Genomic DNA, 72089 nt, shown 5'->3' on the forward strand with positions numbered 1-72089 from the left:
ACGCAGCTACTGTGGCACATGCGCGCAATGCTGATGAGAGTCGGCCTTATCGTGCAGCGCTGATTTAGACTTTATTTATTTATTAAAGCCTTCAGATAAGGGCTGAGGTCATGCATGCATACATACCGGCATAGTGATCGCAGGGATAATGGGCGCAAAAATCATTCGGCGATTAAAGTCCCCCAAAAGGGGGCACGCAGGCAGCGTAAGACCAGAGTAGAGTAGTTAGCTAGAAGCTTTGGCAGCAAACACATCAGATATAAATCATTGCCGCAAATCGATAATGCTGGAAATCTCAATGAGAGAGAATGCAAAGGAATGCGATGGAATGCAAGCCAGCCAGCACGGATAGCCAGTTAGTGAGCGCAGAAAAAGGTAGGAAAAAGTTATTTCGTTGCGATAAAAGGACATGTAATGGATCTCTGCATAACAATGTGATTATTTGTGGCAGCTCACTTTTCGCCATTTTTCCCCTTTTCCCCTGTAGTTCCAACTTAAAGTAAAATGTTCATTTAACGAATCTCTAAAAGTCACACATCGGCATAATTGTGAAGGCAAAACACGTTCGCCGCACACATTCACACACACACACACAACTAAAGGAGCCTGAGATCAGTACGGCTTTGCCTTGCGACTCTTCGCTGATTTGTCCAGCCATCATAATTCAATAAAGGAAATAATCACAGAATAGGAGGGAGAATCCAATTGGGATGCGATGCACTGCGATGGCGAACTCAGGTGGACGGTGATGGGCAGCGAAGGCCTGTGATCGTATAAATGGCAATAAAAGCGGCAAAATGCGTTTAAGCTTTTATGTTTTTCATAGATAAGGTGAATGTTGCGCGCGTTTCAATTAAATTACACTTTAAATAAAAATTATTGTTTCAAATGCAGTCCATAAAATTGGACTTTGAAAGGAAAATAAAGATTTGATAAAATAAAAAAACGATTTTGGGATTGAGGCGAAATGCTGTAGTTCTCATTTCGCCACAAATCCGACGCCAAAAGCTCGTCTCATGCCGTAGTAGATGTAAAGGCAACATAAGATTCAATTTCGCTAGAAAATTTACCAATCGGGTTGACCGAATAGTTCTGCATAATTTCCAGAATTTAGAAACCGCTTTAGACAACTTTACTGTGCCCGCAGAAGGCAATCACAATTATCACGAAGCAATCAGCTCCTAATGTATAAGACACTTTTGTTTTCTGTGAAGGAGGTTTAAACTAAAATTTCAGAAACATCTGACTTCTGTGAGGCACGTTCCCACTAATACTATAACAATCCTTCCGCCTCGACTAAATTCTAACCTGTAATCACAAAAATTTAACATCTGGGTAGAGCCCCATTCATATCCGAAGACACAAGAGCTGTCTTTCCTACAGGCTTATGAAGACTATACACCATCGAAAGTCCCAGTACTCGCACTGTGTTCATAGGTGATTCTGAAGTCGGAAAAGTTGCAATACCGTTTTATTAACCCACTACCGTCTTGTCTTCTGTGCAATATTGTAGTGAGTGCTTCACCCAAGAGTCTGTGGTTGTCTTCCACTCGTCATAAACCTCCGCCTTCTGCTGCTGCTGCTGTAATTGTTGTTGCATCGCCTTGCGTTCCCAATCAATATAACGGGTTTGCGTCATGGTTTTAACTGCGACGTTTGGGCTGCTGGAGGATAGTTGATGACCCAGGACTTATTCGAGAAGAGCTCGTTCCTCTCTGAAGCGGTCGCAATAAAAAACTTCGTATTCTGCGCTTTCGTCAATATTCGAGCAGTTTGGATAGAAAACGTTGTCTGTGAGCTTAAAACGGTGCAGATATTCCCGAAAACAGCCATGGGCGACTGCGAAAGATGATAGAGGGCGTGTCCACGTTTTCTTCCTAACCACTCATCAATACGTGGTATGAGTTTGTAGGTCCAACGCCCGTTTTTTGACTAATCCCACCGCTGCTGCCCCTGGGCAACTGTCAGCAAACGCTCAGCTGCTTTTTGTTCTGTGGTGTGGGCCGAGCTCCGTGCACGTTATAGAGCCAGTGATTTTCGTCTGCTAAGAGGCCCGGGTGGAGCTTTCCAGCTATTACCCAGATTCCGTCAACAGGCAAAGTTCTGTGCGCGCAAGATATGCGCAGCGCGCATTATCTATGTGTCGGGGTGGTTTCACGCCGAGTGGACTTTTTGGTTCCTTGCCAGTTGAGTGGTACATAAGGGATTATGGAGTCAGCAACCAATGACACTTGCGATTACCTTGGGGCCTTCCAATATTAGAAAATAATCGCCATAGACAGAAGCCGCTTTGGTTATTGCAATTTCCAGTTCAGATCCCAAGATATTTGATTGCCTTTTTCGATATTATTTGATGGCTACCAATATAAATGGACGATCGTTCTCCAGCATCTCTTAGAACTGCTTGGGTTTTTGAACTGGTAATTGGAGGACATCGGTGGACCTGCACTATCGCTGGATGACATAGACGAGCAAAATCGGTGAATCAGCAACATGGCTGGATTGGAGTGTGTCGGTGGACAAGCAACGCCGGTAGAATTGGTTGATGTCGTTGGATTAGATGGATGAGATGGAGTTGTGAGTTGGTGAATATCAGTCGACAAGCTACACCGGTGAATGAGATGGGCCAGCAACAACGGTGGATTTGTGGATGAAGGTGAACAAGACACATTGGTGGATGACATGGATCAGCAACATTGGAGATTTGATGGACCAGCAGCGTGGATAGATTGGTGGATATCGGTGGACAAGCAACATTGGTGGGCTGGTATACATCGGTAGATGAGACGGACCAGCAACATCGGTGGATTGGTTCATATGGGGGACAAGCAACATCGGTGGACTGGTGCACATCGGTGGATTAGATGGACCAGCAACATGGTTGGATTGAAGACAAAGCAAATGGCCGCGAGTTGTTTTTTCGGCAAATCTGGTCATGTTGTAGCTGTACTACTGAGAAACTTCAAACAGTTAATTCTAAGTGCAACAAAAATATTTGTTTAATAGAAGCTTTCGGGGGAAAGAAGGAAAACCAATCGCCGAAAACGAATCACCTTTCACCAAGACAAGGCGAGCTCTCTCGTATCGGCCCACACAAGAGAGTTTATGAGCACTTAAAAGATCTAATTAATGAGTGACCCACCTTTAAGCCCTCATTTGGCACCTAATGATTTTTGTTTGCTCCCGAACTTCAAAAATAAAATACGAAGTGAACGTTTTTCAACACCTGAAAAAGCTGTTGAAGCTTTTAAACAGCTCGTTTTGGAGGTATTCACTTCTGAGTGGCAAAGGAGCTTTGAAAATTTGCTATCTCTAAAGCTGCGGCTACACGTGGCGCAATCAGACAGAGAAGCTCAGGCTACAGCTTGACCTCAACTACGGACACTCAAGTATCCTTAAGAACTTTGGGTTCATTCCTTTGGCGACTGATTAATGCGCATCCCTGCTTAGTCCGAGCGCAACATTCTCCACTTATATTCCTTCAAAGGAGAGTGGGCGGGGTGCAGTATTTGGAGGAACTGTCACGGAGGTTAATATCTTCCACCGCAGCCAAGCGGCAATCAGGGTTCGATGATGGTGCACTCGAAACTGGTTGGGAAATGCCTGACTTCAGTTTCAATTGCATCCGAATTATTCTATTTAAAGCTCATCTGGGTACCTGGTCATAGCGACATCGCAGGACACTGCGAGGCAGATGAGCTGGCTAAACAAGAGGCCTGTGAGGTAGTTACCTCGCGAAACTGGAGGAATAAGACCTTATTGACTAACTGCGGTCAGCTCCTGGAGAGGTAGGTTTCTCGTTAACCCAGCGAGCGCTGGGTAAGTGCACAAACTTGTAAGGTCGCGAACTCTTTCTGGCCACGAGAGGATCGGAGGCGCACGAGTAATCTCCTGCGGTTAATAAAATCTCAGCCCTCAAATTTCGTGAGTGCCCTTAGAGGACATTGGCCACGTGGTCTACCAAGGTAGATACCTATGAAATGAGACTTTCAGCTATTAGTCCATAGATGTCGCTAGGGGTATTTCTAAACCTTCCCAAATGTCTTGTTTTTTTCGTCTGTCATCTGTTAACAATATTCAGTTTATTGTTTGTTACGTTTCATACAACAATGCATTTTTGTCGCTCTTAAAAATGTCGAATTCGTGCCTTCAAACTACGATTTGCGGACATCGTTGATTTTCTGTTATCAATTGAAGAAAAACGCTTCTCAAGCTCATCAAATGCTTATAGCAGCTTATGGTGGATACGCTCTAAGTAGAGCACAGTGCTTCAGGTAGTTTGAAAAATTCCGAAGTGGTGATTTTAGCGTGGAGAACGAGGACCGTGGCCGGCCACCGAAAAAATTTGAGGACGCCGAATTGCAAGTATTGTTGGATGAAGATGATGTTCAAAAGCAAAAAATGATGTCAGAGCAGTTGGGAGTGACCCAAAAAACCATTTCCAAACGTTTGAAAGACATCGGCATGATTTTAAAGGTCGGAAGATGGGTGCCGCATGAACTGACTGAAAGGCAGCAATAGAACCGAAAAACCACTTGTGAAATGCTGCTATCCCGGTTCAAAAGGAAGTCTTTTTTGCATCGAATCGTTACGAGTGATGAAAAATGGGTATATTTCTCCAATCCGCAGCGTAAACGATCGTATGGTCCGCCCGACCACAAGACAAAAACAACGGCCAAACCAAATCGCTTAGCCGCAAGGCAATGCTGTGTGCTTTCTCGGATCAGCGTGGTATGATTTGGTATGAGAAACCAGGTGAAACAGTTGACGGTGCACGCTACCTACAACAATTGGCCGATTTATCTTGATGACAATGCACCGCCACATCGAACAAGAGCGGCCCGGGAATTGGTGGAGACGTATGATTGGGAACCGCTGGTGCATGCGGCTTACTCACCAGACTTGACGCATTCCGATTATCATTTGCTGGCATCGATGGGCCACGCATTTTCCGAGCAGCGCTTCAATTCTCACGAAGAAGCCAAAAAATGGCTCTATGATTGGTTTGCCGCCAAAGACGGCCAATTTTTTTGGCGCGGCATCCACAAATTGCCTGAGAGATGGGAAAAATGTGTCGCTAGCGATGGCTATTATTTTGAAGATTAAATTTGTAACCATTTTTTGTTAATAAACGTTTGAAATTAAAAAAAAATTCTCATTTCATGGGTACATCCTATGAGACACGGTATTACTTCAAATCATCTAAGCACTTTCTCCTTAACTGCCCTGCTTTAGCTAAGATTTAGGCATCTTGGCTCTCATCTCTGAATTTTTGATTTTCGTTCAAGTGTGCCCTCTCTATGGGCAACAATTTTAACTGAACCTAAGCTACTAGATTAGATTAGATTAGATTTGAGTTGTGGGGGGTTGGACAAGTCCAAGCACTCAGTCGGTAGACCATTGTACTACATCCAGATAGATTTCAGTAGAAATAATAGAGATAGGAAATATAAAAAGTGGGTGGTAAGACGGATAAATTAGTTTGAGGTCACTTTTCCACAAATTTCTTGGATTCATTGATGAATCTTAAGAGATCCGGAAGAGTATGAACTTTGTCCATACCCAGTATATCCCAACCCAATATTCTAAGTCTGATTCTGGAGAACGCCGGACAGCTGGAGAGAAAATGCTCTGCAGTGTCGTCAACCTCAAGACAGGATTGGCATATCAGGCTGTCGACGACCCCCCTGGCAGCCATATGTATGCTGACCACAGGTTTTGTGCCCTGTGATTATACCCTCCAGTACTCTTAGGTTCTTTCAGCTGAGTTTTAGGAGAAAGTTCGCTGTTTTCCTGCTTGGTTCTTTCACAAAGCACTTGGCCACTCTGCACAAGTTCAACTCAGACCTTCGACCTCTATGGGTAGACCTTATGAAGTCGTCAATCCATAGTTGAATCGATGCGGAGTTGACACCTAGAAAGAGTTCAGGGCCTAGTGGCATACTTGCAGAGCCTTCATTAGCCAATTGATCAGCTAACTCGTTGCCTGTAATGCCACAATGTCCAGGCACCCAAATAAGACTAACTTTGTTGTGTTTTGCAACACTGCTCAGTTTTGTCTTACATCCACCTACTAACCTCGAGAAGCAGCGTGGGTAAGCAAGAGCTTTCAGTGCAGCTTGACTGTCAATACTGTTGCGCCGCCACTTCTTCTCAATTAGCCAGTATGTCACATTCAAGATGGCATAGACTTCCGCAAGGAATATCGTGGCCATCTGTCATGAGGCATAGGAGTACTTAGTGTCTTCGTCTAAGTACCATCCAGATCTGCTTCATCACTGGTTTTGGAGCCGTCGGTGTAGAAAGTGTGCTGATATCCCGTTAAAAGGTTCTCTGGACTTAACCATTGATATCTTTCTGGGTTCAAAACATCATACTTCTTACCGAAGCACCCACAGGCACCCGATTGTCCACTGGCATCGAGAACAGTGTGCACCGCTCCGACAACTGGTGGTATATTTAAGCTATAGCTAACCTCTAAAAAGAATTTTGCTGTTACTGCTGCAATATTCGCTTGGCGCTCTACTATCGCCTCACTGCGCCCAATATTTTGGTGAATTTTTGAATTGGAACCAGTCATTTGTCTCCCAATTTCGCTTCGTGTACACGCCTACGTCGTTATGAATCGATTCATGTACGTTTGCAATTTGCTTAAAAAAATGAAAGCCACACATATATACACACACACCTATACAGAAATGTGAAAAGTAAGTAAAAAATTTTATAACAAATCACCAAACGCTTGACATTCTGCGCACATTCATCAAGTTATTGTTTTAATGTGGCTGCCTGGCTGGCTGTCTTGTAGGCATAAACCACATCTATCTATGCTCCCACAGCCACTTTGTGTCGCAGCGATGGTGCATCCGCCTGTGCAGAGCGCAGCGCATTCTTGGTGTGCAGCGCATGCGTGTGGTTTTTGCTGCCGGCTGGCTCTGTTTGCAGCCTTGCTTGCTCTGCGTTGAGTGCGTGCAAATTCGTGATCACTTGTTTTTTCTTCTTTTTTTTGTTTTTGGGCCATTCTTGCCGCTATGGCTGTTTGCTGTTTTGAGGGCTTTCGCATTTTGCCAGGCAATTTAATATTTTTAATAATAATCCTATTAGTTGCAAGTGACAGTTGAGCTGTAGCAAAGTGATGGAGGTGACAGGTGTTGCCGGTGTTTTGGTGGCATTGTGGCATTGCGCTGCGGATCCACCGAGGGCGTTCGCATCTCGGGTTCGCTCACTGCCGCTGCTTGTCATACAAATGGAAATATGCAGAAGTAACTGTATGGTTTTTTGTCTTTTATTTGTCTGAATCGTTTTATGAAATCACTCATCTATAAGCACACACACACACACATATAAATACTTATAGATGGCATGGCATTGATGTTGTACTTTCGTGCTGTGGGCCATTTAACGATGGATTGTGGTAATGGCATGTTGACAACTTATTTAAAATTCCTCACAAAAGCATAGGAGCCGCCGCGCAGTTGCCGTTGCCGCGCAGCGTTGCGCACAAATTGAAGTGCCTGAAAGGAGGACATTTATATGTAAGTACAAGCGTGGCCTCAAATGTGTGTGTATGTGCTATTGTATAAATATATATGTGCATGTATGTATGTATATACATCCACACTCCTGCATGCGCGTCTGCTTGCGTTGTCTTTGTTTTTGTGGGTGCTTGTGTCCATATTTAAATTTTCAGTTATCTCGGCCACTATTAAATTTCTCTCTTGTTTAAATGTCAAATACTTTAAAATAAATATCAGCGATTAAGACAAACTGATAAGCGGCTTCGAAATTTGAGCAGACAGTCAAGCAGCGGCAAAAGCGGAATGGAGAAAAAAAAAGCGTCCGTTCGTTCGATTGCCTTTGAGTTGTCTTCGAAACTACGCATAAATTTTAATTCTCGAAAATAAAATTAAATGAATTTATATACATAAATAAATAACGTGAATAGGTGGCTGCATATGTGAGGTTGTATGTGTGTATGTAATATTTTTTTATTTTTTCTTTTGCCACACGTTGCCGGCGCACTTAAGCAAGGCAAACGTTGGAGGTGAAAAACTAAAGAAACACCACAGCCAACTGAAAAAGTTGACGATCGCACATAAATTATATTCAAATTTTCGCTTTATACCAGAAACAAAAAGATCTAAGTGATACAAAAATTATTTCAACAACATTGTTGTTGCGCTGTATGAGGCGTATTTCTTGCGCGTGTGAGTGCACAGTGAACAATTTTTTGGTGGAATAAATAAGTGTTTAGGAAAATTATTTGATGAGAGTTAGACTTGATGCAGCTATGAAGTACGAGGATGGTTTTTTATGCATACTTACACAAGAATGATAGAAACAAGATTGCGCCCATCATAGAGTGCCAAGTTGTGCAGTGTTGCCAACCATTTGCTCTTTGCAAAAATCTAGTGCTTTTTTATATATCAAAATGCGAAAATTTTTAAGTTTGGTGTTTGTTTCTTATTTTTAATTTAAAACTACCGAAACTATGTTAGCAAAAAAACTTTATTATTAAAAAAAAGAATGTTAAAAAAGGACACTCTGAGAAGATTTTAGTGTCAATGAAAATTTGTTGGTTCTTTTAAAATTTGAAATTTTGAAAGTGTAAATTTAATTTTTTGTTCCTTTTTAGGTTATGCAAGAATATTAAATGCACCTCTCTCAACTCTTCTTAACATTGTATACCTTTTTACACATTTTAAAAACCGTTTGAATTTACTGATTCAGGGCGGGCCATATAGCGTTTGCTTTTGGAACCACCTATTTTTTTGAGAATCGTAACACAAATGACATGTCAAAAGTGTTCATAATTTATTTCAAGATTTGACATTTACGAAATGGGACGCTATACGCTTGAACAAAATTGGGAAATATTGAAAACCTATTTCCAAAGTGGTGAGTCTTCTTCTTCTTCTTTTCTGATTTTCACCACTAAATTTATTTAGGGTTGGTAACACTGCACAACTAGGCTAGTGTGACGGCCCCCACTCTCTAATGGGCGCAATGTTGTTTCTATGATTCTTGGGTACATCACTCTCCTCCGAAATATCAATCCACTACGACTTTGCAACGTTACAAAACTTTAGGCGAAAAAGATGAAGAATAATAATGTCATCGAAGCTACAATTCTGAATGCGAAATTCAAATTGAAAAATGAAGTAACTTTAATGACTCCAACAAATATGCCGTTTGATTTCAAAAGGTTGCAGTTTCCGATGCTACTCGCTTTTGCAATGACCATCAACAGAGCCCTAGGACCACAGCTGAAAGTATAATAGTAATACCTTTTTGGCAGTGCCGCGGGGAGAGTGGTCGATTTTGGAGAGATCTTTAGTAAGTAGATGTTGCTGTGAGGCTACAAATCGTGCATACAACTAAGCTGGTATAGCAGTACTCATGGCAGTTTCTTCTTCAGAGGTGTTATCCCGAAAAAAAACAGCTGCAAGTGGGTTAGATTTTGAGAATCCATGCTACAATATGCGGCTAGCTCAACGCTTCTGAAAACCTTTCGATTTATTCGTGGCCACACCAAATGGACAAAATTTAAAAACCTCTATACACAAAGACTACATTAAATAAATGTAATTGAAACGACACTTTGAAAAATTTTCGCGATGAAAATTATCAAATTTCTAAAAAAAATCACACAATGTAAATTAAATTAAATGTCATCATAACTAAACAATTTGCTTGAGCCTCTTTTCTTCTGCGATCACAGCGGCGGGTCAACGTGAGTGACTAATTGTCGGCGCTTTGCCTAAGATAGAAAATCATACTGGCTTCTTCCCATGCGCTCAAAGTGAATAAGGCCAGTTAAATAGGAAAGGAAAATTTTTGACGGTATTTTTAGAAATTTATACTACGTATGAACATATTTTTTTTACCAGTAATATAAATTTTTAATATTAAATTGGGCTTCAACCAAATCTTGACAGAATTACTTCATATACCTCTTAATGAAGCCTCGTTCCATGATGGCATCTAAAATTACAAAACAAAAAATATAATAAATTTCTCTCAGCGTAGGCAGCGTTTATAACTGAAATATTGGCTACCACTATCAAAAATTTGTACATTCAAAATACTATCTAGTTTGTGCAAATGGAATAGACAGATACGGCAAAAGCAGCTGGCGACAGACACTATCTCTCAAAAGCCAACTGACATTGAGTAATGAATGAGTCGAACTGAGAGTACCGCTACGTTAACAGTTTAGGGACGATGACACTCCGCAAAGTTGTTGTGTAGACATTCCAATACATATCTACATATTTTATAAATGCCCGTATGTAAATTTATATAAACGTTTATCTGTACGTTTGAGAGCAAGATGTAAATTTTGGCGTTCTCAAAATCTATATATTCTGACAAAAAAGTACCGGGAATTGGTTTTTAAAGTGGAAAAAAAAATTTTCTGGAGCTGCTTTCGATTTACGAACCACTTAGTGAGTAGTGGACAAAAGAAAAATTCTCTTGAAAGCAAAGTTACATATGGCTGGGCTGGACTGCTTTACCTATCATTTTCCAATATGTAATTTTATTGCCGTCGTAGGACGATCGAAAGACACGCGTTATGCTTCTTACCAGAGGTTGCTCAAATTGTTATGTAATTCGATTGAAATTGAAATTTAAAAAGGTCGAGCCAACACTCAGGCTAAAAAGCCCATTGTATTTAAAGCTCTGGAAAGGGGGTGGATAGTTAAGGAGGGAAGGAGAAAAGTCTCAGAGAAAGAGATAGGAAAGAATAGAGACAGAGATAGAGATAGAGATAGTTAGTCCTGTGAGAATTTTCCAGATTCTTCAAAAAATCTGTAAATATCCTCCAGTTTTAGAGAACGAATATTACTCATTCTCATGACATCGGAACCCAAAACTCGTAGCCTTCCTCTAGCAAAGCCAGGACACTCACAGAGAAAGTGCTCAGTGCTATCCGCCTCCTCCAAGCCCGACAGGCAACCTGGGTCCTCAATGATTCCAATGCTGGTCATATGCTGACCCCATTGGTTGTGTCCTGTAATGATATCGACCATCAACCGAATGTCTTTCCTTCTAAGTTTTAGTAGAAAGTTTGACAGTTTTCTGTTCGGACTTGCCACAAAACACTTTGCAGTTCTGCAGTGTTCTAGACCGGACCATCGCTCTTTATGCAGATTGCCTACATAATCCCTGATCCAATTCATGACTCGTGCGGAACTGATTCCGATTATTGCCTCTGGCCCCTGTGGGGGCACCGCTGATCCACGGTTGGCCAATTCGTCGGCGATTTCGTTTCCTTGAACACCGGAGTGTCCCGGAACCCATATAAGTACAAGCCTGTTTTGTCTTGCGACAGAATTGAGCTTCTTCTTACATTCTTGAACAATCTTTAAGGTTTGTTTCGCGTTCTCCAGGGCCTTCAGTGCAGCTTGACTGTCACTGAAAACTCCAATCTGTTTCCCGCTCCATCTCTTCTCGATTATCCATTCGGCTACTTTCAGGATGGCAAAAACTTTTGTTTGGAAAACAGTTGTTATTTCCCCCATAGCATAGTGATATTTATTACGGTACTTATATCGGTTAAGTACCACCCGGCTCCAGACCTTATTTCATTCTTGAACCCATCGGTAAGAAAAATATCCGTCAAACCTTGTAATTCGATTGCTTATCAAGGCAACTCGCCTGGAAGTATGCAAAATATAATAAAAAATATTCTTACTTTTATTTGGAAGCACTGGCCTAAGCGTGTCGATTGTGAGCTAAGCGGCTAAAGATAAAGTTGCTTTCACATACCAGCTTAGCCCGCTTAGCGAGCAACGAAGTAGTGAATCGAAAGCAGTTATAGCAGAAAATATAGAAAATGTATTCCAACCACTTTGAAGTAGGCCTCTTCCGAAAATACATCGAAGTGTGCCAACGAATTTTTCATACCCTGTTTCCTGTCACGCCAGTCTTCTATCAACTAAAAGCGGATGCGTTATAATTAGAGTCTTGGCAAGAGGAAAAATTCAGCCAGAGCCACATTAGGTGCAAACAGTGGTTTATATGAGTCGATTTTTTGCAGAAGTGGAGCTAAATACTGCAAATAATTTTATTAGTGAATAAATCGGGTATTAGCGCGATAAAAAAACCAAAAAAGTTTTACTCCACAAATCTCGAATTTTTCTATAAATTTGCTCTCTCAAATGCCACATCACGCCGATATAATATTTTTGATTTGCGCTTGACCTTTTTGTTGAATTTTAACAATCACTTTAATCAGTCTTTTCAAACCATCAAATCGCGGTACTTTTTTCACAGAGTGTACGTAAGTTACCATCAGGTAGATAAATGCAAATTTTATGTTTGAATATTTTCATGGGTGTGTTTGCAGTTTTTTTTTTTTTTTTTTTTTTGGCAAAATTCTAATGGAAGATAGTTGCCATAATGAACGACGGGCATGGGCATGGACGAGCTAAAATGTCAACTGAATAGTATTTGCGAATTAATTTTGCGGCCATTTGAGTTTCTGCCGAGTGTTTTGGTTGTTTTTTTTGTTTTTTTGTTTGGTTAAAACAGGAATTTTTTGTTATTTTTTTTTTGAACTTTCAGAAATGTTTTTGGTAAAAGCTACACTATGTAATCGATATACATTTTTTTAACACTTAGTATTCATTTTAATATTCTTTCTTCTTTTGCTTGATTGGTATTCTCAAACACTGACTGACAGCTCAAACTGCTCACATACAGGGTGCGAGGCTTAAAAGGTCAAATCTGGTTTTTTTTTGCCGTGAGAGGGCAAATTAGTATTGTTTGTCGTTCTTTATTTAAATGCAAATGAAATTTATTATTTATTGCAAAAAATTATTAATATTCATAAATGTAATGAAACTAATATTTCGTGTTGCACTTAAAATAAATATGAAAATTTAAATATTACCAGCTAATATTTTACTTTTGTAAAATTATCTTGAATTATGAGTTGTTGAGTCATTCTCCACTTTGGTGGTAATTTTTGTGTTTATAAAATTATATATACTTACATATAATTTGTTGGTTGTTTTAGCCGAGCTCCTCCTTCAATTTGTCGTGTGCGTCTTGATATTTTTTTTACAAATTAAGTGACCTACAGTTTTAGGCCCACTTCCAACGGCAGATGATCTTTTTATGAGGCGCTTTTTCATGCCAGAAATACACTCGGAGGTCTGCCATTGCCATGGCTAGTCAAGGGGCGACTGCTATTAGAAACAACTTTTTCTATCATTTCGCGGTTCATACCCGAGTTTTCGAGCTCGGACACTACCGAATGGTAGTCGTGTACTATCCTCATTCAGCTACGGTGAAATTTTTAAAATATTTGTACAGTAAAAAATTATTTAACAAATAGTTACTAAGCAGCTCTAGCAACAAAGCCCTTCCGCTGCCTCTCTATTAATAATAGGTATAAAATTTATTAATAATTGACTTAAAATTGGCCTTAAAAAGTGAGTATCTATATTTCAGAAATTTTATAGGTTATTCAGGTTTCCAGTTGTTGCTTCCCTCAAAATATCGGATCGGATGTTATGGCATGCTTCTAATATGTATGTATGTATAAATTAGTTTTTGTTTTAGATGTATTAGTCACTGAATAATGAAAGGTTATACGTTCTTCAATTGTCAATTATTTGTTTGTGACTTTCTGTTGCAATTGCGGTGGGATAACTTTTCGTTATGTTATTGAACAAAATAAGGCCTCTTCTTTTCGCCAAGCCTTAGCAAGTGGCGAATAGATGAAGCAACTAGTATAAATAAACATTATTTTCAGCGCTGGAATAGAGCTGCCTAAAATGTGTGAGTTTAACAGTTTTATGGAGTATAGCGGCGAATCTTGCTCGATAAGTTGCGTGCAAATTTTTCCGTCAAGGTAGTCGAGCATAGAGATAGCGAGCAGAGAAGTGGCGAATAGAAAATATCTTATGTTTGATCGCCTTAAAGTCATATGTCTTACCTATGTATATGTAATAGTGTGGCATATGTTAATAATATTACTAAATTGTAGATAGGTACCAGTTTCCTTAGTTAACACAAAACTTGCCTGTGCTGGCCATATAAATAGGATTGTGAGACGTGTGTGTGCTACATTGGGTAAGCTGAGAGCCTCTGCAACATTTACGGCAGTGAAAGCGAGACTCAAATACTCTGCGGTTAATTCAATATCTTGGATTGGTAGATACGAGCATATCTCTGCCTTGCGAACAAAGATATTAGGGTACAGCTTTGAAATCGATCTGTCTGCTAGGAATTACAAATTTATGTGCAAACTTACGGGGGTACTTTTTCCCCCGGGCCCGGAGTTTTCAGAGGGGCCCGGACTCGAGATTATACGTATTTATATGAATTAGACATCATTGGAAAGGGCCCGCATTTGCAATTTTCGCCCGGGGCCCGGATATGCTCTCTACGGCCCTGTGTGGAACTCATTACTTGACACTATGAAGACTGGACTTAACTGACTTAACTAAAAGGCTATGATTACTTTAAAAATGTTTGATTGCATGGAATTACGGCATTAATTGTTTGTATTTATTCTCTAATAACTACGAGTACTTTTTTCCTTTTTCTCAATTTACTTCTTCTTTTACTACAGTCAAAGCCGTATTTTATTACTGTGGGCAAAAAGTAAGGTGAATTTATTTGTCAAACTTCGGGGGATTAAAATTTCGCTCTAGTTATTTTTTTCATGAGTTGGCAGCACTGTTAATAACATCTGGGCCAGCTTCCATGTGAATGTCATTATCAGTAATATATTTACGCTTGTGTTTACCAAACGACCAAGAGTGCATTTTTCGATTTTTACAATGCCTGATTTGATTGAGCAGAGAAGTGCCATCAAATTTTGTTTGCGGAATGCAATTTCGGCTGCGGAAACGTTTAGCATGTTGCAGAAGGCATTAGGTGATTCGACCATGTCGCAGAAAAATGTTTATAAGTGGTACAAAGACTTCAAAGAGGATCGAGAACGTGTTATTGACTTGGAGCGCTCCGGACGACCATCGACGTCAACAGATGACCAATACGTCCATAAAGTGAAGGAGTTAGTGCTCAAAAATCGTCGGTTGACTGTTAAAGACCTTACTGATATGATCGGAATATCAGAAGGATCTGTGAAAACCATTTTGAAAGACCATTTGGGCCTACGAAAAGTCAAATCTCGTTTGGTACCGAAAACTCTCAATTTCTTGGAAAAAAGTCGTCGCGTTGATGTGTGTGAAACAATGCTTTCAGACTATCAGGACAAGCTCAAATGCATCATTACGGGAGATGAGACTTGGATTTATTTATAAATTGATTTACAAGAATAAATAAAGATGTTTCATTTTACAACAAAATTCACCTTACTTTTTTTGTAATGTTTTTTGTTTTCATATTTTCAGGAAAAAATTAGTTCAAACAATAACAATAAATGATTTCTTTCAGATGAAAATTGCACGCAGTTTGCACGGCAATCATGATCTGGCTTGGCACAGCTTGGTGAAACTCAGCGCATAACTCAAAATTTTTCATTTAAAATTACTCAAAAAACTATCACATGTAGCTAAAAACGTTAACAAACTACTCTCAATAAGTTCAATACATTTTGACCTCTCAATAAAATTCATTTATAAAAGCTTTCAAGCAACTTCCTCATGTGGTTATGGCCTTTCTTATGGCTTTCATCACTCCCGGTCACAATTCATATGCTGAGGTTGAGCCACATTTCATTCAGTTCTGCTAATATTTACATATCAGTGCATAAATGAGCTCGTAAAGTATATTCCGTTATTTATTTTAATGCTTCTAATATCTTTTTAAATACCTCCAATTTCTTCAGATCTTCGTCTTAGCTGCGCGGCTGCGGTAATTTATTATATGTTTTGTTTTTCTTAATTCACTACATTTTTTGTTATTTCGAGACGCTCATCTATTTCGAATTATATTAACTCGCTGTCGCGTACAAAAACCTATTAATATCCTTTACTAATTCACTCGCCTCACATTTAATCATCGCATAAATTTCTTTCACTTCTGTTTATTGCCGAAAGTTGTTGATACAGGAAATGAACTCGGCGGTGTATTGGCCGATAAATGCCGCTAATAAATTTATTTAAGCATTTTTTAGCAAATCTCTGAAGAAGTGATAGCTGCCAGTGGCCATTTTTTAGTGTGTAGATATGCATTGTCTGGCATTTTTTTATTATGACATACTTTATACATACTTTATTAGTATGTAGATATTTGAGCTTAGTGGGTGTAAATGAAGCATGAGGCACTGCCCAGGACCCCTCAGGTATCTAGTCAATTTCACAACAGGACCGTGCTGGCATGCGCTTTCGTGCCTACACTGCTGCTCCCACAAGCGGATTCATATCTGGAAGGCCCCGTTCGAAAGCAATCAGAAGCCCTTGACTGCAACTCATCCAGTGAGCACGGAAGCGCACTTACAAGATGTTCCGTTTTTCCTCCTTAAATTTATTATTTTGTCTAATGACTTTGCGCTAGCCTTCTTCTTCTATGAAAACAAAAACATATTCACCTACAGAGGCAATATTCAAAACTCAAGACGGGGCAAGAGAAATTTATTTGAATACTGCTACGGTGGCTCTAGAATGGTCTGAACGATCCACATCTACTACCACGGCTCGTTTAGTGAATGGACGCTACGCTACTAGTGAATACGGCGCAGGATAAGCCTAAACCCCCTTCGACCCTTTCTCTTGAAGAGGCGCAAACAGTGCCATGAAGGCAAGTTCTAAAGCAGCTCCTAGCACAAAGAAGCCTCTAACTGAAATTATGATATTAACCCTAATGAGGGCATGACCTAACTTTCACCTATGACAGCTGGCCATGAGGAAGTGATTTAGCTGCCTAAGTTATGATTAACATTTTTTATATGGAAAAAATGCACGAGACCGCCAGTAAAAAAAAATTTCCCAAAAATCAAATCTAGTTTTGAGCGATCCGAAACTTGCTTTTCATTTTATTAAAATGCAATGCGCTTTAAATTTCGCATCTACTCGAAGTTTTTTTAATAAGTTTGATAAACAAAATTGGTTCAGTTTTTTAAATTTTCAACTAAACTTTCAGCTTTAAATTATATGGTTTTTGTTGTAGTAAACTATAGTTTTATAAGAAAATAGAAGTAGTTAAATAAAAATTAATAAATAGTTGTTGTTATTGTGAACACAGGTGTACATTTATTCTTATTTGAGAAATTATATGAAATCTTACAGTTTGGCTAAATTTAGTTTGCTAGTAAGCTTTTTTTTTTAAAGCGAGCAAAGAAGCACCGAGAGATTGGCAACTCTCAAAACTCTCAGGCTAAAAGCCCATCGTATTCGAAGCTCTGGAAAGTAAAAGGGTAGATAGTCAAAGAGAAAGGGAAAGAAGTGACAGAAAAAATGGGAGAGGATAGAATAGAGACAGAGATTTGTGAGAGTTTTCCAGTTTCTTTGGTAAGTCTAAAAATATCCTCCAGTTTGAGAGAACGAATTTTACTCATTCTCATGACATCGGAACCCAAAAGTCAGAGACTTGCTTTAGCAAAGACAGGTTAGGTTAGGCTTGGCAGCCGCATCGCACATAGAGACAGCGGTGCCACGTAGGTGCCCAAGGATTGTGTCCTGGAATAATACCGACCCTCAACCGAACGTCTTTTCTACCAAGTTTTAGAAGAAAGTTCGATAATCTTCTTTTCGGGTTTGTCATAAAACACTTTGCAGTTTTGCAGCATTCTAGACCGGACCACCGCTCTTTAGGTAAATTGCATACCTAATCGCTGATCCAATTCATGATGCCTGTAGAACTGATTTCATTATTGGCTCTGGTCTTTGTGAGCTAACCGCTAATCCACGGTTGGCCAATTCATCGGCAATTTCATTTCCTAGACCGCGGTGTCCTGGAACCCTTATAAGGACAAGCCTATTGCGTATTGCAACAGAATTAAGCTTCTTCTTACATTCTTGAATAATCTTTGAGGTTTACTTTGCGTTCTCTAGGGCCTTCAGTGCAGCCTGACTGTCACTAAAGACTCCAATCTTTTTACCTCTCAATTATCCATTCGGCTACTTTCACGATGGCAAAAACTTCCGTTTGGAAAACAGTTGCCATTCCTTCCATAGCGTAGTGATACTTTTACTATCGTTTAAGTACCATCCGGCTCCAGAACTTATTTCATTCTTGGACCAATCGTTAAAGAAAATATCCGTCCGGGGTTGGGGATCGGGTACTTTTTCCCCGGGCCCGGAGTTTTCAGAGGGGCCCGGACTCGAGATTATACGTATTTATATGAATTAGACATAATTGGAAAGGGCCCGCATTGCAATTTTTCCCCAGGGCCCGGATATGCTCTCTACGGCCCTGTTGCTTCCTGTTGTATCTTAAGATCCAGGGGGAGCAAATCAAGGATAGCATTTAGGGCATCACCAGAGGTTGTACTCATGTCCCCCGAGATGCATAACCATACACTTCTTTGCAGCCTGTATAGTTCCCGGATTGTGGACTCAACCATACTCCGTCTCCACCAGACCACAGAAGCGTAAGTGATGATTGGTCTGATAAGTGCTCTACGTTATTGTTGAAAAATCTTTAATGAGTAATCGACCTCCAACGAAACATTTGTCTTCCACTTAAGTTTCTTATCCAAAGATTACTCCTAGATATATTATTTAACTTCCTTAGCAAGACTGAGTGTCACCCCTTTCAGTACTGTAAGATTAAGACCCTTCCAATCTTCACTATCGCGTGAACAAGACTAAGGCAGTTTTGTTCGGATTGCCAAAAAGACCTTCTCTCGTGCAGCTGTCATCGATTTTATCCAGAATTCTTTGCACTTTCATACATTCATTTCATAGGGATTTGTCGGATGTTAGCGTACAGACATCGTCCTCAGATACTTGGTCATGAAATCCGAATTCCTGCATCTCCTGTAGCAGAGAATCTACGACGAAGCGTCACAACAGCGGAAAAAGAACACTCCCTTTGATATATCCTTGTTTGACCCTGACGGGATAGAATTAAATAAAATGAATTTTACTCAAGTTTGAAGCAATAAGAGATTTCTATACTATTCCTCTAGAGTATGATGCAACCTGGCTCCGCCAAATTTTTGCTGTTTCTTAAGGTACTTCGAACTGTGCAACTGACCAACATTATATGGAAAAAATTCCAAGTTGCATTAATTAAATACCAAGAAAACAAAATATTTTCACTGCCTCACTTGAGACTACCCGAGACATTTTGCAAGTTAAATATTTGTATTCTTCTATTTGGTATTCAAATAGGATTTTAAAAATAGTAATAATAATTTACAAATCCATTACAAAAATACAAAAGTCCATCCCATCCCTTCACAGAATACTTACTTAGCCTTAACAAAACCTTCATAAAAGCGCTCATTTTGGCGTAGGACTGGCTTTTAAGTGCTTAGCCGGGTTGTTTGCAGAATTTATTTACGTAAAAATCAATGAAGGAATATTTCCGTGATCACAACTATTGCAAATTCGCTTAATAAAGAATTAAATGGCGAATTAGGTTTAAAAAACATAAGCGCATATTTACGTGAAATCAATACCTCCCCGGCAATGTCTTAATAAAACTTATAGGCTTAAAAAAACGTATTAAATAAACTTATAGGCGTCTGTGTGGCTAAACTAATTGAGGAATATTTGATCGGCCTCAAAAACCTGGGAGTAACGAGGAGTACCGGCTTGCTGGGCTGGCTACCAGGACAAGAAGGACATGACGGCAACAAACATGCGAATGACATAGCAAAATTATATATAAGTAAATGTAGGTTACTTGAACTCCTCTCTGGAGCATAGGGCGTCAACTACCCTTCTTCACCAACTACTCCTTCACCCGGTTATGTGCTAGCGATCTCAATTCGTTCGATGAGAGCTCGAGAGATTTCATTTCTGCATCTCTAAAGCGTCGTTAGGTCGTACGCGGTCTGCCAATTCCTTGACCGGCTTGCTGAAAAGGACTCCAGTGTAGGGCCGATTTGGCAAAGTTGTCGTCGCTATTTCTCGGCGTATGGCTGATCCACTGTCATTTCCTTTGCCGTATTCCGGTTGCTACATTCACCTGTGAGGCTTTCTTCAACAAAACGTCAAGGGTTATTGTTACTTTCTAGGTGGTGCAGGCAGAGAAGTTAAGCGCCTTTTTATACGCCTACCAAACTCCATTAGGGGAACAACATTAAAACGCACGCCACAAATAGGAGAAGGAGCTCGGCCAAACACCCAAAAGCATAAAAGAAGTTGTCAAGAACTGCAAATACACGAAATTCATACGACGCTGGAGAGGGAGTCCGAGACAGAGGTAACCTAAAGTTTACCTTACCTCAAAAATAGCAACAAATAGGCCGCTAAGCCAACATATGTATTTGTAGATAGAGGGGACTTACGAACTTTAACTTGATACTATGCGGGACATTATATAGTCTTTGTTATCATTTTTGGAAACTACGATTAATAGAAATAAGCGTCTGCAGTTTTTCGCGAGCTAGACGATCTCACCAGCTCTCGCAAGGCGAAGATTCGCACACCGAGGACGTGTGATTCTTGGGTGATATGGAACAAAATATTTGAGCAGGTGCTCAAATTAATCAGAAGCCTCCATTAAGATGCCCGTGGGCAAGCACATTAGTTCACATTAGTGGTGACACTTCACTTTGGTCAAATAATAGTAAAATTGAGAAATAATACAATAATAAAAAAAATTAGTAATAGTAAAATTAATGGAACGAAAGTAGAATGTGTTTTTTTCCAAGGCATAATTTTCCACTCTGGGCTTATTTCTTGAGGCCAGAGAATTAAAGGTCGATGCAGAGATTTATTGAAATAATTCCTAACTCACTTGCAACCTCGTTTGCTTTTGATTCGCCTAAAGCCTCTGGAAGAAAGAAGATCAGTCCGCTCGCTTTCATTTGCTTATAACAGCAACATTGGCAGCACTGTTTGCACATCTCTTTTGGAAAAAATTATTTCTATATACCACAGCGTCAACTTCGTAGCTCTTTGCCTTTCTATGGAGCTAAATGTAGAACGGAGTATTCGCGTAAGGGGTTAGTGGTAGTCAGAGGCATGAAAAAATCATGATTTTCAATAATTTTTTTTGCTAATCAGTTGCTATATTTTACAAAAATGAAAACATCGCATTCATATATCATATTTCGACTTGGTTTTAGCAAATTTTCAACAACAAAAATTAATAATTGTAAAAGCTATCGCTGTTTGTGTGGAGCTCGTTTCTCCAGAAGTTCCTTACGGTGATCATCACAAGTCCTTGGAGATTCATCTAAATTCAATCGGACAAGAGAAACTAGTTTTATTAATAGATAATCTGGTTCCTGTTCGAAGCTTTCTTTCAAAATTAACAATATGGCGACCTCAGGAAATATTTTTCAGATTTTCGAGGAAAAGACCGACAATTAATGGTTTAAAAAAATCGAAATTTAAAAAAAAAATCCTTCGTGCCTGAGTTTTTTACAAGCAGTATAAATTTTATTCAAATCTACCAAGCGGTTTTTAAGTTACAGTGATCACCAATTCAAAAAAACATAGTTTTGAGAAAAACACATTTAAAGTTTTGGTAGCGGCTTACGTATAGTTATACGAATTCTTTAATTACTTACACTGTGTCATCTATTCCTGGGCCATATAATAGTTCCTCAGCCGTCAGAGCAGCTTCCAAAATATCGATTTGCTGCTACCTACGTAGCATTCTACCTTCTCGAGTGTTATCTTTGGCGCGCTTATCTGCCACTTTCATACGTGCAGCATCCATTTTTCAGCATACGAATGCTCCGGAGCGCCTACGGACGCTCCTTTGTTAATTGTTAAATAACTCAAAAAGGATTTTTGTCGGACTCTCTTCAAATTTTCACACAATACTTTTAAGATATTATACTTTAAGAAAATGCAAAAAAATTCACTTTTTTGAAAATTCTGACTACCCCTAACCCCGTAATGCTCCTCTTGCTCGAGCCTTAAGTGAATTTAATCTCGACTTCTATCCAACTGGATTTTTTATCTACGAATTGCGTATTTTAATTTCATTGCTATACTGAATATTTTTTAAGTATTTAAATCACGTTAGATAGTTTTTCTACTTTCTAAAAGGCGTTCAGTACCTTCCATTCATTTCTTTACTTGTTAACTTATAGTTAAGTTCCATATTCAAACTGAACGAACAAATGATGCAAATACATAACCATTTATGTATGTAAAGGAACTCCGAAAAAAAAAATCAAAGGCTTATTTCTGCATGAGAAAAGGGAATTGCTCATATCTGTCTCACATTTCTTGTAGGTATATGTACTTATATATGCATATATTCAACGAGGTATGTCCATGTGCGCTAACGGATAAATTATTACATCCAGTCGCAGTTCTTTCCCCTCACTCCACCAAACAATTCAATAAATAAAACATAAATGAAAATTATACAGCAAAAATTGAATTTACCCAACGAACTCCTAACAGACTCCCAATTCCCCTGAGAATGAAATAGTCATACGATATGATACCAAAGAGCGCAACAACAACAATGGTAACAGCACTGCAACAGGAATAAAAACAAAAATGTAACGCACAACGAAGTCACAAAAGCGATGGCCGCTTGTAGTAGTTGAAGCGATTGAGGCGGAGCTCACGCGACCGGCTATAGAAAACAATAGCACTTAACCACGCATACACGCGCATAACTATTGAGCACACAAGGCCAAGCATGAATGCTGCTACGGTTGCTGGTGCTGTTGAGTAAGAGTACCCATTCTCATTGCATTTGTGCGAAAGAGAGCACTAGCACGGGTTGATGGGTAAAAGTATCTATACGCACACATAGATGAGTAGATAAAATCTCTGCCAAACACAGTGTTAAAAGATGCAAAAACAAAATGTAATAAAAATGTTTGTAAGAGAAGCGAAGGGTAGCAAATAGGCTGACGACATGCTTGGTGAGTCCTCTCGTGAGTTTTGCAAACTCTTCAGTTTTGCGGAAGCGCATTTTTCGTACTTTTCAGTGGCGGCACTTTGTACTTCTGCGCGCAATTCAACACCAAGCATACACAAAACACAAATACTTATGTAGCTATGTACATATGTATGTATGTACGTGCATATAAGAAGCCACTGTCGCTGATCGATCGATTATCGGAGCAGATGCAGCGCTGCTCTGTTGGTTGATTTGAGAATATTTTTCGGATAATTTTATTTCATTTTACAATTAAATACGATTTTTTTTTTCAAACACCCTGTGTTGGCAGCAGTGTAGGGTGTAAGATAAAGCAGCACGCGACAAATGCGACCGTAGCAAGAAAAAAGACGATGTGAAAATAATGATTTGAGGGCGAATAATTTATTTGCGTATGAGTATTGGTGTGAAAATACATGCATGCGCGTATCGTATGACAACTTCAGCGCTGACTTCGCCTAGGAACTCCTCCTCTGCGCCGTTAGTAGTGCCAACAAACATTGAAGGTTTCTCCATTTTTTTTTCTCTCCTGTTTTTTGTTGCCTTCACTGCAGCTGCTGCAGCCACAACAGACGCAGCGAATGCAAGCCATATCTCTTGTGAATTTGTGTTAATGTGCAGCAAACACTGATTTACTACCACAGCGCAACTAGCATACATACATACAGAGACACAAACATGGCCTGCTGTGTGTGGTAGTTTATGCCAGCGCAAGCTTAAATATTTATACACGAAAGTTTATGCGCTCTCGTACATATGCACAATCGTACATACATACATACATACATACATACATACATAGCCGCCCGTATGCCAATGTGACCATTCAATTTTATCTGGGCAAGTCAGTAAATATTCGTGAGATTTACAACACGCTCACAATATTGGCTTTTGGCTTTCAGCATGGCGGCAGTATTTCGTTGGCGTACATAGCGTGAATCCGCGGCACGCTTTGTTTGTTGCACATTCCGTTGCATTGTCAACGCCACGGTCGCTTCTGTATTGGACGTACAAAGTGTAGAGCAACCAAGTATTTGGTACTCGCGGCGCATAAAACGCTTTACACAGAGAATTCAATTGTTGTTTTTTTGTTCTTGTTGTTCTTGTTGCTTTAGCGAATCGCAACAGAACTCCGGTACAATTGTTTTCGGTGCATTGTGTCAAATAGAATTAATAAAAAGGCACGAAAAATAAGGCCAAACTAAACAAAAAAGCCATTGCAACAATCGCCCCTTCAACAGCAGCTCGGTGACGCGTCACAACAAAGGGAACCGCCAAGCAAAAGACAAAAAAAAACGAAAAAGTACACAAAACAGTGCAGCGTTTACATTGAAACAGTAGCTGAAGAATTATTGTTATTGCAACATCACATCCGCCGCCCATTGCCAACACAACTGGGGTGCCTTAGTACAAAGCGCGCGCGTTGGCATCACCGCCGCCATCGCTGCCACAAACCAACTCTAATTAACTGAAAATCGCCAACTGTAATATTCGAGGCCGTCTATTTGATTTTGACTTGGCTCGCTTTGTTTTTGTATTCCTGTATTTTTTTTTTTTTTTTTTTCCTGGTTCCCTTACGCCGTCGCGCAATTCCATTGTTGTCTGCGTCATACGCCGCTGTCGCCGCAGACATTGAGTCGCCATTAAATTTTGTTGGTTTGTTGGTTGCACCGCTTGCCGTTCTTCGTTCCTATTTGTGTCGCAGAGCCAAAGTGCATTTCGCCGTTCGCTGCCATGTTGGTACCGCCGGATATGCTGGCTGCGCAGACGCGCATGATTTATCAGATGAATCGCTTTTGTGCGGAACGCGTACAGGCGCGCATGTTCAAAACGGCCACCGCCATACGGGAAGTGTGCAAAATCGTGCAGGATATACTGAAAGAAGTGGAACTGCAAGAGCCGCGCTTCATCTCCAGTCTGGTCGAATGCAATGGCAGGTAAAACTCAGATTGAAAATTTAGCTGTGCGTTTTAATGGAAAATTATTGAAGCCAAGGTGGTATTTTTATTTTCATACATTGGCCGAAAAAGCTTAAGTAACAAATGAATTAGATGAAATTAATTTAGAATATAAAAATGGGTTCAAGCCTCTTCTATTCGCCATTTCTTTGCTCGCTATCTCTATGCTCGGCTAGCTGAACGAAATATTTACATGTGAAATAAACAGCAAATTTAACGAGCAAGATTTGGCGCTAGTGAGTACAGTTATGCCTCACGAAGCTGGGTGCAGTTATATACACGAAGCTCACTATTTTCAGCAACAAATGTAATTTTGTAATTTGAAGCAGCTCTATTCCTGCGTTACCAAAATATGTTTCCTTTATGGGGTTAGGGGTAGTCAGAGACCCGTGAAATGCTAGGCAATTACTTTATTTTACAAAAATTAAAACATCGCAGTAATACATCATGTTTCGTCTTGACTTTAGCAAAATTAAAAAAAAAAAAAACCCCCATAATTGTAAAAGTTATCGCTGTTTGTGTGGAGCCCTTGGAGTTTCATCTAAAATCAATCGGACATGAGAAATTAGTTTTATTCATAGATAATATTGTGCCTGATCGAAGTTTTTTTTCCAAAATTAATAATATGGCGGCCTCAAATTTTCAAAGAAAAAACCGACAATTAATTGTTGAAAAAAAATCGAAATTTTGCAAAAAATCCTTCGAACAGGCACGAATTTTTTATGTTTGTCAGAAGCAGTATAAATAGGATCGCCAGTGCAAAAAACATAAAGGTTCAATAACAAGTGAATGGAAATGCGCTATCGAGAGATGATCAACGATTTTATATGGCCGGAATTGATTTGAACAAGGTTTATTTTCCACAAGACGGTGCTACGTGCCTCACAAGCAACGAAACCATTAATCTTTTACGGGAAAAGTGGACCGGATCGTATTATCTCTCGAAGAGGTGATCACAATTGGCCACCGAGGTCTTGTGATTTAACACCTTGTGACTTTTTTCTTTGGGGCCACGTGAAAGAGAAGATCTACGCCAACAGTCCAGGGTCGATTCAAGACGTCAAAGATGGAATTCATGAGGCTATCGAGGACATAGGGCAGCTACTTTGCAATTCGGTTATGGAAAATTTCATGGAGGATATTTCAAAAGGATATTGACCTGTAAGCGTGGTCGAGGTGGTCATTTGCCTGATGTTATTTTCTACTATTAACGGCATACCTTCCTCTTTATAATGAAATAAACATCCGATCAATTATATTAAAAAATAGCATTTTTTTTTTGAATATCAAATATCTTATTAAACACCCTTTAGTTTTGAGAAAAACGCATTTAAAATTTTGCTATCGAGCTCCAGAGCGCCCGAGCGCCCTTTGTTAATTGTTGAATAACTCGAAAAGTATTTGTTCGATTCACTTCAAATTTTCGCACAATGTTTTGAAGATATTATACTTTAAGAAAATGCAAAAATAAAATCCAATTTTGCTTTAAATTCTGACTACCCCCAACCCCTTTACCAGTTGCTTCGTCTACGCGCCACTTGCTAAGGCTTGGCGAAAAGAAGAGTTTTCTTACCTCTGAAGTCAAGGTAATATTTATATTATTATTATTATTATTTGTACAGTATTTGTAGTACACTGGCTACTAGGCCCAATATTTTTTTTATCCATTGGCAGCAAAAGCTCAAGAACCAAATGAATTGGATGCAATTAATTTAAAATATTTAAATCAAAGGTCATGGCTTAAGGGCTTTTACGCGGAAGGAAACTGAAAATACGATTGAAAAAAATTACGTTTTTTAAATTTTATTTATTTGATTTAAATTTTTTAAGTTTTATTTTAAAACAAAATTTTAATTTTTGATTAAAAAAATTTTTTTTAAATTTAAATTTCTGACTTTTTTAAGTGAATTCGAACATCTTGGACAAATAATTTCTCGTGTTTCTCCATCGTAATAAAAATTCTGTTTATTTTGTCAAATACTCGCAAATCTGTTTCGGTTTTGGACACATAACTGATTAAATATTAAAGATCAGCTACAAATTATTAGTTTGTTGAAGAAGAAATCCATTATTTTTGCGTAAGATTTTTGGGCAAATGATTTAAAACTGTTTATGGTCGATCGAAAGCTTCTTCTGTGATTTTATCGACATTGTCGACATTTTCTTTAGCATCAAAAATGCCTGAACGGAATCGACGAAACCAAAATTTCGCGTATCACCTTTGATTATTTTTTAGTATTTTTTACTGCAATTCCTTTCCAGTAATCAGTAAAAGTTTACTGGTAATGCAAACGAAATGGCAATATCAATAAAAAAATATATTTACTGCATTTCTACTGCTACTGCAAAGTTTTCGTAGTGAATTGGGTTAAAAGTACCTTCTCACCATAAAGGCTACTCGTTTTTAACTATTCACAACACAAGCAGGCCTATTATTCTGCTCAGAAATGTTGGAATTAAGCAGACCTTTGTTGGATATGCTTTCAGAAAAATACTCTCTTTATTCGCTGGATCTGTCATCGTCCGTCTTCCCTCTGCTTGCAAGGGTGACAACTGCATTGAAGAGACGAAAATTTGAGTTCATTGAAGCTGTGAAGAGGTAAGCAGAACGCAGAACGCCGAACTAGCTAAAATCAGATATTGTTTGACAATATACAGTTATAGACTCGTGGCCAAGCGCAGGGGAGCACTTAAGAGGTCAAAATGTACTGTGTACTAATAATAATAATAATAGAAGTGTAAGATACTGTACCCCAAACTGCGCAGAAGCCGAGTTTTTTGTGCGTGACTTCCATTCGGTAAAATTCGGGTTCAAAATCCACTGTAAGCATGAAACATGAAATTAAAGAAACGGTTTTTTCTAATAGCGGTCACTCCTCGGCAGACAATGGCAAGCCTCCGTGTGTAGTTCTGCCATGAAAAAGGTTCCCATAATAAACCAACCAACCGACTGACGTTCGAAGTCGGTTCTCCTGTTGTAGAACAGGGTCAAGGCGTTCACGACAAATCAGAGAAGGGACTCGGTCAAATTCCTATTTAGTGGGGAGTTTGGGTTAAAAATGCCTTCGCACCATATATTAACCGTCGTTAATAAGTGCGTGGCAATTCCACGAAAACCAACCCTGCTCTTCTCTTGGATTTTTTCCTCAACCCCGGGACAGCTTCCGCATTGCTTCAAGGTAGAGGTCCAAGACGGCGTCCTAAGAAGGATACTTGCTTACTCACCCTGCGTCCAGATTAGTCTATTTTGAGAAACCTTTGCTCCATGCTCTTCAGCATAATTTTCCATTCCGCGCCTCTTTTTTCGGATAATATCCTCCACGAAATTTGCGACGGCATTCCATTTTTCTTCGCCTATCACCAATTTCACAACTATTTCTTCAGATGTAAATACACCAATAGCTCGTTGCAGAGCTCTTCACCTCTCTGTATTCCACCTCCGCATTTGAAGAAGGTGTGCTTCACATCCTCATCCTCAGTACCTCCATAAATGCAATTTGGTAGGTTCACCTTTCCTATTCGCAAAATACTTGCGAAAGGACCCACGTCCTGACAAAAATGTGTGTAATAGTTAACCTCACTGTGCCTTCTTTCTTTTTCAGATCGGATATTAGTCTCACTGTCCATCAGCCGTATTGCTCAGAGATCCATCTTGTTTATTAAAGTGTGAGGGTTTGAATTCTAATGTCGGAAAAGCCTGGTACTGGGATTCCTGAGATGTTTGTCTCCCATCTCCGTTTGGGCTCTTATCCTAGAATATCAATGGGGATGGTTCCGCTGTTAACTAAAACCGCTGTTTCTGATACAGTTCTGTATGAAGAAGCCACTCTGAGAACGCAGGTCCGTTGCACTGATTACTGGGTTTTTTGCCCGCATTTGACCCTAAGCGAAGTGACAAAGCGTCAGATTTTTCTTTTTCGTGCTAATCGGCGCCACCACACTGGGCACACCAATGAAGGCAAGTCCTTCTCCACCTGATCTTTCCAACGCAAAGGAGGCCTTCCTCTTCCTCTGCTTCCACCAGCTGGTACCGCATGGAAACTTTCAGAGGAGGAGCGTTTGTATCCATTCGGACGACATGACCCAGCCAACGAAGCCGCTGAATCTTTTTTCGCTGCGCTATGTCTATGTCGTCGTAAGGCTCATTCAGCTCATTGTCCCATCGCCTGCGATACTCGCCATCACTAACGGGCAAAGGTACAGGAAGGTAAGAATGTTGTCGTTTTCCACGCTTCTGTGCCATACGTTTCATCTTTCACAAAAAAGAAATTTGTATGCATTTTGACAGCCATTTCACGTGAAATGCGAACTTAGTGCTATGCTTTGGTGTTGTGTATAACCTGAGTAGTCGAGTAGTTGTATGTGAGTAGCTTAAAACGCCGAATTAATGAACTGTTGCCAGAGTTTAATATTTAGAAACGTACTTTGTTTTTATATAACATTTGAAACAGAATCTCCTCTGAAAAGCTTTATAATGTGGCAAGCTTAAAAGAAAATTGGGAGAACTGTTTTTTATCATGAAAAGAACATCATTAAGTGTGGCGACTTTTCTTGATTTTCAGAGATTGCGAATGGACTCCGTAGTCAACAAGGATGAATGGAGGTTTGGTGAAGGTTAACTACTGAGAAAAAAAAATTGTGAGAAGAACTTCAGCTGCCTCGACACAGAGGTTTCGGTAGCCGATTTCTGCACAATCATTTCAGACGTTCCGTCAGTGACATTGTGTAGATCTACTGTTACGTCAGCTCATCAGCTGATTCTGTCAAATTCACTCAGAGCCGAATAACGGTCTGTTATTGAGCATACCTTCTCAATTCTTTACACGATGGTAGTTAACATAAAAATGGGCACATCGTCGTCTTAATTTTCTTTTACAGTTTAATTTCTCTTCATTTACGAGGTTCAGGGCTTTGCTGACGATCTAGTTACCATAGTTAGAGGCAAGTTTGACTCTACTATAGCCGATTGCATCCAATTAGCTCTCGACATTGCACAAAACTGGTAACTGACTTTCGTTAAATCCTAACAAAACATGTGTGGTACCTTTCACCCGAAGAAGGAACCTAGTTTTAGGGACCCTAAAACGAGGGGAAGCCGACTTAACTCTATCTGGGGATATGAAATATCTGGAAGTTATCCTTGATAAAAACAGGACCTGAAAAAATCACTTATCGTACATCACAAGCAAAGCCTTGTGAGCAACATACGTACATATGCCAAAGGCTTTACAGTAAAACATGGGGTCTACGGTCAAAGATGATAGCATGGGCTTATAAGACAATAATAGTGCCAATGATCACCTATGCCTCTTTCGTATGGTGGCCAAAAGCAGACCAAGCAAAGACTCAGATAACACTTAAAAAGGTATACAGAATAGCCTGTCTGAGCGTAACGGGAGCAATGCGAACCTACCCCACAGTGGCTTTAGGAATGGTCACTGGACTCATTCCACTCTATTTTGTAGCCAAAGGGACGGCAGTCAGTGCAGCTCTAAGGCTTCCTAATCTATTCCATCTCAAAGAAGGCAATCTTACTGGGCATGTAAGAATTCTACGTTCCATCTTGAACTCTTCGTGCTTGGCAGTCCACGACAAGATGGAAGAGAAACTAGAATTCTCCAAGAAATTCAAAGTGGTCATTAGTGACCCCTCAGCGTGGAGAAACAATGAAATATTCTTAAAACCGGGTCCAAAATGGAAGATGGTAGTGCCGGGGCTGGAATTGTCGGACCACATTTCAAAAAAGCAATTACAATGGGAAAAACTACTTCCACCTCTAAATCGCTGGATAGTTTTCATTCCAATCAAGGTTGGTCTGGGAATGTTTTAAAATCCTCAACACCCTAGCATAAAGAAACTTTGCTACCTTGATGTGGGTTCCGAGACATGAGGGGCACGAAGGGAATGAAATTGCGGACACTTTAGCGAAAAAGGGGGTAAACACCCCCTTCATAGGTCTTGAACCTTTCTGCGGGGTAAATAACAGCTTCAAAAATGCGTTGAAAATAATTCTTGTAGACTCTGTAAGGAGGCGCACGAAACAACTGCAGTGCCGCGACGCAAACTTAATTATCTGGTAAACGGGGTTATAGATCCAAACGTCCTCCTGGAAATTAAGCCCACAGCAGTTTTAGGATTAAGTAATCGCATAAAACTGTTTTAGTAGGCTACATGGCTGCCCACTATACGAGTATATTTTCAGGTAGCAGTGCACAAATATCCATTTATATTGGGTGCACAACTAAGTTCTCGCTAATGAAAATTCAAATTTATTCTAAAAAATGATTACAAGTGAATCATTGAAAGTATTGCCCATCGCTGGCTACTACTTTTTCCCATCTTCCTGGTAGATCTCGTATACCGTCGCGGTAAAACTGTTCATCGTTTGAGGCTATCCACGGATCAAGCCATTTTTTAATGACATCATATGAAATGGAACTGCTGGTCGATCGGAACAGGTGATGGCGGGTGGAGTAGGATCTCCCATTTCAGTGCTTCCAGGTAGGTTTTAACGGGTTTGGCAACGTGAGGCTGTAGAATCACTTTTTCATGCCTCAGTGGTCGGCTCAATCGCATCAATTGAAGTCGATACCGATCCCCAGTGATGGTTTCGCTTGGTTTTAACAGTTCATAATAAATAACACCAACTTGGTCCCACCAAATACATAGCATAACCTTCTTCTTCTTCTTAATTGGCGCGATAACCGTTTACGCGATTTTGGCCGAGTTTAACAAAGCGCGCCAGTCGTTTCTTTCTCGTGCTAACCGGCGCCAATTGGACACACCAAGTGAAGCCAAGTCCTTCTCCAACTGAGCTTTCCAAGCATAACCTTCGTAGCGTGAATATTCGGCTGAGGCGACGACGTAGAAGCACGACCGGGCAGTGCCCATGACTTTCCTTTCTTTGGATTGCTGTAATGAATCCATTTTTCATCACCCGTTACGATGCGATGAAGAAAACATTTCCTTTTTTGCCGCTGGAGCAGTTGTTCACAGGCGAAAAAACGACGATCAATATCCCTTGGTTTTAACTCATAAGTCCCCTGTTTCTGAATCATTCCCAAAGCACGCAATCGCTTGGATATGGCTTGGCGGGTAACTCCTAATACTGAAGCAAGCACTTCTTGCGTGTGACGCGGATCCTCATTGAGCAATGCCTCCAATTCAGCGTCTTAGACGGTTGTTGGCCTGCCTTCACGCGGACGGGCGGACGGTCGTCAACATTAAAATCACCGTGTTTGAAGCAACGAAACCAATCTCAGCACGTTGTTTCACTTAAAGCAGCATCTCCATAAACTAAACGGCGGCTGAAGCGCATAGAGAGCTACAGATGCGCTTCAGCCGCGGTTTTTTTCGAATGAAAGAGGGAAATCGACACTTCCCGCAAATGGCGATTATTCGCACAAAATCAGACATTTTCACAAAACCAAAAGTAAAGGGTGGTTAAATTTCAAGGGCCGATGTTGAATGTGAACCACACCTAAACGTCAACGACACCGTTGGACTTCTTTCTTTGGGGTTATTTGAAAGAAAAGGTGTACTTCGATAAGCCAGCAACAATTCAAGAGGTAAAGAATGAGATAATTCGGCACATTAACGACATAAAACCTCAATTATGCCACAGCGTCATCGAAAATTTGGACCATCGGATGGAGGTGTGCGGCCGAGGCCGCAGCGGCTATTTGGCCAATATTTTGTTCTATTCATAATTGAATCATACCAATATTATCATAATAAAGAGAAGTGATAATAATTTTCTAAAAAAATTGTATTTGATTTAAAATCAACACCGGCCCTTGAAACTTAACCACCCTTTATATGATACCGAAACAAAATCACTAATGTGTCGAAGCTTGGTTTATGACGTTTAGGTTATGTTAGAATCGACTAGCATACACTGCCGGTGGCATCTATTGACTACTATTGGGAACTTAGTTGTGTACCTAATAAGCCCAACCAAAACAACAATTTCAGTTATTTATTGCTAATTGAAAGTCGATAGCTCAATTAAAAACTTAATTGCATCAACTTCGTTTGCCTCAATGAAGGTGCATATCTGAACATAGTTTCACTCTCTCAAAGAACTGCAAGCATTCCAGCATATTAATGTGTGAAAAATCAAAGGGAGGTATGAAAAGCAATGCGGTTTTGAATGGATACTTTACACACACAAATGCGTATGTGCATTTCCTCTTATGTAAATAAATGAAAAAAAATAAATATTTAATGTTTGTACATACCCACATTCCCACTTACTGGCTGATCGACACTTCAGGCGGCGGAAAAGTACCACTTGTTATTGAAGACACAAAACCCATTAAGCGCCTACGGGTCCGTACGTCTGTCCGCACGTTTCTCATTATCAACTTGTCTGCGGTATGGCTCCTTCCTCCTTCTTCGATTTGTCAAAGTGTTACGAGTTGTGCAATTTGTCCGTCAAATGAGACGTTAACACGAGCCTACTTGAATTACGTGCTAATTGCTGTGGTTTGTCTTCATATGTTGACTTTAATGACTCTTTGAAGAAGTAATGGAAAACACTATATACTTACATATTTACATGTACATATACATGCATATACACATGCAGTTATGCACGCAACTATTTTACTAATAAGCATTGCAAGTGTGAAAGGAATTATTTTTAAAATATTCTATAACTGCATATCCTCCACTTCTTTTACTTTTTTTACTTGAACAGATTTGAAGGCGTGCAGGTTATTTCGCCCAACGAATTCGAGATTGTTTTGTATCTCAATCAAATGGGCGTTTTCAACTTCGTTGATGATGGCACCATGCCCGGATGCGCAGTGCTGAAGCTGAGTGACGGTCGTAAACGTTCCATGTCCCTATGGGTGGAGTTCATCACAGCATCGGGTTATTTGTCGTCGCGCAAGATACGCTCTCGCTTCCAGACATTGGTGGCGCAGGCGTGTGACAAGAGTATTTATCGTGATATGGTGAAAATGATCGGCGATACGACGGAGGTAAAGATGCGCGTGCGTGAACGTTTCATGGTACAAATAACGCCAGCTTTTAAATGTTCCGGCATATGGCCACGCTCGGCAGCCCATTGGCCACTGCCGCACATCCCTTGGCCACATCCGAATATAGTGGCCGAAGTGAAAACGGAAGGTTTCGATCTGCTATCCAAAGAGTCCATTGTCATGCAGAATAAGAACAACAATGCCGCCATGGAAGGCGATGCGTGGGTGTTGAGCTTTTTCGAAGCGGAAAATCGACTTTTGCAAGGTGAGTTTAAGAAGCAGGTAAATAAATAGTAAAACCAAAAAAAAAAATTAGTTATCACAGCGAACTTTTTAGTTTCTTTTCTCATATAAAGGCCAAAAATGGTGATATTTTGAAATTATTGTATGGGGAACCCCCCAGGGGAGTTCCAGGGGGTGTGCCACTGGCATGGGTGGATCGGCCGTCCAAAGTTAGTGGGGGCCGGTCATACATTTGGACTCGATTGGAGCACTCTAAATTGGTCAAAGTAGGATTTTTCGTTCGACCCAAATTGGGGGACATCAGAATTCGTTTTAGAGGTATGGTTCCTTCGGCAAAGTTTCTTATTTTGATCCCTAGAATACGATTTCCACAGAGCCCTAATATATATTTATATATATATACCTTAGCTGTTTTAATATAAAATTCCAAAACAAGATAGAGTATTTGTTGGAAATCGTAATATAATTTATTTATTAAACAGGTTTTTGAAATTTTGAATTGCCTTCAGTTAAATTATTTTTGAAGCAATATTTTTGCTGTCTGGAAGTTGAAATTAATTGGAGAAAAAATTATTTGTACATATTTATAAAATGGAAATTCGATTCCTGCACTTAGCGAAAACCAGGCTCGGTGCAAGTTTCGAGGTCGTCGCAAGTACTGAGATTTTTTCCATACAGATTAAAATAGTATTTTGACTGATAGGAATCCAAGTTTATCCGTGTTTATTATATTAATTAAATACATTTTAAAAGAGCGTAATTTCATTTGAAATTAGAGAAATTTTCGCTTTCGGTTTGTTTTGCATGCACTCGCTTGTTCGTTTAAACAAACATTGTTTTGCTCCTGCCTCCGTCGATGGAGTTTTCTTAGTATCATTTTAAACACCACATCGTAAGTTCTTTCACCGCCTCTTTAGTCGACTTCATCCAGTATTCTTCATTTAAAGCTTTGGGTTCCGAATGAGGTTCTAAAATCCATTGCTCGATTACAGTTAGTGAGGCTTGCTGCAATAGTTCTAATTCCCGAAGCAAAGTTGCACGAATTGAATATTGGATGCATCATCAGCTATCAATCTTAACTCCGAAAGGGGAATGATTTCTTCACAATCCAAGTCAGGCGCTTTCTCAAACAGTTTTTGAAACGATGACTGAATTGAAGTTGCAGTAAGAGCGTCCCAAGCATATTGCATTTTTCAGATCAATATTTCGCCCTGACGCATCGGCAGTTTCTCCACGAACAACAATGTGACGTAAGGGGACTTTTTTTTAGTATTTAGTAAGCCTTGTAACGTTTTAATCCATGAGCTGCATTAGAGCCGTATAGTTTGGAGGAAAGCACATTACTGATATTTGGTGTCATAGCTTCTTAACTCGCCTTCTTTGGGATGGTATGGAGCAGTATCAACAAGAAGAAGTGCTTTTTCCGGAAGATTTTGCGCACGAAGGAACTCTTTCATCTGTTTATTTAAACAATTTTTGATTAAAACAGGATTCTTTGTTGTGACAAAAAATTGGCACCCATCTAGAGCAAATATTCTGTCAAACCTTTCATCAAATAAAGCTAAGGTCATCTAAGGTTTTTTTTTCGTTTCCAGCAGCATTTGTAGAAGTAAAGAACGAACTTACTGATCTTATGCCACGGTGACGAGGTTTCTTTTGAGCACAAAATTTATATCTTCTAAGTCTTCAGACTTAGATTAAAAACGAAAATATTATTTGAATTTTGAATTTGAATTTATTTATTACTAGTATAATAATACATTATAATTTACAATAAACTGTAAGTCCTACATAAACTATTAAAACTCTGTTCGTTAATATTAAATATTTTTTTTAAATAAATCAACCGCTCTGGTTGGTGCGAATCTTAAGACTAAAAAATTATTTTACGAGGTGAAGTCCAAAATAAACAAGACTGGCGTCCAGTGAAAACTTTGTGACATTCGGTTCAGTGGAAGCGAAGTCATTGCATCTAAAGTGTCGTATATTTGTGTCATCGGTACAAAAATGAGTTTCGAACAAAGAGCTAATATCAAATTTTCTTTTAAAACTATATCATTCGTTTTTACGACTCCAAGGATTTGTCGACAAGCAGTTCGTGCCAGTAGGCCAACCTGACAATGTAACTTTCTACCTTGGCATTTTGAAGCGTTTATTGCATCCCATTCGTCGAATCTGCCGTGAATACTGCGAAGGCGGAAACTGGCGCTTATTGCATGAAAATGCATCACCTCATCGATCCACTCTTGTGACTGATTTTTTGACTAGAAATCACATTTTAACCATCAATCACTCACCGTATTCACCTGATATGGCTCTCTATGACTTTTACCTATTCGAAAAATTGCATTTGGCCATGAAAGGAAAACGTTTTGAGTCCGCAAAAGCAATCGAAAATGCTTGTACCGACATCCTGAAGGACATTCCGTTTAATGAGCTGAAAAACTCTTTCAAAAAGCTTTTGGAACGCGCAAAACAGTGCATCGAGGCCAGAGGAGACTGTTTTGAATAAATAAATTCGAAGTTATCAGAACATAGCTCTTGTCGATTCTATTTTAGCTCAGTCTTGTTTATTTTGGACTTCACCTTGTATATTCTACTCTAAAGTTCGTTTCAAATTCAGTTGGCCTTGAAGAGCAAAAATGCAACTAAGTACATTTTGCCTTTGGGTACTCAACCGAACCTGGAACCGTCTGCCATGCAGTAGCATAAACAAAGCAATAATGTTACATGGGAATTTTTAATTTTATATTTTTAATAGTTATATAGTTATATGAGCTCGAGGGCAGGGTGGGCGGAGGTGTATATTCTGGGGATCTCCTTCAGTTTTCGGCTCCCCGACTCTCTTAACGAGATGGCTGAGTCATTTCACCTAAAGGTAGCATGGGTTCCTGGCCATCGCGACATTGAGGGTAACTGTAGAGCCGATGAGCGCGACTCGGCACTAAATTGTCTGATGAGTACATAGATAATGACAAAGGGATACCCTTACAAACATGGAAACTACTCATCCTTGAAAAAATCGAAAGGAAAGCAAAAGAATGATAGAATAATGAAACCACCTGCAAAATCGTACAGAATCTCTGCTAAGCCAAAATAAACACAGTCTTAGCACATTGATCTCAGTCATAACGGGGCACTGCCTAATAGGTAGACACGCCCAAAGGATGGGTGTGCAAGCACATGACTTCTGTAGGAGTTGTCTAGATGAGGACAAGGAAGAGACAATCTCGCACCTACTGTGCCACTGCCCTGTTCTATCCAGACGCAGGTTTACTATTCTGGGTAGACAATTTTTTAATGAGTTAGAAAATCTCAGTTCTACAGAAATCAGCGATATTTTAAAATTTTTGAAAAGCACACACTGGTTTTAGGAGAGACAGGGACAAGCTCCCCACGTGGCATCACAATGGGCTATGAGCCTAAGTGTGTCCCACAGGACAACCGCTTCAACCTAACCTAACCATAGTTGTATGATGTAACACCCACGACTTTTATCGGATAAGGGTTTCCAAAATAAGCCAGACTCATCGGCATTGTATATCAGCACTTTTGTCAAACTTAAATCCATAATTTTCTTTGTTAAATTTGTCCAAAAATGATTTGATTAAGTCACGCTTATTTGACAATTTTACCTTCCTCTTTCTCAATGCCTCCTTTTAAAGTATACAACCCAACCATAGCTAGCGTGGAAGACTCCAGGCTCTTCCTCGATTTTGGCATGAAAAAACTTGGCTTTATCTTTTAGCATATCCCTTGTAACTGCTAGTTTTTTAGACATTTGGCCCGCGAACCAATTGAACAACGCCTTTTCATTTTTGGAAATTCAAAGATCTTAAGAGTTTTCTTTTTATCTGGACCGGATTCAGATAGCGTAACAAATTTCTTTATGAACTGTTCTTTTTCTTAAAACGAGTTATTATTGCTCTATACACGTGAAAGTTTTTAGCTAATGCATTAATTGAATCTCCCGCATTTTGTTTGTTCAGAATGTCAGCATTTTCTTTTATTATCAGCAGCATACATTTTCTCTTTGCCTTTATGAGACCTCACCATGCAAAAGTTAACGCACAACTGTCATTTCGTCAGGAAATAAATAAGACGGTACTACCCTCAAATTCATTCAGCTGATACAACTCCAAAAATGTCATTATCAGAATGGCATCGAGGGTACTTCCCCAGCTTTATTCTAAAAAATACAACGTAAAAAACAAACGAGAAAGACAAATCAAAAGATGTTGAAGGTATCTAATAAAATTTTTCTAATGTGGTAGTACTGAGTAAGCAATGAAACAAAAAAAAAACTATTTGAGACGCAATATCGAGTTTCTACTGTATATTTAATTTGCGCTCTCCCCCTTTTTGGGTGTTTGGCCAAGCTTCTCCTCCTACTTGTGGCGCGCGCTTGATGTTGTTCCACAAATGGTAGGAGGTAAAATTATAACCTGTGGCAGATAAATTATACAAGTGTAGCAGATCAAAAAATTAGCTAAGTAAGCTGTTTATTCAAACTGTGTATTAAAGAAAAAATATAAAATAAACCTTCCATACTAAAGAGGTGATCCCAATTGGCCACCGAGATCATGTGATTTAACACCCTGTGACTTTTTTCTTTGGGGCCACGTGAAAGAGAAGGTCTACGCCAACAGCCCAGGGACGATTCAAAGATGGAATTCGTGAGGCTATCGAGGGCATAGGGCAGCCATTTTGCAATTCGGTTATGGAAAATTTCATAGAAAGGATATTGTCCTGTAAGAGTGGTCGTGGTGGTCATATTTGCCTGATGTTATTTTTCACTATTAACGGCATACCTACCTCTTTATAATGAAATAAACATCATTTGGAAACCCCTATACATAACATTTGGCAACACTATGGATCAATTACTGGTCTAAGTGCGATCTCGAGAATCAACCAAGTCTAACCTAACCTAAATCTACTATTTAGCACTAATTTACCGAAGAGCGTAGCTTTTGTGACGCAAAGTTAAAATTTTTGTTTTAGCACATTCGCTCATTTTTTTAAGGTTCAGTATCTTTTAATGTTTGTTTTTTTCACGACCTACCAACCTCACATTTAAATAATGACAAAAAATATATGAACTGCATAAATGGCTCAAAACACAAAAAATGTCACGCCTACTTCTCTATCAAAACTCAACTGAAATTGGCCGCTGTAAAAGTGTACGAGTATAAAGATTTTGGTGTCTGCTGAATTTCAGTTAGGGAAATCGTGCAAGAAAAAGTTTTTTTCAGCCTTATGGATTCCGCGTGAGCAATTTATTACCATAAATTATAAGACAACATAAGAACAGGTTTTAACATTACCTTCCTTCTTGTTTTTGTGGTGGAAATAATTTGTTCAATTGGACTTGAGGCTGATTATTTCGTGAGTGTAAAATAATCGAATGGAAGTTGTTGACACTCGTTTTTTTTCTGAGATGATCGATTCATAAGTGCATATAATCAGGTCTGAGTTATAGTTTCATTAATCTTAGAGGCATAACACCCATGCATCGCTTTATGATTTATTATTCTACACCCACCAGTGCTAAATTATGGGTAGCTGTAGCGTGACCACACTGACCACTGAATGTTTGCCTTACAGACCCTCTGAGGTTTCTGTACATTATACAGTGGGCTTCTCAGCACTGTTTTCAATAACTGCTTGAAATGAAGGAAGATTTCATGTAGACGAACGTCACTCATCAAGTGTCTACATAGAGTGACTCACAACCAAAGTAATTCAGCCATTTCACCTTTTTCAAAATACATGCCAGCCACTTTATAGTGAATGATGTGCCTATTTATTCAAGTTATGTTCTTAAAAATGTATATTTATATTTATATTTTTTAATCAAATACTTTAAGTTCTGCACTCATTACTCGATCTCTTAAAGAAATTAATAGAATTTTTTATAGTCTAGATCTTGATTTCACCCTGCCCAGATCTCTATTTTTTTATAAACTGGAATTAAATTACTTTATCTTTAAATATTCTATTACATTTAAGTCATTTGGTACTTCTGGACTAAAGGTAAGGATTTGTAGCTATAAATGAAAGACTTGTTGTATCTAAAATTTTTCTTAAAAATTCCACAAACATTAATGTAAAATTTTCCATTTTATTCCATAAGCACTAATTTCTATCATAAAAATATATTTGTTCTCTCTTTCTTTCTCTTTATCGCTCTCTCTGTCTTCCTCCACTCAACTTTCTCAGGTGGCTGCCGTCGGCGCTGTTTAAGTATTCTCAAAACGTTGCGTGATCGTCACCTCGATCTGCCCGGCAATCCGATCACCGCTTACCACCTGAAGAATCTGCTGCTCTACGAATGTGAAAAGCATCCGCGTGACTTTGAATGGGACGAAGCGTGTATCGCCGATCGCATCAACGGCATCTTCCTACAATTGATCTCATGTCTACAATATCGTCGATGTCCACACTACTTTCTACCGACACTGGACATGTTCAAAGGCAAATCGCCCAGTTCGCTCGAACAGGCCGCGAAGCAGGTTTGGCGTTTGACGCGCGAAATGTTAACCAATGCGAATGCATTTGAAAAACTCTAAAGCAACTGGGAGTATTTATCTTAAAAAAAATAAAAAAAATAAAAAATATAAAAAATAAAAATACCTATAGAGTAAAAAATGCAAAGAAATTCGCAACAACAAACGCCGCACATTAACATTAACGAAGGCATTAAGAGGCGCGCGAATGTAGCGAAATGTGCGAACGCCAGATTTTAAAGGTGCTGAGCGCAACTCGTGCTTATGTTCGTATGTATGTGCATAACTGTATGTAAGTATGAGTGTGTGTGAGTGTTTTTTTTTGTTCTTCTTTTGATTGGAATGCATTGATATTCGCCTAAGTATTGGTACCAATTGGCTGCTGTGTGTGATTGCATTGCGAGTCTGGTGTTCGGCTGGGGCGTGACGGCCATACCGGCGAACTTACATTTATTCTTGCGGTTATGCATGCCCACATACATACATATGTCCATATGTGAATATGTGCATATGTTTTCGTTTGCATGCTGCATGCCACATCTCTATGAAGTGCTAAAAAATCGCATTAGATAAAATCTGCAACAGAAAACTACTTCATTTTCAAATTGTATTCGTGGCAGTTTAGCAGACCTTCCGACATGAAATCTCCGGCAGCCGGCAAAGAAGCAGATCTACACTGATATAAGCGCGAATGCTCGTATTTATTCATTTGTGTATGTGTTTACATACACATATACATACCTGTGTACGCACACATGCTTGCCTAGATTTGCTGTCATAGATAAAGTCATCTACGGGATTATCCATGCGTCCAATTTCTGTTTTGCTTTCATAGCACTCGTAATTTTTTTTTCATTTTTTTTGTTTTTATTGTTAAAAGGGTACTAACTCGTACATGCATGCATACGCACATACATACGGGCATGTGTTCGGATGAAAGGAAATCCACTTCCTCTGTTAATGCATTGGAATCTCTGCGTATGCCTCAAAAATGTTGAACTCAAATTTTTTGCGTTCACTAACTAGGCAATAAGGCTTTCACGAAGCCGTTAAGCTTCTAACTGTGTATACGAAAATTTTAAATAAAAAGTGCTACTTCTTTAATATACTAGCAGTAAGCTTACATACACACATACACACATATGGGAGAAAAAACATTTTGCTTAGTGAAAAATTACGATTTTTGAAATTTGAAAAAAAAAATTAATAGAATAGAACTTTCTTCAAAGAAGTGCTCTAGAAATATAGGATCATTTACTGGATGCATAGAAACGGAACGCATTATATGTACATTAGGGTGCACCTCTCCACAAAAAAAAATCTGTACCATTCTTCCATAGGAATTATAAAATGTTTGGAAGAAATTTAAGATTTTCGTGCGCTGGAAGGAACAAAATTATCGCCAAAAATTGAGTTTATTTAATTTTTTTTTTTTTTTGTGATTTTTTTAATACTGCAACTAATTTGTAAATAAAGATTTTTTTTTTAATATTTTTTCCAAAATATTAGAGAGTTTAAATTTAAAAGGTATGCTTAAAAATAGTTCAAAATTGTATCGACACAATCAAAAAAATTAGTTAAAAAAAATTAAATTTGCGAAAGAAACTTGCGATGTGAATTAACTATATTTTTCCAGAACTGAACAGTGTGAGAAAATAACATCTGAAAGAAACCCTTACGACGGCCATCGTAGCTGAATCGGGTTGGTGCGTAAATACCATTCGGAGTACGTACGAGCGAATCTCCGTGCATGAAACAGCAAATTGATAGAAAAAGTTTTTTCTAATAGCATGCGCCCCTCGGCAGGCAATGGCAAACTTCCACGTGTATTTCTGCCATGAAAAGAAGAAACCATCTCCCGTTTAGGGTCGGCTTGAAACTGTAAATCCCTTCATTTGTGTAACAACTTCAAGACTTCTTCTTCTTAATTGGAGCGATTTTGGCCGAATTTAACAAAGCGCGCTAGTCGTTTCTTTCTTGTGCTAATCGGCGCCAGTTGGGCACACCAAGTGAAGTCAAGTCCCTTCTTCACCTGATCTCTCCACAGCAGATGAGGGCTTCCTCTTCCTCCGCTACCAACAGTTGGTACCGCATCGAATACTTTCAGAGATGAAGCGTTTGTATCCATTCGGACGACATGACCCAACCAACGTAGCCGCTGGATCTTTATTCGCTGCGCTATGTCTATGTCGTCGTAAAACTCATACAGCTCATCGTTCCATCACCTGCGATATTCGCCGCCGTTTCCAACGTGCAAAGGTCCAAAAATCTTGCGCAGAATCTTTCTCTCAAACACTCCAAGCGTCGCTTCATCGGATGTTGTCATCGTCTACGCTTCTGCGCCATACGTTAGGACGCTCATGATGAGTCCCTTGTAGAGTTTTAGTTTTATTCGTCGAGAGAGGACTTTACTACTCATTTACCTACTTAGTCCAAGGTAGCACTTGTTGGCAAAAGAGATTCTGCATAGGATTTCAAGGCTGACTTTGTTATAGGTTTTAATGCTGGTTCCTAAATAAATGAGGTTATTTTACAACCTCGAAATCATAACTGTCAACAGTGACGTGGGTGCCGATACGCGAGTGTGCCGACTGTTTGTTTGATGTCAGGAGGTACTTCATCTTGTCTTTGTTCACCACCAGACCCATTCGCTTTGCCTCTTTATGCAGTTTGGAAAAGGGAAAACTAACAGCGCGGTTGTTAAGGAAAATTGTTCTTATAGAAAATTGTGCCTGAGCGATTAATTTCTGTGGCTCGTACGCTCCTCTCCAACATCAGGTTAAAGAAGTCACACGGCAGCGAGTAACCCTGTCTGAAACCTCGTTTGGTATCAAACGGCTTGGAAAGGTCCTTCCCAATTCTGACGGCACTGCTGGTGTTGAGCAACGTCATCTTGCATAGCCGTTTTAGTTTTCCAATGATACCAAATTCAGACATCGCAGCATACAGGAAACTCCTTTTCGTACTGTCGAATGCGGCTTTGAAGTTGACGGAAAGATGGTGTGTGTCAATTCTCCTTTCGGGGGTCTTTTCCAAGATTTGGCGTATTGTAAATATTTGGTCGATGGTAGACTTTCCAGGTCTAAAGCCACACTGTTAAGGCCCAATCAGTTGGTTGACGATGGGCTTCAGCCTTTCACACAATACGCTCGCTAGAACCTTATAGGCGATATGTAGAAGACTAATCCCGCGGTAATTGGCACAAATTGCAGGATCGTCCTTCTTATGGATTGGGCAGAGCACACTTAAGTTCCAAACGGCAGGCATGCTTTCATCCGACCATATTTTGTATAGGAGCTGATGCAGCCCCTGGCCGCCATATTTGACTAGCTCAGCCGGCAGTTCGTCGGCTCCCGCTTCTTTGTTGTTCTTTAGCCGCGTTATCGCTACTCTCACCTCGTCATGGTCGGATAGCGAAACCACAGTTCCGTCGTCTACGATTGAGATATCAGGATCTTCACATTCTCTGTGACATGCGCAGCTGTCACTATTTAATAGGTTTGAGAAGTGTTCCCTCCATAATTGAAGAATACTCTGGATGTCGATCACTAGATCTCCGTCTTTGTTTTTACACGAAAAGTGTTCACATACCTCCACAAATAGAAGTCCAAAGATGTGATATCACACGAAAAGTCTAAGAGTCTTCTAAGAACTTCAAAGAACCAAGAACTAAGATCTAGTGAACTTTTTCACAGTTTATTCGAAGTTAAAGTGAAGGATTAGGACGTCGCCATACACCTCTAATATCGGCTTCCATCATTATAAAATAATTCAATGTGTTGCTCACTTACCCTTTAAAGAGTTTAACATTTATTCGTATAGCTATTAGTTAAGCGATTATCATAGCTTCAAACTTCACTTTTAGTTGCTTCAGGGTTCTGCCGCCCCCATAAAACTGATATGGTGATAAGATTTATATTGCTGTTTAAATTAAACTAACTAGGATCTTCGAGGTGATTTATCCGAACATAGACGGCTTTGAGGTTTTTTCCCCACATACCGACTGCTCTTCCATTTTTTGGACACATAGAGAACTGGCTTAACACTAGCATTTGTAATGTTTCATTGCTTATCTGGCTAGGCGTGTATGGGAGGTGGTTGAGTGAGTCACTGAAGTTGCACAGCCGCTACTCTCAATAATGAGGGGATTCCTAACGGGGTTTCATCCTTACAACGGCAGCAGCCCCGACAACGAAAAAAAAGTAATCGTCTCAGTATATTTGGGACAGATATCTAAATTCTTATCCTATCCTTTCCTTTTTATTTGTTTATACGAAAATGATCTGAAGTTTCCAAAACTACGCATTCTAAGTAAATAAAAGATAGAAAAATAAAACATAAAAAAAAGAATTTGCCTCTCTGCAAAATTTCAACAGCTTGGCCTAGTAACTTTTTACTCTGAGGTGGTAATTTATAGAATATGTGAATAAAACTCTTTAATACACGTTATTATATACACATATATACATACATATATGCATATATACCTACACACATACAAACACCTTTAACATTAATCTATTGTATTTATTTTTCAGTAAATTTGTTATGGATTACTTAGTGTTATAACCAATGTATACAATTTTAATGTTTCATCAAATATAATATAATTAAAAACTTTTTAATGTTCACAAGAAAAACTTTGTAATCAATTTTTATTGCTGGTAAGGTCATTAACACGTTATTTAAGGGGTTACATGGGTTTCGTAGGTTAAAAAAATCAATTTTTTTGAGCTTATTAATTTCTACAACATCTCAAGAATATTATCCTAAATTTTCAAGTCGATACGGATAATAAATTCGGAGATACAGCCTTTGGAATGTGTGCGCTCCAAGCCACTTTTATTGTTACTCAAAGCTTTAAATGCGTTTTTCTCGGAACCGTGTTTTCAAAGTCGGTTGTCAAATGTTCTCGAAAACTACTCAACCCATCCTGATGAAATTTTACACAGGTGTTCGAGATACAATTTACTCGTGCTTGAATGAAGGATTTTGTTTTTTTTTTCATTTACAACTATTTAAAAAAAAAAAAAAAAGTCAAGCAAATTTGACCGAAATTTTCATTTTTTTGGAAAAATGTCTGCCAAAATTCCAATTTTTACTTTTTTTTCTTTCCTTCGTTCAAGCACGAGTTTATGGTCTTAACTAAAACACTTATTTTTGTGTTTTCATTTTTGACGATCCTGTCAGGAGTTATGCTGACAACGCGGACGCACCTTTTTTTCGAGGGGTCACCGGAAATGGCGTCAGAATGGAGGAGTTTTAATTTTCTTTTTTTTGAAAATTTCAGAAATTATTCTTTAAATATGAATCTATAAGACAGAAAAAAGTTTGAATTAAATAAATAATTTTTACATAGAAAAAAAAATTTAAAATCGGCGTTTTTTTACCCGACGGAGCCCATGTAACCCCTTAAGGGGGGGGTAACGTTAATTCATGGAAAAAAAGGCACATTTTTATGATTTTTTTTTTGATGACACAGTTAAAATTTATTCGTCAAATCTTTTACTACATAAAACTATAGCATTTGAAGTATATTTTATGAAATTTTCATCCAAAAATATTTAAAAATACGACAATGGCAGAAATTATTCGGACGCATCTCAAAAAAAAGTAGTTTTGCGGTGCCCCTCAAAACTCGGTGTTAAATCATCTGAAATCAAAAAACCAAAGTTATTTCGTTAGATAATCGTTTTCTCCGGGTAACGCCGAGGGTTTTTTGAAATTAAAAATTTGTCGATTTTTGGGAACACGTTAAAGTCAAAAACACGATTTTCGCTTAAAAAATCGGTGAATTAGTTACCGTCAAAACAAAAGTATCAACAAATTCGAAAAAAACTCTTCGGCGTTACCTTGTAAAACATCTACAGAAAAAGTGTTCAAAATTTCAAAAGGATCGGTGCAGTAGTTTCAAAGTTATGAGGGGCATCGACTTTAAAAACGTAAGTTGTGGGAAAAACGCTTTAAAGTTTTAAGTACAAAAAAAATCAGAGTAGGTAGCAACACTTACATGGCTGTATCTTTGTAAGTTTTGCTCCGATTCATCTAAAATTTTCACAGAATATTCTAGAAAGGTTCTTCACTTAAAAAATCAAATAAAAAAAAAAATGCAAAAAAACAAATTTAAAAACGTTACCCCCCCCCCCCTTCACTCGTGCGCCTAAAATTTAACAAAAATTGTAATTTGTAAATATAAGCACTATCCCATTCCGTTCGAACAAAACACTTCATTACCCACGCAGCTGTTCCTTGATGAACGCCAACAAAAAGTAGTCATTTGATCCATTGACCAGGCCTAGGAGTAAATGTTGGTGCGTCATTTACCAAAAATTCATCGACAGGCGAAAAACCTCAAATAAGCAAATTAAACTTCCAGCCATTATGAATGTTTCATTTCTTCGATATTTTATTTCACTTATTTTTTATTATACTCGTATAGGCTATGATATTAACAATTTCACAAACTAGATGACGCTGCGATCGGGCGCGATGCGAGCCATGTGGTGTCGCTACCCGAAGCTGAAAAAGGAAGAGTGATGTATATCAGAATGAAAAAACGAAAGCCCGAAATACGTGGATATGAGGAGCTTGAGATGCTGGCCAATAGGAACAACGCCCGAAAATTCTACCAGAAAGTTTGGCGGCTTACAGAAGATTTTAAGACCGGGGCGTTTTCCTGTAAGAACAAAGACGGCGAACTGGTGACTGACATCCAGAGCATACTTAAATTATGGAGGGAACACTTCTCAAACCTGTTAAACAGTGATAGCTGCGCATGTCACAGAGAATGTGAAGATCCCGATACCCCAATCGTCGACGACGGAATTGACGTTCCGCTACCCGATCATGACGAGGTGAGAATAGCGATAACGCGGCTAAAGAACAACGAAGAAGTGGGAGCCGACGGACTGCAGGCTGAGCTATTCAAACATGGCGGCGAGGAGCTGGTAAGGTGCATACATCAGCTCCTATGCAAAGTATGGTCGAATGAAAGCATGCCTGCCGATTGGAACTGTATCCATTATTGCGTGACTAGTCTTCTAATATCGCCTTTAAGGTTCTAGCGAGCGTATTGTGGGAAAGGCTGAAGCCCACCGTCAACCAACTGATTGGATCTTATCAGTGTGGCTTTAGACCTGGAAAGTCTACCATCGACCAAATATCCACACTATGCCAAATCTTGGAAAAGAACCATGAAAGGAAAATCGACACACACCATCTTTTCGTCGACTTCAAAGCTGCATTCGACAGTACGAAAAGGAGGTTCCTGTACGCCGCGAGGTCTGAATTTGGTATCATTGGAAAACTAAAACGGCTATGCAAGATGACGTTGCTCAACACCAGCAGCGCCGTCAGAATTGGGAAGGACTTCTCCGAGCCGTTTGATCCCAAACGAGGTTTCAGACAGGGTGACTCGCTGTCGTGTGACAAAGAAGTCATGATGTTGGAGAGCATCGTACGAGCCGCAGAACTTAATCGCTCAGGCACAATTTTTTATAAGAGTGCACAACTTTTGGCATATCCCGATGATATCGACATAATCGGCCTTAAGAACTGCGCTGTTAGTTCTGTCTTCTCCAAACAGGTCAAAGAGGCAAAGCGAATGGGTTTGGTGGTGAACGAGAACAAAACGAGGACCCCCTGTCTTCTAAACAAACAATCGGCGCACTCGCGTATCGGCACCCACGTCACTGTAGACAGTTATAATTTCGAGGTTGTAAAAGACTTCGTTTATTTAGGAACCAGCATCAAAACCGCTGACATTGAAATCCAACGTAGAATCTCTCTTGCCAGCAAGTGCTACTTTGGACTAAGTAGGCAACTGAGAGGTAAAGTCCTCTCTCGACGAACAAAACTAACACTCTACAAGACTCTCATCATGCCCGTCCTAACGTAGGGCACAGAAGCTTGGACGATGACAACATCCGATGAAGTGACGCTTGGAGTGTTTGAGAGAAAGATTCTGCGCAAGATTTTTGGACCTTTGCACATTGGCAACGGCAGCGAATATCGTAGGCGATGGAACGATGAGCTGTATGAGTTTTACAACGACATAGACATAGCGCAGCGAATGAAGATCCAGCGGCTACGCTGGATGGGTCATGTCGCCTGAATGGATACAAACGCACCGGCTCTGAAAGTATTCGATGCGGTACCAGCTGGTGGTGGTGTTGGTGTGTCCAACTGGCGCCGGTTAGCACGAAAAAAAAACGACTAGCGCGCTTTGGTAAACTTGCCCTAATTCGCGTAGGCGGTTATCGCGCCAATTAAGAAGAAGAAGAAGCAGAGGAAGCAGAATTTACTAAATGCCAGTATATTTTTCATCTCCTAATAAATATTTTAAATTCCTACTCACCAGTATTGTCTTTAGCTCTGCAAGATGAATTTATTTATATATTTTTTTCTTTTTATTGTATAAAAATCACTGTTTCAACAAAAATGTATATTTTTCACTACCATTTGTCTTCAAAATGATTTTTCTGCGAATCGAAATAAACCAAGCCCGTGGGTTTTGCACAAACATGCTAACAGATATTAATTCAGTTTTGGGCATCTCTTTTTGATAAATTTTTTATTTTTGTAGTTTTAAGAGGAACATTTGTTGACCCCGCCAAAAGGCAGCCCTGGCTATTAGACGGTTAAATTTGATAGTGAGAAAATATGTATGAAATAAACTAAGGAAACTATTTTACAGCGTCAAACTCCTTATATAACAACCACATTTCGTATAAAATTTGAGAAAATTATGCACTTCTGTACCTGTCCGTATCGTACACAACAACTTTCATCCAGTTTACCGAAACTCTATACCCTACGGCATTGCTGGACTGCTTTTGAAATTAATCTCCCTGAAGACAAAGGTTATTTTGAACCCATAAAATTTGTCAACCACATCTGCATACGCAACGCGACAATCCAAAAGAGTCCACAAGGCGAAGAACAAAGAAACGAATCATACGCCTAATTTAAATGTCATTAGAAAACAATTAAAACAAAAGTAGTTAAAAGAACAAAATACCAACCAAAAATACCAACTGGCAGATTATTGTACTCAGAATGAGATTTGTATGGTGTGTGACAAAGGGCCCAAGTTGAGTGCACAGAACAGGGGTTTGAGTGTGTTAAAGCACAAACGCCCAAGGAACGGAAACCACCGGAAACGAAGGCGCTGATGTGAATAAATGTCAACAGCAGGAAGCCGCATTGGACAAAAATGTCGCCGAAATGAGATTTTAGCACACAAAATGCAAAACACAACAAATGTCAACGAAATGCCAAAAGATGACAGAATTAAAAGAACGCCAGAGAGGCAGAAGCGACTATTCAGCACGTGCTGAAAAGCGCCTCGAGTAACTGGTGTGCAGATGTATGCAAGTATTGGTGGGTAGGTACAGTCGACTCTCGTTAATTCAAATCTGTGATATTTCGAAACTCGCATGAATTCAAAGTTATCACGAGTCCCCTACAAAATATCTTTAAAACATAGGCACATTTTGACGCACGCTTCCGCGCGAATCGCTTCGTTGGTATGCAGATTAAAAATTTGTATTAAATATGAGTCCTCAAAAGTATAAATGTTTGACGATTGCTGAAAGAAGAAGTTAATTGAAAAAGTAGAAGGAGGTGAGAGGAAAAACGCTGCTTGAAAAGAATTTAAGATTCCTCTCAACCATAATAAAGCAGAAGGAGAAAGTTACTGCTGCTCAAACTGCTGGAGTACGGAAAAGAACAGCTAAAGGTGACTTTCCTCGCCTGGAAGAAAGCCTGGTCATTTCGCTTAGACAGTGTAGAGGACAAAAAGTATCTATTAGCGGAACTTTGTTAAAGGAAAAAGCAAAAGAGTTCGCGTCTACTCTAAACATACAAAACTTTGCGGCAAGTGAAGGGTGGCTTACAAATTTCAAAAAGAGGAATGGAGTCGTCTTTAAAAAAGTGTGTGGAGAAAGTGGAACTGTTAATGATGCTGTTTGCTTAGATTGGCATGGTAAATTGAAGACACTGATAGAAAACTATGATGCCCGAGACATTGAAATTGATACTGGCCTATTTTTCAAATGCTTACCGGACAAGACGCTTACTTTTAAAGATTAAATGTGTCATGGGGAAAACATAGTAAAGAGAGGTTAACAGTTCTACTTGCAGTAAATATGAATGGATCGGAAAATCTTAAGCACTTAGTAATAGGAAAAGCAATGAAACCGCGATGTTTTAAAGGAGTGAAATCGTTTCCTACTGTTAACTGTGCTAACAAAAAAGCTTGGATGACAGCAGAACTTATTAACAATTGGCTTTTAACAGTTAATGGAAACATGAAACGACAAACGAGTAAAATTTTACTATTTTTAGACAATTGCACTGTCCACAACAGTCCTTCTACATTGTCCAACGTAGAACTCTACTTCTTTTCGCCAAATACAACTTTCGAACAGCAATCATTGGACCAAGGGATCATCCATAATTTAAAGAAGTTGTATAGCAAAGAAATTTTTAAGATCGTTTTGGAATCCCTCGACAAGAAGCTAATTACGAATATCACGGTTCTGACAGCTATTTTACTGATTGACAAGGCCTGGAGAGCTGTAACACCACTAATGATTCTCAACTGCTTCAAAAAATCGGGTTTCGTAAAAGAAGATCGGGACGATTCGTAAATAATTATGGATGATGAAGAACCATAAATGGCACAATGGTAATTGACATCAGCGGTGTGAGCTTTTCTGGCTATGTTTAAGTGGATGAAGTTGTTGCTGTCTCAGGATCACTAACCGATGGCGAAATTTGATCTGCGACAGATGAGAATGAAAAGAGCAGCGATGAAGATGAAGATGAAGAGGATACATCAGAACCTTTGGCAGAGGTGTCAGTTAAGGTAGCAAGAGCCTCATTCGATAACTTACAAAACTTTTGTCTACAAAACGAAACAGATGAAACAGCATAACAGGCACTTTTTGGTCTTAAAAAAATTATTGCAAAGTCTGAGCAGCAGCAATGTGTTTCGAAGCAAGCCCGTATAAATTAGTTCTTTTCAAAGATTAATTAGTTCCCATTATGAATATGTAAAACATTAGCAGTTAAGTAAAAACACTTGATAATTCGAAGATTTATTTATTTTCTCTCAAAAATTTCGAACCATTTAATATTTCAAACACTCGATAATTCGTAATATTTTAAGAGTCACTCGAATTTCGCATTAACGAGAATCGACTGTATATCGTATATTAAAAGAACAACAACCACTCGCCCGCGCTGGTGGTATGGCCGCCCAATTTGTGGGCTGGGCACATTTGTTTGACTGTCGCGCTCTACGATGATGGCAAATGCTTAGAAGCGGCTGAAACAAATAAATGAAAACCGAAATTCGAAGAGTAGACGAAATTTTCACTCAGTTGTCAGCCTTTAGTGGTGGCTGGTGAAATGGCTCGAGTCAGCCTTTGTCGGCATATAATGCAAGCATAATTTGTCGGAAAATATTTTAAGTACACAAAACGTGCGCTATCGACATGTAACAGCACCAGCTACTCGGCTGGTCACGTGCAGCCAACCAAACTCACCCACCCCTCCCACGCTATTATAGCTACCAGCAGCCGTAGCCAACAAGCGCTCCCACAAACACACACATACATAGTACATACTTGAAAAAAAAATTGTGATTTTACTTAAAAGCATCTGTAGCATCACCTGGCTTTTCGCAGCGACCCAAATAGCTGGTCGGTTGGCTGGCGGGTTGGGTAGATGGCTGTGAACGGCCGCACTTGCCATCAATTGCACGCGCGACTGGCAGCGGGGGAGTGAGCAGTTTGCTGTGATGCTTTTTTTGTTGTTGTTTTTTGTTTCTTTGGTTTTTGGTCTTTGCGACCGCAACTTCGTTTCCTTAATCAGCTGCATGAATTGAAATCCGCTTTTGTAAGCCTCGTTGCCATTCTCTACGCTGCGCAGCGCTGCTCTGCGTTGCTATGGTTGGCACATGAAATGCGATACTTTTTCAAATATACTCGTGTATGTGTGTGTGTGTAGTCTCTTACCCCCACTCCTCATCGATTTGCACACTTATATCATTTTTCTTATATTTTTCTCTTTGCATTTTTCAAAGGTTCGTGCTTGGGTATAATTTGTTATTCTTGCTCTCCTACACACGTCTCTGCGTTTTTACTTACCGCGGTTACTTAACTGCTACGCTGCACTTTTCGTTCCATTGTTTCATTGTTTACGATCATTTTTACAAACAGATGGATTCCGTTTTGGCATTCTCATTATTATTTGCCCGTTTTTCGTGTGCATCACCGGTGGTAGGCACTTTTTCGCGTTTCGAACAATCATCCATTATTCAGGAAACTTAATATTTTTTATTAATTGTTAATGCAAGGAAAAAACTGAAAAAATTAATTTTACGACTTGCTGTATTGATAGTTGGAATGCATAGTTTTCACTGATTATAAAAATGGTCTGATAGATCTTAGGCTTAGGTGAAGAAGGTAAGGGCGAACTAAAATATATGTGTATACGTATGTATGTATATTATGTATGTGTATGTATGCATCCATATGAAATTTGAAAAAAGTATGTAAGGCTGTACAACCAACTCTTTTTTACACGGTTGATAGGTTGCCTGGAAATTCGACTAAGAAATCACTCAAAAAATTGCATGCGACATAAATAAATTAAATCTTGTAAGATGATATAAATTCAAATCTCTTCTTCATCTTAATTGGAAGATGGTTCCATATGTAGAAGTCAACGAAAGCGGGGAAAGTCCCTGATTGCTAATCACTTATGAGTGGCCAGGACGATTCTTCTAAGGTGCGCAACTAAGTTGCCGCTGTTTGTCAATAGATGCCGCCAGCAGTGTGTGCTCGTCGATGCTAACATAGCCTAAACGTCATAAACCAAGCTTAGACATATGGTAAACAAACTGCCTTGACACATTAGTGACTTAGTTTTGGTATCATACTTATGGTTTTGTGAAAATATCTGATTTTGTGCCGAATATTCGTCATTTGCGAGAGGTGTTGACTTCCCTCTTTCATTCGAAAAAAAACGGCGGCTAAAACGCATCGGGAGCTACAAAAAGTTTATGGAGATGCTGCTTTAAGTGAAACAACGTGCCGCGATTGGTTCCGTCGCTCAAAGACGGTGATTTTAATGTTGACGACCGTCCGCCCGTCCGCGTGAAGGAAAACCAAAAATCTCCGAAAACGCTGAAGCTGAATTGGAGGCATTGCTCAATGAGGATCCTTGACAAACGCAAGAAGAGCTTGCTTTAGTATTGGGAGTTACCCGCCAATCCATTTCCAAGTGATTGCCCGCTTTGGGAATGATTCAGAAACAATGGACTTGGGTTCTTTATGTCGTTTTTTCGCCTGTGAACAACTGCTCCAGCGGCAAAAAAGGAAGTGTTTTCTTCATTGCATCGTAACGGGTGATGAAATATGGATTCATTACAGCAATCCAAAGAAAAGAAAGTCATGGGGACTGCCCGGTCATGCCTCTCCGTCGTCGCCTCTGCCCAATATTCACGCTGCGAAGGTTATGCTATATATTTGGTGGGACCAAGTTGGTGTTATTTATTATGAACTGTTAAAACCAAACAAAACCATCACTGGGGATCAGTGTCGACTTCAATTGATGCGATTGAGCCGATCACTGCGTGAGAAGCGCCACAATACGCGGATAGGCATGAAAAAGCGATTCTACAGCAGGACAACGCTCGGCCTCACGTTGCCAAACCCGTTAAGACCTAGCTTGAAACACTGAAATGGGAAACCTACCTCACCCGCCATATTCTCCAGATATTGCGCCGTCCGATTATCACCTGTTCCGATTGATGGCACGTCGTCTAGCTGACCAGCAGTTCCATTCATATAAAGACCACAAAAAGTGGCTTGATCCGTGGATAGCCTCAAAAGATGAACAGTTTCACCGCGAGGGTATACGAGATCTACCAGAAAGATGGGAAGAAGTAATAGCCAACGGTGGGTAATAGTTTCAATGATTCACTTGTAACCAACCGCTTGTAAACCGCTTACGCGATTTTGGCCGAGTTTAACAAAGCGCACCAGTCATTTTTTCCTCTTGCTAACCGGCGCCAATTGGACATACCAAGTGAAGTCAAGTCTTTCTCCACCTGATCTTTCCAACGCAAAGTAGGCCTTCCTCTTCCTCTGCTACCACCAGCTGGTACCGCATCGAATACTTTCAGGGCCGGAGCGTTTGTATCCATTCGTACGACGCGACCCAGCCAGCGCAGCCGGTGGATCTTTATTCGCTGCGCTATGTCTATGTCGTCGTAAAGCTCATACAGCTCATCGTTCCATCGCCTACGATATTCGCCGCCGTTGCCAACGTGCAAAGGTCCAAAAATCTTACGCAGAATCTTTCTCTCAAACACTCCAAGCGTCGCTTCATGGGATGTTGTCATCGTCCACGCTTCTGCGTCATACGTTAGGACGGGTCTAATGAGAGCCTTATAAAGTGTCAGTTTTGTTCGTCGAGGGAGGACTTTACTACTCAGTTGCCTACTTATTCCAAAGTAGCACCTGTTGAAATGTAAAATGGGTCAATTCTAGATCGCATAAATTTAACCTTCGTTTCTTGTTTGTTTTGTGTTTTCTTTCCAAGCCCTTTGACAGTTTGACTGCAATAAATTCGTTTGAAAAATAATTCTTAAATATTTGTTTTTTTATTTATTTAGACACTCAAAAGCGAATGTCGAAAACTTATTTCCAAGATCAGTGTTCAGTAAAAAATGTACATTAATCAATTTACCCAATTTTTCAAATACACAAGACTATCGGCCACTAATCACCGACCAATTGAAGCATTCGGCTTCAAAATTACTCCTTTTGACTCTAAACCTCCAAAAGGATTGCGTAGAGTGGGAAGAATATATAGAATATCGTCGTCAACGAGGCCAACATTGAGAGTGGTACAAATTCATGAATATGAAGTATTATCAATCCATACGATACGCATCACCCCGTTTTTGCCAGAGACAAAATTTAGTATAGGATTATATACTTAATGGAATGGACTATATGGTATATAGTTTCTTTTTGTGGGGGTCTTTCCTGTCATGGATCCACTTGAACAAACTAAAATTCATTGGAAGTGAACATTAAGGGCATAATTTGGAACATAAGGCCTCAAGTATCCAAAAAAGTATTATAATTAAAAATGTGTACAACTGGATGACGTATTACAGCCACATGCCTGGTACCCATATTCCCAACCATTTAGGCCGGGTCGATTTGTGGGGAGGCAAAAAAATCACCCATTGCTCTGTGAAAATCATATTCTAGGGATCAAAATAAGAAACTTTGCCGAAAGAACCATACCTCTAAAACGAATTCTGATGTCCCCCAATTTGGGTCGAACTTTTTAGTTTCTTTTCTCATGTAAAGGCCAAAAATGGTGATATTTTGAAATGATTGTATGGGGAACCCCCCAGGGGAGTTTCAGGGGGTGTGCCACTGGCATGGGTGGATCGGCCGTCCAAAGTTAGTGGGGGTCGGTCATACATTTGGACTCGATTGGAGCACTCTAAATGGGTCAAAGAGGGATTTTTCGTTCGACCCAAATTGGAGGACATCAGAATTCGTTTTAGGGTATGGTTCCTTCGCCAACGTTTCTTATTTTGATCCCTAGAATACGATTTTCACAGAGCAATGAGCGATTTTTAAATCGACCCGCCCTAATATATAATAATATAAATCTTGACTTGTTTGTTTTTTAGTTTGTCACTAGTGCTTTGAAATATAAACAGTTTATTGTAAACGAATATATTTAAGCTTTGCGCAATTGTTTTGAAGCGAATTTGGTATCATTGTCATATAACCCCCATTTGGGTCATTGTCGTATATTCTTTAATAAATAGTTTTAAGAAATATTTCCTTAATAAATAATAATCTATCTATCTATAATCTAATATAATATAAATCATAAAAAGTCATTTACTTTTAGAAAATAAGGCATTTAAACAAATTTCTACTATGTTTTTTACAAGAAATAAATACTAATTAATAAGAAATGAATGCTTTTTCCAAAACCTCAACTTATTTATTTTTTTTTTTTTTTTTTATATCTATTAATATTCAACCCCTCTATTGTGGCGCCTATTTCGGTAGGTAAATATCTGCCTGTGAGAAGAGAACACATTTTTGTTTCTAATCATTAATACTTTGTTTATGTTTTATCGAGCTTGTTATGATAGAAACCACAGGTGCTTCGAACTGTAAATACATATATATTTACAACAAACACTATTCTAAAACGTATATTAAAAAAAAACAAAAAAACTAATTAACAAAAACTTTCTCACAGATCATTCACGTGGAATGTTTTCACATTCATTCACTGATATCGATCGTTATGGCACACACACACATTTTCATTTACACCCGGTAGGGAAAATCTGAACCAGTAAAATTAATTATGTTAATCCTCACGCCGCATTGCATGTTTAATAAAATTTTCATTTAGTAAATTAAACTTATAAACTCATAATTCATAAATCTTATTAAAAAATTACAATTTTTTGGGTAAACAGTTGCGTAGGGCAGAAGGTATTATCTTCGAAATGGTTGCAGTTCTTAGTTGAGCCAGTCAGCTATGAAAAAATACGATTCCAGAAAAATGCTGGGTCCGCCTTTTTTTTTATAAAACTAAACATTTTTGCGTAATTTTATGTAATAACAAAGGCCTTTTTACCGAATTTCTATATGTTGATAAGTACAGGGTTTTCCAATAAGAGGTGTTATTTTTATATTCAAAGAAAAATGCTATTTTTATGCGGATTTATGTAGGATGTTTATTTCATTATAAAGATGAAGGTATGCCGTTAATAGTGGAAAATAACATCAGGCAAATGACCAGCACGGCCACGCTTACAGGACAATATCCTTTTCCAAAATGAAAATTTCCATAACCGAATTGCAAAGTGGCTGCCCTATGTCTTCGATAACCTCACGAATTCCACCTCTGAGGTTTTAAATCGACCCTGGGCTGTTGGCGTAGACCTTCTCTTTCACGTGGCCTCAAAGAAAAAAGTCTCAAGGTGTTAAATCACAAGATCTCGGTGGACAATTGTGATCACCTCTTCGAGAGTTAACACGGTCTGGAAACTTTTCCCGTAAAAGATCAATGGTTTCGTTGCTTGTGTGGCACGTTGCACCGTCTTGTTGAAAATAAACGTTGTCCAGATCAATACCATCCATTTCTGGCCATAAAAAAATGTTAATCATCTCTCGATAACGCACTCCCTTCACCAATAACACCTGTTATTGGCAAACCCTTTATTTTTGAATAATATTTCTAAATGTTGCTCTTTTTTCTGCCGTTTCAATGGTTTACACCCATAAGAAAAATATAGACATATATTTTCTCCGTTTAATATACCTTAAGTTTCGGGAGCAAAGCGTGGGCATTGGAAGTTGGAAGATGGAAGTTTGTTTCCGCATGGTTCCTTTCTAACCACGTCGTAAGAATGGGTATTACCCCATGCGTCCTTCTACCTTTCGGTGATCTGTCCCACCGGTCTTGCCAGTGGGTGATCGAACGACGCCTATCTTCTTCTACAATAGTTTTACGACTTGCTCTACCGTCGAGCTCGGATAGCCTTATATACACTCTCTGCATTTCTTTCGCCAAAATGTCTACGGGGACTAGACCGGCTATAATGAAGGAAGCATGGTCCGAAATTGTACGGAAGCCGCAGATAGTCCGCAAAGCGCTTAACCGATAGACGGCTGTCAGTTTTTTTATGAAGCTATTTAAGTTCAGTGTATCAGCTCAGATCGGTGCGGCATACAAAAGAACCGAGCTGACTTCCCTGCTAAAGAGTATTCTTTTGTTGTGACTAGGTCCGCCATTGTTTGGCATGATTCGCGACAGACAGGACTGCACACTCAATGTCTTCTTCTCAGCGTATTCCAGGTGCGTTTTGAAGTTTAAACGGCTGTCAACCAACACTCCTAGGTATTTAATAGCGGGTTTTGAACTAATGGTTGCAGACCCAACATTTACATTTATAGTTTCTACTATCTTCCTGCTGCTTATTAGGACTACATCGGTCTTATGCTCAGCTAATTCCAGCTTCATAGACCTTAGCCAAGTCTTGATCCTGCTTACTGATTCGCTGGCGATCCTCTCAATTTCGTTGATATGTTTTGCTACCATTACCACCGCGATGTCATCCGCGAATCCAATGACTTTAGTTCTAGGGGGAATAACGAGTCTTAGAACCCCGTCATGCATTAGGTTCCATAGCAGTGGACCCTGGATACCAGTGGATACGATATACTCCTCAACGCCTTGTCACTTCTAAACTTCAGTTGACGGCCCGTGAAATATCTCTCAATTATTCTGAATATATAACTTGGCGACCCTATTTTTGCGAGGGTTTCTAGTATACGCTGCCAGCTAGCTGTGTTAAAAACAGGAAGGGTGATAGAACCCATCTGCGGGTACTCTTTACTTGTTTTTCAAGTTGAATAGTACTGTCCGCCTTTGTGGTTTTAGCTGTTCTTGTCCGTAGTAGGGGCTCTATCCATTTGCAGATAGGTCATTGCACGTTCGTCTTCTCTAAGGCGCGACATACTCCCGAGTGATAAACGTTGTCGAAAGCTTTCTCGATGCCAAGAAAGGCACATACTACTGTTTCCTCACAGTTAAAGCGATTAGTATCTTTGAAGAAAACTGATCAAGCGCATTGTCTGTAGACTCTCCTTTCCTGTGTGCAAGTTCATTTGGATGTACAGACGCTGTTCGCAGAGTGTTTGATCTTACTTCATTGTCAATAGTCTTCTCCGTCGCTTTCAGGGCAAACGTAAAAGTTAAGACTTATCGGTCCCGTTCCCACGATGATCGGTTCCACGTAACCGGAACGACCCGGATTTATGTTACTCGTATATGTATAATGCCTCCTTTACTTTGGAACCACCTATAAACACAGTGGGAGTAATTGGAACTATCGACGCCGTATAGCCTTCATATGCCTGCAGGAGAGGAGCCTAGACGCAGATACTTGTTGTGACTTCGGACATGAACGCGGCTCTACCCAGAAGTTATACTTTTGTGGTCCCAGGTGTTACCCGAGGTGTAGGATTGTTATAGTATTAGTGGGAGCGTGACAAATGCTCCTGACATTTTTATTTCAACCTCCTTGCAGAAAAAAAATTAGTTTGAGGAATCTTAATGCTGCTAAAACAACAACTTAACCGGTGAGTAGTCCTTTTTTCCTATTTTGGTATGAAAGCCACATGCGCCCCTCTCCACCCTGTTGAGATGTAAGCCAATGCGAGTACCTGCACCTTTTGGAAATATTTTCGTTACTTGGAGCCCCCAAAAGGTTAAAAGCGCTTCAGCTCGGTGCTAGAGAAATTCCCTATAGGGTACGCAAATGCAATTGGCCTCAATTTTCCATGGAAAAATGTTAATTTCTGCTCTCAACGTTGCTTTTCAATGTTATAAACTAATTTTTAATTTCGACTACAGTGGAACCAATCCAAATTTCTCAAGAATCTCCATACGCGGCTGTAGATCCTCAAGTAGAATATTTTCATTTTTTATTTTTCTATAATTCATTGTTGCTGTTGTTGCTGCTGTTGATTTGCTTATCAGCGCGCCAGTATCTTTAACATAATTGATATTATCGTCATGGATTCGTTGTTGTTGTTGCAGCCGCTGCTGCTGTTGTTTTATGGCATCGACATGCGACATTCCAATGGACCAACCAAATCACTTGGCCAGTTGTACGGTCATTGGAAGTATATAAAATGCATGCATATATGAGTGTGTGTGAATGTGTGTAAATGTGTATGTATGTATGTGTTTCATAGGTAAGTATGTGTGTATGAAAGCACGCCATATGGTTCACAAGAAATCTCACTCTTAACGCATGTTTCGTGCGTCTATCTGTCTGCCCATCTATCTGGCTGTCTCTGGTGTGTGTGTGTCTGTGTATGTTCCCAAAGCCATAAATATTTGTAGCTCCACGCTCAGCATTTAATGATCATGTTGACAATTTTTTTAACTCCTTTTTCATCGACTTTTTATAATTTTTTTTTCATCCGCACACACACATACATACATACACATTTATATTAGTTTTCTCTACCCTGCGTTTGCTTTATGTTTGTGTTTAGTATGCATTTTGGTGTTTCCTAGAATTTGTTTGGTACAATCAAACCCTTTTTATGCTCTTCCATTTTTCCTACACAAATATTCTGAGTCGTTTATCTTTATTGTTGTTGCTGTTGGCGCGGTCGATGCGTTCTGGTTGACAGTTTCGATGGAAGTCCATTAATAAATGTATCAATATCCTTGCCAACTGACATTTTTTAGAAAAATACATACATATTTATTTTATATATAAATGCTTGTTTTATGGAAAGCCATCTTTACTCGCATACATAACTACGTTTTCATAAATATTTTTAGATTTATATAAATTATGAAAATTGTTGCTCACCATTTTGGTTTTTTGAAAATTCTTTTTTTTAACGTTAAAAATTTATTTACATTAGAAATATATTTTTGATGACAAAAATTAAAATTGTTTTTAGGGAACCCTTTTTTCTGTGTCTGAGGAACTTGGAATCGGCCCTAAAACCTTTGGTTTAATACGAATCTACGCGAGTTTCCATATTTATCTAGCAAATAGCAATTTCGATTTTATGCTTAACCTTTCAAATCGTCTCTGAATGACCGCTGTAACATTTATCCTTAATAGTGGTGCATAAAAATAGGCTTAACGAGTCGATAGGCCGCCGCCGCTGAAATATTGATAGACGCACCTAGCGTAATTGAAGTAACCACAGCAATAAATAAATTAAAAAACAATAAAACAGGTGGAGAAGACGGAATCTCGGCAGAGCTCAGAAAATACGGAGGGCAAGCCTTGCACAAGCAAATACACTATCTTGTAAAAACCATTTGGGAAAATAATAAAATACTAAATGAATGGCAAACAAGTGTAATAGTGCCAATACATAAGAAGGGCAATAAGACTGAATGTCGAAATTATCGAGGAATATCGCTATTGAACGTTGGTTTCAAAGTGTTCACAAATATTGTGTACGATCGTATCAAAGTTGACAGTCCACATCTGCTAATGGAATAATAGATGATTACCAGTGTGGCTTTAGAAGCAATCGATCAACAATTGATCAGTGTTTCCTGGTAAACCAAATTTTTAAAAAAACTTTCGAGAATAACATTGATATATTCTGCCTATTTATTGATTTTAAACATGCGTTTGATAGTCTAAACAGAAAGCAAATCAAACGCTGTTTCCAAAAACTTGGCGTTCCGTTGAAATTGATTGAACTGGTTCTCTTCACGTTGAAGAATACTACTAGGAAGGTGCTAGTACAAGGCGAAATGTCTGAACGCTTCCAGGCCCTGCCTGGTGTTAAACAATGAGACGCATTGTCCGCTCGGATTTTCAACCTTATGTTGCACACAGTTGTAAAAGAAATTAACTTGTTCGGAACAATATTTGACAAAGATTTTCAAATATGTGCTTATGCTGACGTCGTTCTCATCATGGCAACAAACAAAAACAAGCTGCAAACATATTGAAGCTGCTAGAAACAAAAGCAAAAATTATAGGACTGAATGTCAACGCCGAAACAACTAAGTTTATGCTTCACTCAGCACGAAATATTAATGAAAACAATCTAGCCATAGATGATTTTGTTTTTGAAAGTGTAAATGAATTCAAGTACTTAGGATTCGTTCTATCAGCGAGCAAAGACACATCAGTTGCAACAGATGTAAGAATTAAATCTGCTAATGAAAGTTCCATAATGAGAAAAATCGACGGTCCCATTCGGCTTGGAAACGGCACGTATCGCATCCGTTATAACAAAGAAATTGAAAACCTTACTGGTGGTGAAAATGTAATACGTTTTATTAAAGCGGTGCGGATTAGATGGATTGGCCACATCATAAGAATGCCCAACGAAAGAATCCAAAAAAGGATGTTTACTTTGCGTCCAATTGGAGGAAGAAAGAGAGGCCGACCAAGAAAGAGATGGCTTGATGACGTAGAAGCAGACTTAAAAGCGATGAACATTCTTAATTGGAGAAATAAGGCTAGAGAGAGACAGAATTGGAGGAGGATAGTTCATGAAGCTATGGTCCACCACAGACTGTAAAGCTAAGAGAGAGAGAGAAAGAGGCCGCCGCCGTAGCCAAACGGTTTGGTGCGTGACTACCATTCGTGAGGGCATAGGATCGAATCTTCGTGCATTGCTGTTTCATGAATGATAGAAAAAGTTTTTTTCTAACAGCGGTCGCCCCCAGGGAGGCAATGGCAAACCTCCGAGTATATTTCTGCCATGAAAAAGCTCCTCATAAAAACCATTTGCCGTTCGGAGTCGGCTTAAAACTGTAGATCCCTCAAACCCTCCATTAGAGGGACAACATCAGGACGCACTCCACAAATAGGAGGAGGTGCTCGGCCAAACACCTAACAGAAGTGTACGTGCAAATTATTTATTTTATTTTTAAGGAATCAAATCGCAGCACACAGACATCCAGCTGGCATTACCGATTGGATTGAATATTGCATTTTTGAAGAAGATCGAATGTTTTTAATATTTCTTAAGTTTTTTCCAACCGGAAGGATGCTCATTTTGTAAATACGAGGTATGGTTAAGAAGTATCGCAAATTTTTGCTTTTTCTAAACTTATTTATTTATTCATTAATATCTATTTTGTCCCCTTCAAAGTAATCCCCATGAGATATTATGCACTCGAGCCAACGTTTTTTCCAATCTTTGCAGCACTTCAAAATATCATTTGATTTTTATTGTGTTCAGCTCCTCCTTCTATGCCGTCTTTATCTCGTCAATCGTAGCGTAGCGTCATCCTTTCATGGGCCTCTTCAGTTTCGGGAACAAGAAAAAGTCACAGGGGGCCAGCTCTTGAGAATACGAGTGCGGTGGCTGTGGCATCATTAATGTGTTGTTTTTGGCCAAAAAGTCACGCATAAGCAACGATGTGTGAGCAGGGGCATTATCGTGATGCAAGAGCCAATTTTTGTTCTTTCACAAATCCGGGCGTTTCTGGCGGATTGCGGATTGCTTCGCGCAAATTGCGCATAACTTACAGGTAATATTCCTTATTGACCGTTTTACCCTGTGGCAAGAACTCATGATGCACAACGCCCCTGCAATCGAAGAATCGAAGAAAACGGTAAACAAAACTTTTACATTCCACCGAAATTGGCGCGCTTTTTTCGGTCTTGATTCGTGCGGCAGCTTCCATTGAGATGATTGAGCTTTGGTTTCCACGTCATAACCCTACACCCACGATTCGTCACCAGTTATGACACTCTGGAGCAAATTTGGGTGGTCGCGGATAGAGTCCAAGATCTCATTAGCTATGTTCATGCGATGCTGCTTTTGGTCGAAATTTAGCAGTTTCGGTCCGAATTTTGTGGCGATTAGCCAATACCATTTTCTTCACTTCATCAATTTTTTCGTCTGTTGTTGAAGTGCTCGTGCGTCCGGCACGTTTTTCGTCGTTCACATCTTTCCGGCCTTGGGAGAACATTTTGTACCACCGATAAACGTTGCTTTGATCCAAAGTAGCTTCTCCGTATGACACAGTCAACATTCGGACTGCATCCGCGCACTTAATTTCGTTTTTCACACAAAATTTGATACAGGTTCTTTGATCCATCTTTTTGAATAGGTAAAAATCGAAGACACGTGCAAGCAAAGAGCTGTCAACAATTAACTGAACATTTCCAAATGGAACTCGTCGGCATGAGTGAGAAACATGAGTAGCAACATATCGCCACAAAAAAATCGAAATTCGAATATACGTAAGCTGCGAAAATTCAAAATTCGCGATACTTTTTGAACGCACCTCGTAGGCTCCACTATAGAGCGATTAGTCGAATGACGCCGGGTAGAGTAGTTAAGGGCAGTTGTTGATAAGCCACGTCTTGGGAAGCATGGAGGTGGGCTTTGGTAGTTGCCCTGATGGAAAGCGAAATTGTGCAACATACACAACCGTTTGGCACTTTGCCAAATATATATTAACTTTAAGGACGTTCAGATATTGAAATTTATTCATATTGCCTTCTACAAAATGAATATTTCCAACACCTGCATTTGAAACCAGCACTGAACCAACCATCGGTGTGCTTCACAGTAGCCTTTGTCTTCTTCGGCTGAAGTTCAGTATTGGGATTTCTTTAGGCAACTCTTTCCATACGACTCAATTAAATTATACTTGCTTTCCTCAATGAGTAATACCTTAAAAAGTAAGTTGAGAAATAACTCAGAACCTCAAAGCAACTGTCGGCTAAGCCACACCTAAGATAGACTCACTCAGAAAGCAATAGTAAGGCCTTAGAGAATATAATCGATACATTTGGCACTATATTTTCTGTTCCTTGCCAACTTTAGACCCCCAGTATCATGATGAAGATGCATGTGACCCTCATAGTACAGCTACTGATCGTACCTAATCAAGAATTCTAATGATTTTAAATGGGTCTGCAAAAAAAAAAAACAGAAAAAGTTCTAAAAGTGATCGAAAATTTAACCAAGCCCAAGCATGAGAGAAAATTTAACCATCCTCAGAGTTTTGAACCAGACTTCATTACATAAAAATTCATTAATTCCCATAGAAAAATTTCAGTAAAGAATACGCGTAGCACATGAACCAGTTTAGTACTCACAGATAAATACACATATATCTGCATACTAAATATTTAACAGCATAACCAGCTGGCTTATTTAAATCACCGACAACACTTCGAACGCCTCTTTGTCATGTCTACAGTAAGACGTCACAAAACGCCATTTGCTAGCTGTATTTCTTCCCAGGCCCCGTATACATGTACGTCCATTCATACGTGTGTGTGTGCGCATAGTAGCTACATAAAAATCATCTCAACTTTCTTCTTCTAAGTAGCAAAATGTTGAAAACAAATTGGCTGTCATATTTTCAACACTTAACATTCTCACCCCGAGCAACAGCAGAGCACCCACTACTGCACAGACACACACATAAATCAACAGAGTAAATTTTGCTGTGTACCCCTTTACTTAATAGGCTTGTCGTGTAGCTACAATGGATCTTGTGAGCACATGTGTGTGTGTGTGTGTGTGTGTGTGTGAGAGTCGTCAATTACCGACAGGCGTCTCGCATTCATCAGCAAAGCACACAACCAAAAAACCAATAACAGCTATGTCAGAGCATTTAAAAGTTGTATAATAAAAAATTAAAAAGCAAAAAAACAAAAAAAAAAACCGTTTGAAAAACAACAGGCGGAACACTTTCATTTGTTCCTCATACATATCTACATATAGCAGCGCACTGAAAGTGGAAAGTGTCATAAACTTCAAATGGTGGAGCATCAAGGCAATCGATGCACATAAGCGTTTGCAATCGCTCGCCCCTTTCGCTCTACACATTTCTCCACGGGTTGCCCACAGTGTGCACCTCTTTTAATTAGTCCTAAAACAGGCTACCACTCGTGAACCATTTGATGTGCGTCGTATGTGAGTGTGGGTGTGAGAGCAGCTTCCCCACTTCACTAGTGCTTGAAGCATAATTTCTATATGTATGCGTAGGTGCATGTGTGCTTGTACGAGTTTGTCATACACCACGACAGTTCCCCTCATGTCAAACCTCACGTCAAGCGATTACAGTTTGCGTAAATCATTTTGATGAACAGCAAATAAAAATCTGAATGTCATAATTTTCTCTCATCTTCTGACTGATTATTCGTCAATTTGGCTGTCGTGTGCGTGTGTATGCCATTTAATTAGTTAGTCCCTGAACCCTTTTATGCAACATCGAATCATTTATACTAAAATTAGTAAAGTAAAAAAAAGAGGTCAGCAAATGCGCTCCGTAGGAAATGAAAAGCAGTGCGATGGGATTACTATTCAGGAGCATGCAATTCTCAGCTGGCTAATATATAGTACGAGTATTTTGCTAGGTTAACGCAGGCCTTATCACCGCATTAGAATATAATAATGGGGTAACAGCCGGTTATACGTTACCGGGACGATCCGGATTTGTATTCGTCCAAGGAGAGTCAATCCAACAGCATTCCATAACAAAGAACTGTAGTCACTTCAAAATACTCTATTTGAGAATACCGATGATGTAGTTCTGTCCGAGGAGTATTTTACACCATGCGAGTATAAAACCATTTTTTTTTTATTGTAATAATTTTTATTATTCGTAAATAATAGAAAATTATTTATAAAGGGTGATCAAATTGAAGGTACTTTATCTAATAAGGGGTTTTTTTGCAGATCACGCGTGACTATTGTCAAACTAAGTACATAATTTTTTCAGTATTCAATGACATTTCATCATGAAAAGATTTACGCCTGAACAACATTTACAAATCGTAAAATTGTATTACGAAAATCGGGGCTCTGTGAAAAGTGTCCATCGCGCACTCAGCGCAACGTATGGTGATCAAGTGTGGCCCATTTGAGGCTGAATAAGAAAAATTGCCGTTCCTGGGGCTGAAGAGCAACCCGAAGCCATTCAAGAACAGCATCCATTGCATTACATCTATTGAAACCAAACATTTGGTGCGGCCGATCATCGGCCCATGTTTCTTCAAAAACGAGGCTAGCGCCAATGTAAGAGTGAATGGCGCCCGCTATAGCGCCATGATAAACGACATTTTGATGTCGGATACCGGAAATTTAAGCCCGTGATTTCCACAACAACAACAAGATGATTCTAACAAGATGGCCCCACTTGCCATACAGCCCGCGAAACAATCGATTCACTGCGTCGTCGTTTCGGTGAGCAATTTATCTCTCGTCTCGAACCCGTGGATTGACCACCAAGGTCGTGTGATATCACGTTGCTATACCTTGAAACCAAACTCCTAACAGTTCCAGTTCCATTTTCGTATTTTAGTTTTAAAACAGATTGGTTAGCTATCAGTGAACGAAAGAAGGTCCTGTCCTGTTCTTATTGACCGGATACGAGGGCACTACAGTCGGTTTCGCTTATGAAATGGCTTTACAAAAGTAAATACGTGCTATCACATCAGACACTGCGCCACTATCTTTTTTTTATTAACTATCGAGCTAACAGAACACATCCACATCTTCAATTATCATCATCATCATTTTTAGCACTACAGACTTGGGTAGCCCATGAAGCTTCCACGAAGTAGCAAAACGTAAATCGCAATCATTAAATCGTTGCTTGGGTCGCTATCTTTTGATAATATTAGTTATTCAAGGTTGTTGTTGCGGATTCGCGCCAATGACCAGTTGCCAGCCTTAGGACTAGTCCCCTCTAGAAGAATTAAATCACCCACTTCTTTTGTTGTTAGAAGGACTTACGTTGGGATATTGACAGTAAGAGATGATATACAAGGTGTGTTCAAAAAATAAGGTGAAATTTCAAATTTCGTGGGCTACGCACATTCGATTATTATTTTTTTTTTTATGCTGGTACAGTCGTCTCAAAGATGTGTTTACGGCTTTAGCAAAATAGGATATTTAGTTTGCTTGTGAGACGCATAAATAAGACAAGTGTTTTGCGTGTTCGGCGATTTTCTGCTATTGAAAAAAATGGATCAATGGAAGTTGCATCAAATTTTGTGTAAAAAATGGAATTAAGTGCCCAAACACACTTGAAATGTTGACAGTGGAAAACGGTGAGGGTATCCTGAATCAAAAAAATGTTTAGAAGGGCTAGAAGCTTTTCACAGAAGGTCGAGAAGATGTGAATGACGACGCTGGCTATGGACGCCCCAGCACATCAACAACCGATGAGAATATTGAGACAGTGAAGAAAATTGTTATGGAGAGTCGTCAAATCACAATTAGAGAAGTTGAGAAGTCGGCATATCGGTTGGCTCATTCATGTGCAATCTTTTCGGAAATTTTGTGCATGAAACGTGTGGCAGCGAATTTCGTTCCAAAATTTGTGAATATTTACCAAAAAAAACGTCGCATGAGCATCGCTCAGGAATTGTTGAAGGACGTCAACGATGATCCAGATTTGGTTAATGGGGGGGTTATAACTGGTGGCGAATCATGGAAACCAAAGTCCTATCGTCTCAATGGAATAGTCCAGAAGAGCCAAGGCCAAAAAAAAGCACGCCAAGTTCTACCAAATTTCAAGGTTTTGCTCACTGTTTGCTTCCATTACCATGGCTTGGTGCATCAGAAGTTCTTACCACGAGGTCGTACGGTAAATAAGGAGTATTACCTTGAAGTTATGCGCCGCTTGCGGAAATAAAAAAAAAAAAACCGGAATTGTGGAAAAAAATGCATGGTTTTTGCATCATGATAATGCACCTGTCCATTCATCTTTGCTTGTCAGTGATTATTTGGCCAAAAACAACACCGTTATCACGCCTTAGCCACCATATTCACCAGATTTGGCTCCGTCTAACTTTTTCCTGTTCCCAAGATTGATGAGACCGATGAAACAACGGTATTTTGCGACGATTGAGGAGATAAAAACCGAATCGCTGAGAGAGATGAAGGACATACCAAAAAGTACATATCAGAACTGCTTCGAGGATTGGAAAAAACGCTGGCACAAATGTATTATATCTGATATATATCTTATCGTAGATCATGTCTCAAGAACAGTATTCAAGTTGCACATTACTGCCGACCGATTACCATCTTTTCCGCTCCCCGTCAAACCATATGAAGGGCGTTACCTTCGTTAACAAAGAGGCCCTTAAAAACTGGCTCAACAATTTCTTTGACACCAGACCAGGCGATTGTTGGCCAAACGGCATTAACAAATTAGTCGATAGGTGGGAAGAGGTTGTAAATAGCAACGGCGAATATAAAGGAGTTACAGGTGAATAGATTGCGCTATCGAGAGATGATTAACGATTTTTAATGGGCGGAATTGATCTGGACAAGGTTTATTTTCAACAAGACGACGCTACGTGCCACACAAGCAACGAAACCATTGATCTTTTACGGAAAAAGTAGACCGGACCGAGTTATCTCTCGCAGAGGTGATCACAATTGGCCACCGAGATCTTGTGATTTAACACCTTGTGACTTTTTTCTTTGGGGCCACCTGAAAGAGAAGGTCTACACCAACAGCCCAGGGTCGATTCAAGATCTCAAAGATGGGATTCGTGAGGCTATCGAGGATATAGGCAACCACTTTGCAACTCGGTTATGGAAAATTTCATTTTGGAAAAGGATATTGTCCTGTAAGCGGGGTCGTGGTGGTCATTTGCCTGATTTTATTTTCCACTATTAAAGGCACACCTTCATCTTTATAATGAAATAGACATCCAAACATTTATATTAAAAAATAGGATTTTTCTTTGAATATCAAAATAACACCTCTGTTTGGAAAACCCTTTATAAGCCTATCAGCGAAAACTGTTCTTCGTCTGTATTGTAGTTTTCTAATTAAATTCTGATAATTACTTGTAGGAGCATAAAATATCATCGAAGTTTGATGGGTTGTGTTGGGGAAACATGACGACTTTTTTAATACAAAAAACAAAAACAAATCCCATATCTTTCCGTATTTCTTTTTTCAAGAAACTGATGTGAATGATACGTTAAATTGCTCCAAGTTTAAACGTAACTAAACAAACTTAACCCTCCGTTGGATATCTTTTTTAAAAGCTTCTGTTGGGCACCCGAGCCTGGCCTTCGTCCTGTTCGAATATCCTTTGCAAAAGGTTATATCCATAAATCGATAGAATATTAAAAGCTAAAAGCTCAAGTCGTCAGCTATAATAAAAATATATTAAATTCGCGTCCAAAGTCGAAAAATATTTTGCATCGTTCAGATTGCTTCGGAGTAATAAAAACGACACCAAAAGAATAAAAGCAGCTATAATTTCCGAGTCTCCAGAGCTATGTTATAAATAATCGCCGTACCATAAGCAAATCTATACTCCTCCGCAATGAACCTCCATAGCAACTCTTTTAATCACAACTTTTGTGGCATACCAAAAATTCCATTGGCATAGCTTTCCTTCCAGACTTGCGAGCACGAAATTCCTCTCGAACAAATCACATAATTATGATTGAGTATACCCCGTTATTTTAATTCGTCCCCTTTGTCAATGCAGCAACGTCACCGTCACCGTCACCGGCACTTTCAATCTCAGTGCCACTCCAACGATACCCCGTCACCCTCTCCGCCGCTAATTCTTGCACTCGCACCATCCCACCCGCACGCTTGGTTCTTGTCTACCTTAATTTTATTGTATCTTCCACTGGTTGACATTTTGGCTGACGGGAACCAAAAATAAATCATCACAGCTGCAGTGCGTAATTGAAAGCAAATGCGCGGCTAACAAACGCACGCGTCCTGCACACACACACACACACGCACAGCACAACAGCGCGCTGCGTATGCACTGCACTCCCCCTGACGCCTGCATGGGCGCACAAAAGATCGTTCAACTAAATTTAAACGCCGCAGCCAGGCGACGATCTTCAGCGGCGACAATCTGCTCTAAATTATCACGTGGAGGTGCAACTTCAGCTGAAGAGGCAACCGACTGCAAGCGGAAGCAAAGGGGCGACTACTTTGCCCGCGTGCTTGGTTTGTTTGTTTATTTCTTGTCATTTGGCTGTTTCGCACTGTCGCTGCGGTGCCGCTCAATTGTCTTTGTCGCCGAAGCGTGGAAAACTAATTTTCATTTTCATAATTTCTAGATTTATCGGTGTAAAGCTTATTGTGTATTCGTGTGTGTGTATGGATGTGTGTGTGGCATAATTGCACCACGTGTTTTTGATAATGACACAATAATTAAGAGAGGCGCGGAGAGAATGCGCCAGAGGCGGCACAATGGCGCGCTGATGCACGCGTCTTACTAAATACTTACATACATACACAAGCATATGTATATGTGTATGTATGTAAGCAGATCTGTGTACTTACCATTAGATGAGAAGGGATTTAGTTTCACGCTGGGGTGAGTAACTGCGCCCTCTAATTTGTGGATTAATTTTGAGGTGCATAGCTAAAATTCTGTAAAATATTGAAGGTTGAGCGAATGCTTTTCAATTTCCTATTTTTTTATGTCACGTAAGGCCCAGTCCTCGCACTTTTCCAAACTTTCCTACTTTCTAAAAAAAAATTTCATTCCTCAACCCCAAAAACAAAAAAAAAACCTTATCCCTCAAATCCTTACTCCCGCACAAAAGTCATTACTTGCAGTGTAGCTGCTAAAGCAAGCAAAAACAAACAGTTAAACATTGCATCAGTGGCGTCAGCAAGAGGAAGCGGGCAACCGCGGTAATAGCGCAGACACACCAAATTTAGCGAAGACCTCAACCATCTGTGTGATCCTTCTGGCAGAAAAAAAAAATTAAACGCAGATGGCGCTCTAAACAGTTATAAGGCGTTGTTCCTAAGCAAACACAGGTGAGCATCCCCAGCCTTCAAGAAAGCAGAACAGATTAAAGAAACCAACGCAAGACTGAGTC

At 39.4% G+C, this 72089-nt stretch overlaps 1 protein-coding gene across 1 annotated transcript; it reads left to right on the forward strand.

Annotated features, from left to right (window-relative positions):
- The first annotated feature begins 24026 nt into the window (after window positions 1–24026).
- On the forward strand, window positions 24027–45258 carry LOC128857172 (protein mab-21-like). Its single transcript, XM_054092798.1, has 3 exons — window positions 24027–24890; window positions 33613–34163; window positions 40364–45258. Exons 1-3 carry the CDS (start codon window positions 24688–24690, stop codon window positions 40711–40713), a joined length of 1104 nt encoding a protein of 367 aa, XP_053948773.1. The 5' UTR covers window positions 24027–24687; the 3' UTR covers window positions 40714–45258.
- Window positions 45259–72089: the final 26831 nt, after the last annotated feature.

This window comes from Anastrepha ludens, chromosome 3 (genome assembly GCF_028408465.1).
Source record: "Anastrepha ludens isolate Willacy chromosome 3, idAnaLude1.1, whole genome shotgun sequence".
Taxonomy (NCBI): domain Eukaryota; kingdom Metazoa; phylum Arthropoda; class Insecta; order Diptera; family Tephritidae; genus Anastrepha; species Anastrepha ludens.

What these genes read in the sequence shown, in the direction of transcription:
- LOC128857172 (XM_054092798.1), top strand. Translation starts at nt 24,688, where the DNA reads ATGTTGGTACCGCCGGATATGCTGGCTGCGCAGACGCGCATGATTTAT. An exon ending in CTGGTCGAATGCAATGGCAG is followed by an intron (nt 24,891 to 33,612) that starts GTAAAACTCAGA and finishes TTACTTGAACAG; the next exon opens with ATTTGAAGGCGTGCAGGTTA. An exon ending in GGAAAATCGACTTTTGCAAG is followed by an intron (nt 34,164 to 40,363) that starts GTGAGTTTAAGA and finishes CAACTTTCTCAG; the next exon opens with GTGGCTGCCGTCGGCGCTGT.